At 41.7% G+C, this 61,099-nt stretch overlaps 2 protein-coding genes across 7 annotated transcripts in view; both read left to right on the plus strand.

The window, feature by feature from the left end:
* LOC115205347 (sterile alpha motif domain-containing protein 9-like) overlaps positions 1 to 7,013 on the plus strand; it is a 15,713-nt gene extending 8,700 nt beyond the window's left edge. For 2 of the 3 annotated variants that reach the window (XM_029771212.1, XM_029771233.1), the window contains 2 exons: positions 788 to 844; positions 956 to 7,013. In XM_029771212.1, coding sequence (XP_029627072.1) covers positions 841 to 844; positions 956 to 3,294 — 2,343 coding nt within the window. In that variant the 5' untranslated portion in view covers positions 788 to 840 and the 3' untranslated portion in view covers positions 3,295 to 7,013. Of the gene's footprint in view, positions 845 to 955 lie in introns of all 3 variants that reach the window. The other variant, XM_029771223.1, reaches the window with a different exon arrangement.
* Positions 7,014 to 29,974: 22,961 nt separating this feature from the next.
* LOC115205365 (serine/threonine-protein kinase/endoribonuclease IRE1) lies at positions 29,975 to 60,062 on the plus strand. 4 transcript variants are annotated; one of them, XM_029771281.1, is made up of 15 exons: positions 29,975 to 30,133; positions 34,879 to 34,994; positions 35,870 to 36,137; positions 36,523 to 36,603; positions 38,302 to 38,346; positions 38,585 to 38,647; positions 39,057 to 39,141; positions 39,249 to 39,351; positions 39,529 to 39,625; positions 40,030 to 40,229; positions 41,062 to 41,218; positions 46,060 to 46,187; positions 46,645 to 46,780; positions 47,079 to 47,149; positions 59,203 to 60,062. In XM_029771281.1, exons 3-15 carry the CDS (start codon positions 35,879 to 35,881, stop codon positions 59,407 to 59,409), a joined length of 1,632 nt encoding a protein of 543 aa, XP_029627141.1. In that variant the 5' UTR covers positions 29,975 to 30,133; positions 34,879 to 34,994; positions 35,870 to 35,878; the 3' UTR covers positions 59,410 to 60,062. The 4 variants fall into 4 exon arrangements, with proteins under 4 accessions (XP_029627141.1, XP_029627132.1, XP_029627151.1 ...); XM_029771272.1 differs by having other exon boundaries at positions 29,976 to 30,133; positions 39,249 to 39,438; XM_029771291.1 differs by lacking the exon at positions 59,203 to 60,062 and adding an exon at positions 47,273 to 47,400 and having other exon boundaries at positions 29,976 to 30,133; positions 39,249 to 39,438.
* The last annotated feature ends 1,037 nt before the right edge of the window (positions 60,063 to 61,099 follow it).

The raw sequence follows: 61,099 nt of genomic DNA on the forward strand, positions 1-61,099 counted from the left end.
TCCCGCCGGCCCTAGAGAAGTTAACGGCGACGGACCAACTCAATTTGGCCTTGTTTGGGGTTGGACCTCATTAGAATAATACCCAGTGTTATTTGCAAGTGTATATTTTAAAACATTATGTCGATAGAGAATATTGTTGTAGTTAGTGTTCGCTTGGTTGTGTCTATAAACTTTGAACATGATCACTGCCAGTTCGTCAGCTTTTGAAATGGCTAATATAAGTTCAAGTGACAGATGAGAGCAATAATAAATAATCTACATTTTGCTTTCAATCAGAACCAAATATTTTTGGGATTGAGACATAATACTTTCATCATTGAGATGAGATGTCAGTGAAATTGTTTACGGTTACAATTTGACCCTATGAAACCACAACAAAAAATACAGATTTTCAACGTCTGGCAGAGCCGTCTTTTCAACATCCGAAAAAATACGTATTTTTATCTTTCACTTAGAACTGAAAATGAACATGGCTTTAATGTCAGACACCATTTCAACATCCAGAGGAGTCGTCTTTTCAACGTCCTTAAAATATGTATTTAAAACTTTCACTTACAACTGAAAATTAACATGGTTCCAATGTCAGATGTTTTTTCAACATCATTTCAAGGTCATTTTGCTTACTGGGCTACAAGAAAGAAGACCTTTTAAAATATATTCACAGCCTACTAAATGATGTACTTTTGTAGTTTAATGGAAAATATGTTTCACTGAGCAACACACTGTAGAAAAACAAGAAGTGCTATTTTAGGTTATGTAGTTGATTAATAGTTACTATTTTCCTCAGACTGATTATGCAAGACCCTACACAGCAGTGAGCTCGTAGACTGAAGCGCAATAATGGGTAAGAACCTGTTTTGGAGATATTGGTGTAATGATGGTTTTATATCCTACTAATACTTAATATAGGTAATAAACCACTGTTATTTGATGTTTCTATTTTCTTATTCTACAGCAGAGGAACCTGATGAACTGCCTGTTGAAAAATGGACTGACTCCAACGTGAGCTCCTGGTTAAGAACTACTGGAGTGAGGGAGCAATACATCAAGAAACTTTATGAGGAAGAGGTAGATGGGAGAATTCTCCTTGTACTGACTGAGGACTATCTGAGAAAAGAGATTGGAATGAAATCAGGACCAGCTCTGTTGATCATCAGAAAGAGAAATGAGCTTGTAGACACCAAACAGAAAACTCAGGGAAAGCCTCAAAGTAGCAACGATAGTGAAAAGGGAAGTAAAAAGCAGGGATCAGCTCCCCAGATTCCAGAGACAGATCAAGGTCTTTCAGAGGAAGAGAAACAAACTCATCAAGGGCAATCTGTTGTGGACAATGTGTTAACCACAAAGAGAGACTGCAAGCCACGGCCATTTGGCAAAGAAGGCATTGATTTCACATATGTCAAACATAGTGTTCTGCAACCTGAATCTGGTGTATTTGATCTGATATCTCCCTGTCATGAGTATAAGTCACTTGACAATGCTGCCAAATTAGACCGCGCTAGACTACAGGCAAAATTTGCCAAAGAGGTTCTCAAATTCGGTACTGGCTGCATGAATATCAGATCAAATGGCACAATACACTTTGGTGTGATGGACAGTAGGGATGATACAGGCTATGTGCATGGTGAGATAATCGGTGTTCCGGTTTTTGAGAAAGATATATATGTTGATGCATTGGATCACATTGAGAGGAGTTTCTCTCGCTCTGACAGCGAGCATGTGCGACAGTGCATACGCCCACCTCAGTTTATAGAGGTCATGGACATAAATAGCACAGAAAAAAGATATGTGGTGGAGGTTGATATTTTTCCCTCCATAAGCATTGTTAAGAACCGAGTGTACTCTGTTCGCCTGCCGAACTTCAAAGAGTCCTCTAACAAGATTGAGCATGAAAAGGAAACAATCTATCGCAGGGTAGGATCAAAAACCGAGCCAGTGAGTGATCAAAATGACTTCTACCAGCGAGTCCGAGACAGAGATGCCCAAAGAGAAGAGGCAGAGCATTGTCGATATGTTAACACCCCGGACATCTGCCAAGACCTCGGAAGGAAACTCACCATGCTGGTAACCAGTGGCAAGAAATTAATTGAAAAGGAGAAATGGTACATTCTTGTCACTAACAAGTTCAAACCAGATGACTTGAGCAGCATTGACTTCTTGCTCAACATGAATATTTTCTGTGTGTTCGACTTTGACACAGATTCCAAGCTGTCAGGACTGTGCAGTAAATATATTCAGCACCATGCTGCAAATATGCATTTCATGCAGAACTACAAAATACCAAGTGGTATGAGCATTGGCGAATTTGTGAGCCATTTGCATTTGTTTGAGCAAACCAGCTGGATATTTTGCAATGGACGAAGCGATTACAAAGGGAATGAAAACCCCTGTGATGAGATGACATGGATCAAAACAAAAATTACACTCCTGAGGGAATCTGTTTCATTGATCTGCAAACAGATCTTGCCAAAAGGAGCATTCCTGGTGGTCTTCCTTCTCACATCCCCAGTTGAGAAACCACTTTTGCACACCTTCTATGAGTTCTTCACAGATATGGAAGGTCATGAAGACATCGTCTGCATCTCAGAATCTGAGGATAACTATCAGAAATGGCAAAGTTTTGCAGAGGGTTCATGTGGAACAGAAACTGTGAACCATTCCAGTGTTGTCGGGATGAAAATGAGCCATGTAGATGCGACACTGCAGCGAATCCAACCTGTAACATCTCGAGACACCAAACACTTGCCTATCTACCTGAAAGGACAGTGCCTTCTTGAAACTCGTGATGAGGAAAGGATGTATTCCTTGGAAATCCTGAGTGTCAATCATTGTGATGAAACTAGCGACGATTACATCAAAGCAGAAAAAGAAAACATTGAAAGACAGTTTTACCACGGGGGAAGAGTGACCTGGTTGAATTTCTGGCTTGCAGAGAAGAAGTTTGTTGGTGAAGTGATTAAAAGGGATGCATACAGGGATGTCTCCAAACTTCTCACTGACACTATGAAATGGGGTGTAGACAGACCTGTGAACAGTATCAACATCTACCATCACCCAGGAAGCGGTGGAAGCACAGTGGGAAGGCAAGTGTTATGGAACAAGAGGACAGACCTAAGATGTGCTGTTGTGAAGCCGTCATACTCCGCAGCCAATGTATCTGAACATGCTGTTCAACTCCGAGAGTATGAGGAAAAAGATCCTGAGAAATGTCTCCCAGTGCTCCTGCTGATTGAGGACTGTGACAAAGAATACCTTGATGAGCTGAGGAATGAATTAGTTTGCCATCAACACTAAGAAAATCAAACAAGGAACACCGTGCTTCATTCTGTTGAGCTGCAGACGATCACATAACCCAGAGAAGATGTGCAAGGACTCGCCACTGCAGAATGTAGCTGTCACTCACAAACTATCAAAAGAAGAGAAGAGACAGTTTGCTGGGAAACGACAGAAGCTTGAAGAACAGTACCAGCCAGAATTCATTTTGACATTCGTCTTGATGAGTGAAGAATTTGAACACCAGAAGATTGTTGAGTATGTTGCACAATTTGTGAAACATTTGCTCCAAGACATTGATCATGAAGCAGTTGTCACTCGGCTCATTCGGTATGTGGCATTGCTCAACACTTATGTTCAGAACTCATTCATTTCCCAGTCCCATTGCGAAGCTCTGCTATTATTCACCATTCATATGGATCGATTCCGCCAGCATGCTTTTGAGAGATCACTGAGTGAGCAGGCGAAACTTGTCTTTATACATCTGAGAGATGACAAGACGCACATTGAATCAGTTCGAATCATTCATCCACTTGTTGCAAAGGAAATCCTTCAGCAGCTCCTTGGTGACCAAAAGCAGCAAAGTGGGTTGGCCATGGATCTTCTCCATGAGGATGTGCTTTTTGAGCACAGATTTGGAAAAGAAGATTATGCTAAGTTTTTGCGAGCCCTGTTCATGAGACGTTGCAGAGTAAGTAAAGGTGATGAATCAAACAGCTTTTTCTCTCCTCTCATTGAACACGTGAGTAAAAAGGAAACCCCTGACAAGGCAATCGAGCTCCTCAAGGAGGCATACAAACGCTTCAACAAAGATGCATTCTTTGCTCAGCAACTTGCTCGCCTGAATTACTCCCATGAGAAGTTTGAAGAGGCAAAAAATTGGGCGGAAATAGCAGCAAAGCAAATGCCTAACAACTCTTACATTCTTGACACGAAAGGCCAGGTATACAGAAGATGGTTCAATGCCAAGTGTAAAGCAATTGAGAAAGTACCAAAAACGGCAGAAAATACAGCAGACGCTGTTGAAACTGCGCTGAAAGCAATGGAGTGTTTCAGAGAATGTGAGAAATCTGCTATCTCGGACCTTGAAAACATGAACAACAGTGGCTTTTTTGCTGCAGTTGAAGTTGGCTGCAGTCTGTTGAAGCTCGTATTCTCATTGCGTGTTTTCTCAAGCAAAGCGTATGGCCATTCAGAATGTATGAAGTACCTTCTCACTGATTACATTCCTGAGGCAGTGAAGAAGCCCTGGGAGAATTTTCACATCAATTTGAAAGGCCTTCAAATGACACTGCATGATGCCCTGGAGTGGATCTCGGAAGACCTGAGTTACTTCCAGACAGACATCAGTGCAGATGAGGAGGAGACAATTGAAAGCTCTGAGATGAAAATAAGCCATCCAATGACATGGTTGGTGAGAAAATCCTCTGAGTATGGTAAATATTTCAGTGATGCCTCTCTCAGCATTGCCCCAAACCTGTGCCAGTCGAACCCCGGCAGTTTAACTCCTTTCATGAAACGCATGATCATTTACCGGCTTGGTGGGGGGAATATAACTTCCATCTTCTCCCTTCTGACTGACCAGAAAGAAAGAGACCAAGTCAAAGTCCTAGAGAATATCATATCTCTCTACCCCAGCAACCCTCTGATGGCCAGGCTGGATCAAATGGATCTCGTCAATTACATAGCAGCTCATATTGCTCTGAGTTGCCTTACAACCCAATCTCCAAAGTTGGCTGCTCTGAAAGACCTTCAGAAACTCAGTCAGCAGTTCCCAACAGAGAAACGGAAGTGCCTGTCCAGTGCTCTGTTCCTGCTCATCTTGCTCTTCTGGCCAGAAGATCATGACACCGACCCTGAAAAAGAGACCAAATACAACATTGTTCTATCAGCTGTTGAGTACCTCAAAAGGAGCTACTGGACCAAAATGAAGGATATACCACAAAGAAAGAAAAGGATTTACACCCACTTTTTCCTAAGTAATGGAAGTGGGTGGGACAAAATTCTTCACAAAAGCAAGGTTGAAACGATTACAAAGGTCCTCTCCATCTCAGAAAAGAGAATGAAGTGGTTCAGTGGGGAGGTGTGGAAAATGCCAGAGATGGCAAAACTGCTCAGGACTGTGTCTGGGTGGACAGAAGATGGGATAGTCTACCTTGAGGGCCCAAAAGAGAAGAAGTTCCCTATTCCTCATCTGAAAGCAGCCTCCGTGCCCTATGGCAATGAAAACATCACATTCTACTTGGGGTTCACATTTAGAGGACCTGTTGCGTACAACATCACTGTGAAAGTAGGGTCACAATAGAAGGCAGAGAGGCCAGTTAGACAGATGCTGACAGAAAAGGAGTCTCATTGAATATCTCCTGAACATTTTGGACCAACATACCAACGAATGAGCATGTTTTAGAGCACATTGTCAGAGGAAGACTGTGTGTGTGTGTGTGTGTGTGTGTGTACAAAATTCAGTTTAGTGTCAAAAGACTGAATTAAATTCTGCCTGTAAAAAAAATTTGCAAGGCAATTGTACGGATATTTTGCATACCGTAAGTGTAAAGTTATTTCTGTTTGAATGCTTTGTTGCAAGTTTTCAACCATTATGTGGACTGACAATATTAAGGAATGGGTTGTCAAGTTATGCAGTCATGATCTGTTTTTGTTTCATTCTTAAAGAATACTGTATATTTTTTTATATTAAATCTTGTCTTATGCAGGAAGCCTGTGTAATATTATATATGTATTGTGCTCAAAATGTGGTATTTGATAACCAAACTACTTTGTACTTCTCTCATTCATTTTATTGATAGTTTTCCCAGTGAAATGGCCCCTTATATAGGATTTTCACAAGTTTTAATATTGTCTTTTTGTATGAAGAATGACTAGTTCAAAAATGGAGTTAGGCCTAATAAAGTTGGCTTAACTTTTTGTTTGTTTTGAATGGTTATTGTGTGACTGTTCACACATTTGCTAAAAGAAACAATGTTAAAATAGTAACATGAAATTCACATGTAGACAAAATACAAAATCAACATTTTAATGGTAGTCCCATGAATCCATAGGACCACATAATAAAAACAGTTGAGTTCAAACTACCCACAAGCAGGTATGTAGGCCTAAGTGCAATGCTTCTAACACTTAGAAATGTGATGGACAGTGTCCATTGTGTAAAGTCTACTGAAATGAACTCTGGTTTGTCAACATAACTTCAGTGGTCAACATCAACTAGATGTCCCATTCCTTCTCTGAAGAACAAAACGGCATGAAGTCAAGGTGTATCCACGACATCAACAACACAAGTGAGCATCTCGTCATAGAATCATAGCTGGATATTTTACCCTCTTGTAAACTCAAGTGTATTCAATAGTAGTCAAATATTTTCCTCAGTATGAGGCATGCAGATCAAATATAGTAGATATGTGACCAATAGTTGTTGTGGTGCATTATTAACAGCACATCTTTGTTCATTTCAACACTTGGCACAAAAGTGTGACAGTGTTCTTGTCCTACATTAATTTACTGTAATTGCACAATTGCTTTGATTGAGGATCTCTATGTAATTGAATGTGATTGCTTTTATTAGATGTTTTTTGTTTATTGTGTTGAATTTGATTGTTTTATACACGTGTATGTTTTAATATTCTGTTTTTATTGTAATGTATACAGGGCTCTCTTGTAAAATATATTTTAATCTCAATGTGACTCCCTGTTTAAATAAAAAATGGCATGCAGTTGAAAACAATTAACATTTTGTCAGGAGTCAACTGTATTTCACAATTGATATGACCAACGCTAACATTCACAATCCACTGCGTTGTTGTCAGGATGTGCACTAACACAGTCACAGATCACTACATAGTGAAGCGCAGTGTTCACCTTTGACCTTCAGCATTTCAGGGACCTTTGTTATGGAGAAAGACTTCTGCTTCCAACTCTTATAAGTAAATGATTCCACTAGAGGAAGTGGAAGGCCTTCCTTATCCTGGTAAGAGAGGTCTCATCACAAGGCTTAGTAAGGTTTATGGATAAAATGTTTTTTATTATGCCAAACACTTGCTGCAGTGAGGGATGATTGATTATGACTCTGTTGTGGTAACGTATAATGAATATCTAACATATTTATGTTCAGAATTCAAACTAATTACATAGATGATTAATGTGTGCACTGTCCCATCATGGAATCCATCTGGGTCGAGTTCGACTTTACAGAATGTTCAGATGGAAATACTGTGCAGAAATATTGTGTAGGAAAGACATGGTTCTATGTTATTGCCTAAGCTTATGATGTTTTTTGTTGTTATCCTTAGTTTTCTTAGCCCTGTTGTTTATTTTTCAATAAACAACATGTATTATATAGTAATGGTTGTATATGAATTACACCTACTGTAGTTGAAAAAAGCTTGTCCAGTTTTCCAGTTGTTGTTTGCAGGTTTTACTTCTGTTTTTCATCACTAGGTGGAGACATTGACCACAGCACACCACACCCTGAGTAACAACCTGTATGGTCTACCACACTAACTCATTAGCACTACCAGCTGAAGAGAGTTTTCTCACTAGTTGTCTTCCCTATGCCCTATATAAACTTGTCCATTCCCGTTGTGATTATTCTGAAGAAGGCCATTGAAGGCCGAAACGTCAATCTTTAAACTTGTCTAATAAAACTATGCATTTTTAATAGTGAGCGAGCGTTGCAAATGTTCCTGTCCAATGATGTATACTGAACAAAAATATAAATGCAACATGTAAGGTGTTGGTCCAATGTTTTGTGAGCTGAAATAAAAGATCACAGGAATTTTCCACACTCACAAAAAGCTTTTTCCTCTCAAATGTTGTGCTCAGATTTGTTTGCATCACTGTTAGTGAGCATTTCTTCTTTGCAAATATAATCCATCTACCTGACTGGTGTGGCATATCAAGAAGCTGAGAGCATGATTATTATACAGGTGCACCTTGTGCTGGGGGCAATAAAAGGCCACTAAAATGTGCCGTTTTGTCACACAACACAATGCCACAAATGTCTCAGGTTTTGAGGGAGCGTGCTGACTGCAGGAATGTCCACCAGAGCTGTTGACAGAGAATTTAATGTAAAATGTTCTACCATAAGCCACCTCCTACGTTGTTTGAGAGAATTTGGCAGTATGTCCAACAGGCCTCATAACCACAGACCATGTGGAACCACACCAGCCCAGGACCTCCACATCCGGCTTCTTCACCTGCGGGATCGTCTGAGACCAGCCACCCAGGCAGGTGATGAAACTGAGGAGTATTTCTGACTGTAATAAAGCCATTTTGTTGTGAAAAACTAATTCTGACTTGCTGCGCCTCTGCCCAGTGGAATGTGAAATCCATAGATTAGGGCCAAATTCATTTATTTCCTTATATGAACTTTAACTCAGTAAAATCTTTGAAATTGTTGCATGTTGCGTTCATATATTTTTGTTCGGTGTAGAATAGGGAATGATGCCAGCTCTATACAAAACATGTCTATCTACAACGTTCAGATCATTCTACTCTCCTGAGCGAGGCCCTAGAGACCTGAAGCAAAGATGATGGATGAATGAAGATCTCCCACTCAGGCCGTTTACCATTGAAAATAATTGTCACAGTTCCGGTCGGCTTAAGGGGTGTCTCTCCCATAGGGAACAATGCATTAGCATCTGTGTCTGGTCTGCATAGTTTATTGACTGTATATGAACCAGAAAAAAAGGAGCGAGTGAAATGTCTTGCATCCTCTTCTGTCTATGACCTCAAGGCCATGTATAGCAAAGTAGGACTCATCTCTTGGCAGTATACAGTAGTATCATCCTCCTAAGGCCAGCAGATGTCGATTCAGGACAGGCAGTGATCCAGGGCAGCACTGGAGTGAGTACTCTAATACTATCTGAACCCTTAGATATCCTTTCATGAAGGGGTTGCTGAAATGAGTATTCATCAGCAGAATAGTGGACTAGAGACAGTTGGCCTCTTCTTAATGAAACCCAGATATCGGTTTTGTGGGATAAGTGTGATAGAAAAATGATGTATTCACCTTATTTGTTGGATATGTAAGAATTCTTTACTTAACAAACAGTAAGATATTTCTGTCCTGCTAATGCTGTGTTTTATGGTCTCCACTCTAGCACCTTGGGTGTATGGTTTACTAGAGATAGCTTGAGCAAGACTGTTGGGCTGAAGGTTTCATTATTGCAATAATTAATCAATATTAAATAAAGATGATTGTTTAAAGAAATAACCAGGTCTCTCTCAGTACTGAATTTCCACAACATTTTTGGCGACGAGGAGGTGATCTGCAACTTCACCTGTTGACCGCTCCTGAAGATCTAGGTAAACTGTGCACAGGGGATCAGAAATTGGGATCTCAGGGTAATCCACCCTTATTATTGAGCAGCTGGACCCGCTTATGATCTCAGAGGTAGCTGGCATGGGTGGATACCAGATCTCGGACAGAGTACTGAGAGAGGTAGGCTTGGACAATTTATCAATAAGTGATAAATTATAAAGGAGAAAAAAAAGAAAAAAAACAGCCCCTGTTGAGGGTACGCTCAGAGCGAGGTCTTCCTTAAGAGCCACAGCTGAGGTAACTAGCAGGGCTGAGTTGAGTTGATAAGAGTGTTCTTAAAACTTATTCGGGATCGGTGTCCCTTCCATGGGATGGTTGAGCTAACGTAGGCTAATGCGATTAGCATGACGTTGCAAGTAACAAGAAAATTTCCCAGGACAAAGACATATCTGATATTGGCAGAAAGCTGTCCAATTTACAGTAGCTATTACAGTGAAAGAATACCATGCTATTGTTTGAGGAGAGTACACAATTTTGAACATGAAAAGTTATTAACAAACATGAGGCACATTTGGGCAGTTTTGATACAACATTTTGAACAGAAATGCAATGGTTAATTGGATCAGTCTAAAACTTTGCACATACACTGCTTCCATCTAGTGGCCAAAATCTAAATTGCAACTGGGCTGGAATAATATATTATGTCCTTTCTCTTGCAAAACAAAGATGATGGTACAAAAAAATACAAAAGAACGGTTGTTTTTTTATTTGTATTATCTTTCACCAGATCTGTTGTGTTATACTCTCCTACATTCCTTTCACATTTCCATAAACTTCAAAGTGTTTCCTTTCAAATGGTACTAAGAATATGTATATCCTTGCTTCAGGGCCTGAGCTACAGGCAGTTAGATTTGGGTATGTGATTTTTGACGAAAATTGAACAAAATTGGCAGATCCTAAAGAGGGTGAGGTATCCTTGAGAATGATTGTTAATTAGCCAGTTGCGGGCAACCAATAGGACTGGAGAGGTTTATGTTTAGTGTAGGACTGGAGAGGTTTATGTAGGACTGGAGAGGTTTATGTTTAGTGTGAGGGACTATAGTGCAGGTGACGCCCTTGCGAGGGCATCTGACTTTGGGGAAGTTCAAATTATAACGTGTATGTAATTTATATTATGTTTTGATAAATGTGTCACGACTTCCGCCGAAGTCGGTCCCTCTCCTTGTTAAGGCGGCGTTTGGCGGTCGACGTCACCGGCCTTCTAGTCATCGTCGATCCACTTTTCATTTTCCAATTGTTTTGTCTTTGTCTTACACACCTGGTTTCAATTCCCCAATTACTTGTTCATTATTTAACCCTCTGTTCCCCCATGTCTGTTTGTGAGTAATTGTTTGTATGTAGTACGGTCCGTTATTGTGGGCTCTCTTTTTGTATTGCATTTTTATATATTGAGTAGAGTACGTTTATTTACTCATATCTGCTGTCTTGCGCCTGACTCCTCTACACCAGCTACACACAGACCACATTACAGAATTACTCACCTTGAATGGAATCAGCAGGAGCAGACGCCCTCCCTGTGAACGTAGAGGAGCGCGTCCAGCAGCACGCGACCATGTTGCAACGTCTGGGCACAGCCATGGATCGCGTGATGCAAACAATGGATCGTTGGGAGAGAGGAGGAGGTCGTCCAGCGCCTCCAATAGCCCCACTACAGCAGGCCCCACTGTCCACCCCTCCTTCACCCGGTCCCAGCGGGATTCGGCTCACGCCCCCAAGGGAGTATGATGGGACGGCTGCTGGATGCCAGGGGTTCCTACTCCAACTGGAGCTCTACCTGGCGACCGTCCACCCGGCTCCTTTGGGACGTCAGAGCGTGTCCGCCCTCATCTCCTGCCTCTCAGGCAAAGACCTCGAGTGGGCCAACGCCATATGGAGTGAAGGAGACGCGGCGTTGGACCATTACGCAGAGTTCACCAGCCGCTTTCGGGCAGTTTTCGACCACCCGCCTGAGGGTCGAGCGACGGATGAACGTCTGTTCCACTTGAGGCAGGAGACAAGGAGCGCGCAGGATTTCGCTTTGGACATCCGGACCCTGGCCGCCAGCGCGGGATGGAACAACAGGGCTCTGATCGATCACTACCGGTGCAGTCTGCGCGAGGACGTCCATCGGGAGTTGGCCTGTCGAGACACCACCCTCACGTTGGACCAGCTGGTGGACCTGTCCATCCGGCTGGACAACCTGCTGGCTACCCGCGGACGTCCGGATCGGGGCCTGTCAGTTCCATCCCCCAGTGGCGCTTAGGGTGACCGGAGGAGGGACCATTCCTTGCACCATCTGTGGCCGCAGAGGGCACACTGCTGGTCGGTGCTGGGGAGGTTCCTCAGGGAGTCGAGGCAGCAGGCAGGGCACTATCGTGTCACCCCAGGTGAGTCGGCACCAGCCTCACCCAGAGCCCCTTGTTGCGCACATGTATGTGTTTATCATATTTCCTGAGTTTTCTCCTCATTCCCAGCATAAGGCGCTCGTAGATTCAGGCGCAGCTGGGAATTTTATTGACCGTTCATTAGCCCATAGTTTAGGGATTCCCCTTGTTCCTGTGGACATGGCCTTCCCTGTGCACGTCCTAGATAGTCGACCATTAGGGTCAGGGCTGATTAGAGAGGCCACCTCTCCACAAAGCATGGTTACGCAGGAGGGTCACAAGGAGAGAATCAGTCTCTTCCTTATTGATTCTCCTGCGTTTCCCGTGGTGCTGGGCCTACCCTGGTTGGCCTGTCATGATCCCACTAGTTCGGGGCAACAGAGGGCTCTCAAGGGGTGGTCACAAGTAGAGGTCGACCGATTATGCTTTTTCAACGCCGATACCGATACCGATTATTGGAGGACCAAAAAAAGCCGATAGCGATTTTTTTACGTTTATTTGTAATAATGACAATTACAACAATACTGAATGAACACTTATTTTAACTTAATATAATACATCAATAAAATCAATTTAGCCTCAAATAAATAATGAAACATGTTCAATTTGGTTTAAATAATGCAAAAACAAAGTGTTGGAGAAGAAAGTAAAAGTGCAATATGTGCCATGTAAGAAAGCTAACGTTTAAGTTCCTTGCTCAGAACATGAGAACATATGAAACTGGTGGTTCCTTTTAACATGAGTCTTCAATATTCCCAGGTAAGAAGTTTTAGGTTGTAGTTATTATAGGAATTATAGGACTATTTCTCTCTATTGGATGTTCTTATAGGCACTTTAGTATTGCCAGTGTAACAGTATAGCTTCCGTCCCTCTCCTCGCTCCTACCTGGGCTCGAACCAGGAACACATCGACAACAGCCACCCTCGAAGCAGCGTTACCCATGCAGAGCAAGGGGAACAACTACTCCAAGTCTCAGAGCGAGTGACGTTTGAAACGCTATTAGCGCGCACCCCGCTAAATAGCTAGCCATTTCACATCGGTTACACCAGCCTAATCTTGGGAGTTGATAGGCTTGAAGTCATAAACAGCGCAATGCTTGAAGCATTGCGAAGAGCTGCTGGCAAAACGCACGAAAGTGCTGTTTGAATGAATGCTTACGAGCCTGCTGGTGCCTACCACCGCTCAGTCAGACTGCTCTATCAAATATCAAATCATAGACTTAATTATAATATAATAAACACACAGAAATACGAGCCTTAGGTCATTAAAACCTGTTAGGGACAGACGTTCCGCTAGCGGAACGCCTCACCCATATCCAATGGTATAGAGTGGCGCGAATTACAAATACCTCAAAAATGTTTCAAACATCTGACTATTTTACACCATTTTAAAGACAAGACTCTCCTTTATCTAACCACATTGTCCGATTTCAAAAAGCCTTTACAACGAAAGCAAAACATTAGATTATGTCAGGAGAGTACCCAGCCAGAAATGATCACACACCCATTTTTCAAGCTAGCATATATGTCACAAAAACCAAAACCACAGCTAAATGCAGCACTAACCTTTGATGATCTTCATCAGATGACACTCCTAGGACATTATGTTATACAATACATGCATGTTTTGTTCAATCAAGTTCATATTTATATCAAAAACCAGCTTTTTACATTAGCATGTTTTGTTCAGAACTAGCATACCCCCCGCAAACTTCCGGTGAATTTACTAAATTACTCACGATAAACGTCAATTATAAATTATTTTAAGAATTATAGATACAGAACTCCTTTATGCAATCGCGGTGTCCGATTTTAAAATAGCTTTTCGGTGAAAGCACATTTTGCAATATTCTGAGTACATAGCCCGGCCATCATGGCTAGCTGTTTTGACACCCACCAAGTTTGGCACTCACCAAACTCAGATTTACTATAACAAAAATGGTATTACCTTTGCTGTTCTTCGTCAGAATGCACTCCCAGGACTTCTACTTCAACAACCAATGTTGTTTTGGTTCCAAATAATCCATAGTTATATCCAAATAGCTCCGTTTTGTTCGTGCGTTCAAGTCACTATCCGAAGGGTGACGCGCCGGCGCGTTTCGTGACAAAAAAAATCTAAATATTCCATTACCGTACTTCGAAGCATGTCAAACGCTGTTTAAAATCAATTTTTATGCGATTTTTCTTGTAAAATAGCGATAATATTCCAACCGGGAGACAGTGCCATTGTTCTCAGAAGGACCACTCACCAAAACCCCTACTGTTTTTCGCCCAGAGACTGCAGAGCTATCATTCAACGTTCTGGCGCCTTCTGAGAGCCAATGAAAACCTTAGAAAATGTCACGTTACAGCAGAGATCCTGTATTTTTGATAAAGAGGCTATAGAAGGACAAGAAATGGTCAGACAGGGCACTTCCCATATAGAATCTTCTCAGGTTTTGGCCTTCCATATGAGTTCTGTTATACTCACAGACACCATTCAAACAGTTTTAGAAACTTTAGGGTATTTTCTATCCAAATCTACTATTATATGCATATTCTAGTTTCTGGGCAGGAGTAATAACCAGATTAAATCGGGTACGTTTTATATCCGGCCGTGAAAATACTGCCCCCTATCCCTAACAGGTTAACCTGTTGGTGACCCCTTCCCGTTCTCATCCCGTTAACGGGATTGATTTTGACAACAGCCCGTGGAAAATCAGAGCGCCAAATTTAAAACAGCTAAAATCTCATAATTCCATTTTCTCAAACAATCAACTATTTTACACCATTTTAAAGATAAACTTCTCGTTAATCTAACCACATTGTCCGATTTGAAAAAGGCTTTACGGCGAAAGCATAAAATTAGATTATGTTAGGACATAAACTTCACAAGAAACACCATACAGCCATTTTCCAAGCAACTAGATGCATCATCAGATGACACTCCTAGAACATTATGTTACACAATACATGTATGTTTTGCTCGATAAAGTTCATATTTATATCCAAAAACAGCCTTTTACATTGGCGCGTAATGTTGAGAAAAGTTTTCCCTCCAAACCTACCGGTGAACGAGCACAATGAGCACACATAGTACGTAAATTCTCATCGTAAACATTGATCAATATAGAAGTGTTATGCACAGAATTATAAATACACTTCTCCTAAATGTAATCGCTTTGTCAGATTTCAAAAAAGGTTCACGGCGAAAGCACAATTTGCAATAATCTGAGTACAGCCCATATGACACTAACAACTAGCAAACAGAAACCCGCCTTCTTGGAGTCAATAAAACTAAGAAATGACATTATAAATATTCACTTACCTTTGATTATCTTCATCAGAAGGCTCTCCCAGGAATCCCAGCTCCACAATAAATGTTCGATAAAGTTCATATTTATTTCCAAATAATCCATTTTGTTCGCGTGTTAGTAGGTTCACTATCCAAATCCACTACGCGCATGCTTACTTAGTCCAGACGAAAAGTCAAAAAAGTTATACTACAGTTTGTAGAAACATGTCAAACGATGTATAGAATCAATCTTTAGGTTGTTTTTATCATATACCTTCAATAAAATTCCAACCGAACCTATCCGTTCTCTTTAGGAGTGAATATGAACTCAGCTCGCTCCCAAGTCATTGTGCGTGACTTGAGCCCATGCCTTATAATGGGACACCAGTTTACCACAGCTGGTATTCCCTTCAAATTCACCATAGAATCTTCAAACACCATTCTAAAGACTGCTGACATCTAGTGGAAGCTTTAGGAAGTGCAAAATGAACCCTAAGTCACTGTATACAGTCAAGGCAATCACTTGAAAGGACTACAAGCACCAGACTTTCCACTTCCTGCTTGACTTTTTCTCATGTTTTTGCCTGCCATATGAGTTCTGTTATACTCACAGACACCATTCAAACAGTTTTAGAAACTTCAAAGTGCATATTCTAGTTTCTGGGACAGAGTAGTAACCTGTTTAAATTGGGTACGTTTTTCATCCGGCCGTGAAAATACTGCCCCCTAGCCCTAAGAGGTTTTAAGTAAATAATGGAGCCCAGAAAAGTGGAACCAACAGAGTGTATAAGGAGTTGTTGGAAACGCACATGGAGTGATTCATTTATGTGATTACCTACAATTTCCTATGTTATATATTGATTCTGTAAAGACATGACAAAAAAATGAATGAGAAATTGTATGTGTATAATTGATTACTAGAGATTTGATAGAGTAAATACTGGGAATATAATAAGATGCAACTTAAACAACTCATACGCAGAGGTACGTAGGGTCTTTTTATGGATAATTTGTTAGAGATAAGGTTAGAAACATTATATGACTGTCTAAACTCTTATGGGATTTTTTCCATCAGGGTAATACATTTAGAGAAAACTGCCCCTAAGGCCTGAAAATGTGTTTTTCTCAGTAAGAGATAAGTTGCTATATTTATTGAATAAATCCTTTTCCCATGAAGTTAGAGCGAAATAAGGTGGAATTTTGACGTAACTTATAACGTAGTACAAAGTGTAATTTAGGGTTTTTCATCAATATATTAAAACCGCGAGTAGAGAGGAGTGGAAATAAATTGAGGTACTAAAGCAAAGCCATAAAAATACTAATAGAAGCACACGATCATTCTACCAATTTGGCTCGAATATGGGGGAAAAATTATCTAATCATGAATAAAATTCTGCAAAATTTCCCTGCTGACAAGAAAATTCAGAGATGCAATTGTGACTTGGCACAATGATATAAAAGAAGAATCATTAGCTCAATACACCAGCGTATTGAGGTTAGCGTTCTATCAGCATAATCACACAAACTGTACTATTTGACTATGGACATTGTTAGAAGGGGTACTTGGTAACTTCGCTCAAGCTATTTTTGGGGGATTTCAGAGCAGCTGTCTGATTTTACCAGAGCGCAGAATAATTGATGAATTTACGAACGCTCAACGCCGATTGAATATCGTGTCAGTAGACGTAAGGAAAATAATGTAATTTGAATTATTTCCAGCAGCACAGTTAGTGCACGTTTTGAATAAACATGAAAAAAGCCTAACCAGCTCTGCTAGGTTAGTAGAATGGAGAGTGAAGATGTATTCTCTTGTTTGTATCTGGAAGTAGCGTTAGCGAGCCAACTTTAGCCAGTTAGCTTGGGTGTGAGGCAAGAAAAGTAGTATATTTTATGAATCGGAGAGTTTGGATCAACCCTGCTCTTTAGCAGATTTTGGGGTTGAATAATCCTTGTCCTTGTGAGAATCAAGGACAGTGGATATTACCTACCATATTAAAATTAGAATTGTTTGGATTGATTAAGAATTGGCTGATATATTTTATACATTTGGGCATTACAAGTTAATCTTAAAATAACAGACGTTTAATGAGTGTAAGCAGAAAGGGAATATCCAGCAGAGGTTGTTGTTAAGTATATAGAGTAACATTGATAAGGAGGATTAATGTAAACTTAATGAGTGTTGATAGTATGTGAATGGTAATATGTTATTAGTGTTTTATTATAGCACTCTAATGATGCAATATTTTAGTAATACAAGGTACAAGGTTATGATGAGTAAAGGGATTGAGCCTTGAGATTGTAAAAAAGATTAGCTGCGATTGAAAGCGAGCAGGCAGTGGGGACATTTGAAGTAGAGGTATGAGAAACATTCTTTGACAGTTTCTGATTATTGTTGCTTGGTTTTATAGTTTAAAATTATAATATGTTTCCATTACGTGGAACAGAGTCCAGTAGTTAATGTAGAATGAAATACGTTTTGAATATTAAGCAGATAAGACAGCACCAACTTTTTGAAGGTTCTACATTTGTTAAACAACAGGTTTATATTTTTTATAAATTAACGCAACAGGTTGAAATGATTAGATTACCGGAAAGGATCACTGATTACTTACGCTGAAACATTGACAACATTTGCGACAGAAAAAAGTATTACATTTAGAGGGTTAAGAGGAAACGTCTAAGGCAAAACAGCTATCATGTCACGCCCTGACCTGAGAGAGACGTTTTTCTCTGTTTGGTTAGGTCAGGGTGTGACATGGGGTGGGCATTCTATGTTTTCTATTTCTTTGTGTTTAGCCGAGTATGGTTCCTAATCAGAGGCAGCTGTCTATCGTTGTCTCTGATTGGGAATCATACTTAGGCAGCCTTTTCCCCACCTGTGTTTGTGGGTAATTATTCTTTCTGTGAGTGTTTTGTGTGCGCCTCAGTTGCGTCACGTTTAGGTCTGTTTACCTGTTTATTGTTTTGTCGGTTATCTTCCAATAAAGTATGTGGAATTACCGGCACGCTGCACCTTGGCTGATTTATGACAGGGAGTTTGAGGACAGTGAACGTGACATATCAAATATGTTATTGGACATTGGTCTAGTAATGATACCAGGATCATTTTCATGGTTATCAAAAAGGGAGACCAGTCATATAATACGATATGGGAGTGAATTGTTAGACTCTGTGGTGAGATTTTTTTGTATATATTTTTTTATTTCACATTTATTTAACCAGATAGGCAAGTTGAGAACAAGTTCTCATTTACAACTGCGACCTGGCCAAGATAAAGCAAAGCAGTGCAACAAAAAACAACAACACAGAGTTATACATGGGATAAACAAAAGTACAGTCAATAACACAATAGAAAAAATCTATATACAGCGTGTGCAAATGGAGTAATGAGGTAAGGCAATAAATAGGCCATAGTAGCGAAGCAATTATAATTTAGCAAATTAACACTGGAGTGACAGATGTGCAGATGATGATGTGCAAGTAGAAGTACTGGTGTGCAAAAGAGCAAAAAAGTCAATAAAAACAATATGGGGATGAGGTAGGTAGTTGGATGGGCTATTTACAGATGGGCTATGTACAGCTGCAGCGATCGGTAAGCTGCTCAGATAGCTGATGCTTAAAGTTAGTGAGGGAGATATAAGTCTCCAACTTCAGCGATTTTTGCAATTCTTTCCAGTCATTGGCAGCAGAGAACTGGAAGGAAAGGTGGCCAAAGTAGGTGTTGGCTTTGGGGATGACCAGTGAGATATACCTGCTGGAGCGTGTGCTATGGGTGGGTGTTGTTATGGTGACCAGTGAGCTGAGATAAGGTGGAGCTTTACCTTGCAAAGACTTATAGATGACCTGGAGCCGGTGGGTCTGGCGACGAATATGTAGCGAGGGCCAGCCAACGAAAGCATACAGGTCGCAGTGGTGGGTGGTATCTGAGGCTTTGGTGACAAAACGGATGGCACTGTGATAGACTGCATCCAGTTTGCTGAGTAGTGTTGGAGGCTTTTTTGTAAATGACATAGCCGAAGTCGAGGATCGGTAGGATAGTCAGTTTTACGAGGGTATGTTTGGCAGCGTGAGTGAAGGAGGCTTTGTTGCGAAATAGGAAGCCCGTTCTAGATTTAATTTTGGATTGAAGATGCTTAATATGAGTCTGGAAGGAGAGTTTACAGTCTAGCCAGACACCTAGGTATTTGTAGATGTCCACATATTCTAAGTCAGAACCGTCCAGAGTAGTGATGCTAGTCGGGCAGGCGGGTGCGGGCAGCGATCGGTTGAAGAGCATACATTTAGTTTTACTAGCGTTTAAGAGCAATTGGAGGCCACGGAAGGAATGTTGTATGGCATTGAAGCTCATTTGGAGGTTTGTTAACCTCTACGGGCCACGGTGGCAGTATTGAGCATTTTGAAAAAAATACGTGCCCATTTTTAACTGCCTCCTACACCAACTCAGAAGCTAGGATATGCATATTATTAACACATTCGGATAGAAAACACTCTGAATTTTCTAAAACAGTTTGAATGGTGTCTGTAAGTATAACAAAACTCATATTGCAGGCAAAAACCTGAGAAAAATAGATAAAAAAAAAATGAGAATTTTGTGGCTGTACTATTTAGTGTCATTGTTTATTAGATACCATAGTGAGAAAGGATTCAGTTCGCAACTCCTACGGATTCCACTAGATGTCAGCGATCTTTATAAAGTTGTTTGAAGCTTCCATGATTAACAGGGAGCAAATAAGAATGCATTGAAGTTGACGTCCGTGGGATGTCGTCACTTCCATTATGGCCTGCACCTGCGCAATCATGAGACACGGGACATTTTTCAAAAACGTTTTTCTAGACACAGGTGAGGTCGGGTTGAAACATTACTGATGTTTCACGTTAAAAATGGCTCTAAAGATTGATGCTAAACAACGTTTTACATGTTTGAACAAACATAAATAGATTATTTTTGTAACTTTTGTAACTTTTTGCCGTGACTTCACACACCCCCCCGCGCTACTTTTTAGTAGCCACCGAAGCGCTAACAACATGGAACAACTTGGAGTTCTTTGGACATCAATTATGAACTTTGTCAAAAGAAACCACATTTGTTGTGGACCTGGAATTCCTGGAACTGCCAATGGATGAAGATAATCAAAGGTAATGGATTATTGACAATAGTATTATTGATATTACATGGTTACAAGATGATGCTAAGCTAATTAGGCTAGCTTATTGTTCTTAGCACAGCACCTGGTTTATTGCAACTTGTGATTTCCCAGTAAAGTTATTTTGAAATCTGGCAAGACAGTATCATTTACGAAATGTTAAACTATAATTATTTGAATGACAATATTATAATTTACCAATGTTTTCGAATAGTAATTTTGAAAATTGTAACGTTGTTCACCGGAAGCATTTCAGAGAAGAAAAAAATCAGAATTTCACAGCTACTGTAAAATGCGGTTTTTGGATATAAATATGAACTTGATGGAACAAAAAATGCATGTATTGTATAACATAATGTCCTAGGAGTGTCATCTGATGGAGATTGTCAAAGGTTGGTGCATAATTTTAGCTGGTTTCTGCTTTTGGTGACGCCTGACCTTGAATTGAAAATGGATGTTTGTACTTTTGTGGCTATGTACTGTCCTAACATAATCTAACTTTATGCTTTTGCCGTAAAGCCTCTTTGAAAATCGGACAATGTGGTTAGATTAAGGAGATGTTTATCTTTTAAATGGTGTAAAATAGTTGATTGTTTGAGAAATTGAAATTATTAGATTTTTGATGTTTTGAATTTCCAGCCTTGCTAGCAATCCCGTCTCAGGGTTCATTGCTAACCCGTGGCCTCAACAGGTTAACAGAGTGTTCAAAGAAGGGCCAGATGTATACAGAATGGTTTCATCTGCGTAGAGGTGGATGAAGGAATCACCCGCAGCAAGAGCGACATCATTGATATATACAGAGAAAAGAGTTGGCCTGAGAATTGAACCCTGTGGTGCCCCCATAGAGACTGCAACAGGTCCGGACAACAGGCCCTCCGATTTGACACACTGAACTCTATCTGCGAAGTAGTTGGTGAACCAGGGGAGGCAGTCATTTGAGAAACCAAGGCTGTTGAGTCTGCAAGTCTGTTGAGATACATTTTGCTGTGTCTAAGGGTAGCTAAATTAAGCACACATAAATGTTGGGTAGATTAAAACAAATGATTAATGATTTGAGGGAGTACACTAGACTTATTATGTTTTGTTTGTAGTTAAAACCTTTGGGTTGCTGATTATGATATTAGTATAGTGAATGCTAAAATAAGTTTACACTTTCTCTTCCAGGAGAATGGGGTTAGTCATGTTCTCTCTCTTTGAAATGTTTCCTGAGGCTATGGTCTTGGGAGAGGAGCTTGTGAAATTCAGCAGTTTTATAGGTATAAAGGTATCCGGATTAGGCCGTAAACTACCAAATTAAATAAAGCCTGGCCAGTTAAGGGATTTTTAATCCCAATAATGCATTTAATCTTTAACCAATTCAACGAGGTTTGTAAGACCCTTGGTTCACTAATAATTGGGCAAAGTCTCATATTTTATAAAAAAGGTTCAACGGTCTTTATTCATGAGAGCTCTAAAGTCAAAAATCAGGACTCAGTCCTTTTATAATACACACATACACTCCTATCTTTAGACCACTCCCTTCTCAAACAACCAGTACTTTTCCATTAACCACAAAGAACCATAAAAGTTGGCACATTCATCAAGGCTTTCACCTCCCCTCCCCCGTTGGGACCCCCTTGATTTGAAACCCTCTAATGATTTTCTATTATCTACTCTACAACTTCACTCCGTTTACATCCCTTTTAAAGAATATAACATCATAGTATTTCACTACTAACAGATCTACCCAATCCTGGTTTTATCTTCTCATAATTATCAAACTTTTCCCCCTATCCTACAATTTCAGAGTGGAACACTTAAGTCATTATCCTAACCATTACAAATTATTCTAACAATCCACCCTTTGACTAAATGTTACATTCTGATACTTCAATTTTTATTTAAAAAATTAAAAATCATACCAAATCAAACCATTAAATGTATCTACATCATCTACTCATCGATGGCTGTTTACTACTACTTCCAATGTCACGGTTGTCATCGGTGAAAGAGGACCAAAACGCAGCAGGTATGTGCAGGCTCATCTCGACGTTTATTTAACTTCCAAAAATGAATACCAAAATAACAAAACACGAAAACGAACGAACGATAACAACAAACAGTCTGGCAAAGCATAAGGCTAAACACAGAACAATCACCCACGAATCACAAACACACCCCAATATATGGGACTCTCAATCAAAGGCAAAGAGAAAACACCTGCCTTCAATTGAGAGTCCCAACCCCAATTAATCACCCATAGACATACACTCACTAGATTCCACATAGACATACATAAACCTAGACCATAAACCAAAACCCCGGAAATACTAAATCAAACACCCTTTAAACAAACACACCACCCTGAACCACATAAAACAAATACCCTCTGCCATGTCCTGACCAAACTACAATACTAATTAACCCTTATACTGGCCAGGACGTGACATCCAATCATAACTCTTCTGTTCAGGATTTTCATCATGATCTTCATTGAATAAACAGTCTCTAAACATTGAATATAGTCTCATGAAGTTCCGGCTCCTCAGGATTGAATGTATCAACGGTGTCCATCAGGTCTAGATCTGTATATCGTTCATTCAATTGGTCAGACTCTGTGATGGGCCCATACCTCACCCTCTGCTGAGTCACTGCATTCTCCAACGCCTTACTCACCAAACTTCGTACACAGGGAATAAAACAACAGCCACATAATACCAGCATACTCATACAAACAATAGCAGCCCCCACAATAGTAGCTACTATGGTTTCCATTTGCCAAACATTTCATCAAACCACCCTGTCACAGATGTATTAACCCCTGAGTTCTCAGCCCATTCTTCACTTAGTGCGGTCAACCCAGCCAAGGCTCTAGTTACAGTCCCCTCTGGTGATGTATTATTTGGAATAAAAGTACAGCAATGACCCCCCACCATTCTACAAACCCCGCCCTTCTCTGCCAATAACATATCAAGAGCCAACCTATTTTGCCAAGTCATGAGGGAGGTGGCAGATAATTGGTCAGAGATTGCCTTCACTGCACCTCTAGTCTGATTTACAAATCTTTGCTGATTATAATAGATATAGTTTATCCAATCCACATTCTTATTTATCGTAACCCACCAAAAGAAAGCAGTTGTGAACCCTTCACCTATTTGATTAAACGCCTTGTATTCATCTGGTACTCCTCTAGGGATCCCTATGGAATCCATCCATATGGGGCTACCCTCATCTAGGACCAGACTTCTCTTATTTCTTACTATTTTACTCACCACTGGCCGTTGATGACTAATCCTCACTGGTTGTACCAATAACACTGGGACGCAAGTACCTACCCACCCTTTTGGTAACATCTGCCTTATGTGTCCTTGGTCGGAACATGCCCACCATACATCACTCCGTTTACATCCCTACTAAAGAATATAACATCATAGTATTTCACTACTAACAGATCTACCCCATCCTAGTTTTATCTTCTCATAATTATCAAACCTTTCCACCATCCTACAATTTCAGAGTGGAACAGTCATTATCCTAACACATACAAATTATTCTATCACCAGTTTTTGTTTTTGCCATATGGTTTACTCCACACACACACACACACACACACACACACACACACACACACACACACACACACACACACACACACACACACACACACACACACACACACACACACACACACACACACACCAGCATGCACGCACAACTTACTGGTAATGAATATGGGTTAGTGCCGAGGTATCTTAAAGGTGCACACACAAAACACACATGGAATTTTCGGAAGTTTTTATTTTCTGAGTTTTAATTGAAAACATGAATTCTTTTGATAAAAAATGTACTGAAGAAACCTACTGTAGACCTCGGATATGAAATGTATGACATGTTTGACTGTTTTTAGATAATTGGTCCAATAGAGAAAGTAACACTTATTTGAAGGGTTTGAATGACCTCTGACCTCTGTCCTGACTTTCTAGTGTCGTTTGATCGCCCTCACTGGAATGCCGAGAGACATTGGATGATGATTTAACCCTTTCATGCGTGAGTTCCAAATATCTCTAACGGTCGCCCCAACGTGAGTTTTTTTATGCACGTGATGTTAGAATGTTCTCTCCATTCCAGAATGTGATTGTTATGCAACAATACATTTAATCCGCGCTGCCCTCAAACCAAGGGCCTGTTTTTATTTATAGGCTGTTGTCAACTTGTCAATTTCCAATTATTTTCTAACAAGTTTTTTATTTTCTAAGAACAGTTTGAATTGAGGTGTGTTCCGCCTCATTCATTCACATAAAAGTAGTCATTTTTACTTTTGCAGACCAATTAATTTTTTGGACATTTTTGACCTGGACAAAATTCCCCAAACACTTCCCAATTCTACAGTTCAAGTCTGCAGCCATTTGCTCATCTCCCGTCCTGCACACACGTGTTCCACATTTTCCGTCTGTTGCCTGCATCACAGTCATAGTTGTTTTCGTTACCAATAATAACTTAGGAAATGTGTGCGTTTCTATCAAAGTAAGTGCCTTATTACGTTATAATAGTTTCTGCATGTCATGTTATGTCGTTTCTACTGTAGCATAATATTTTTGTGTATATTCCTTATAACCGCGGACTCTCGAGCTAACGTTACTCATTTCATAACCTTTATGGTGTTATACTCAATGCTTAGGTAGCTAGCTACATTCTTCTATTAGCTCTGGGAAACAATGCTAATTGCGTCAGAGAAGTATTAGCATATGTTGTATTTTGAAGCTACCCTGGCCATATGACTCCCAAGTGGCGCAGCTGTCTAAGGCACAGCATCTCAGTGTTAGAGGTGGCACTACAGACACCCAGGCTCAAATCCAGACTGCGTTTCTAACAAAGTAAGTACCTTATTACGTTATAATAGTTTCTGTATGTCGTGTTATACAGTAGCTCACTGTGTGTATGGAGCATCATATATTTGTGTATATTCCTTATAATCGCAGACACGGGAGGTAACGTTACTCATTTCATAACCTTTATGGTGTTATATTCAATCGTGCTTATGTAGCTAGCTACATTCTTCTATTAGCTCTGTAAAACAATGCTAATTGCATCTGAGAAGTATTGGGTTGTATTTTGAAGCTACCTTGGAAAATTTGAAAAATATCTTCTGAAACCACTTGGTCTTTTTCTGAGTGCATTCCACAAAGCTGTTTATCATGTCCGCCTTATCCACTGCCCCCATTTTGAGGTTATAGTCAAGCACACAGTCTGGTTTGATTTTTCTCTCTCCCGTCAGGTGGTCCACCTTCCCTGTGGCTGACATGGTTGCTGTATGGACAGTGGAGAGGACATGGATGTCTCATTTGTCAAGTCACTTTACTACCAGCTGTTGACATTTCTTATTTTGTATAACGTGTCATTTAGGATGGCAGTAGCATTGTTGATGAAATGCAGTCATCGTAGCAGAACTAGGAATCAGTCTTGGGAAAAGAGGGTGGCAAAGAAGGTAGTTGCAAACATAGGATCTGCGCTCCAGTATTCTCTTAGGGAGTTCTTCTTTACTATCCCCATGAGGACTGTCACCAGGAAGGTATACGTTTCACTAATTGTGGTTGTCCCCCCCACTCCTGGCTCTCTCTTCTCCTATAGCTCCAAGGCATAGTGATTGGTCTCTGCTATGTCTCCCAACAGCTCCTCCATCAGAAACAACTTGAAGCACTCTGCCTCAGATGGAAATGGCAAGGGGCGTTGCACTCCAGACTGGGACTCATCAAAGCAAACAGCAGGGCCAGGAGGGGTGAAATGGCTGGAAGCCTTCCAGCTACCACAGAACTCCTGTACTTCATCCGCTGTCGGTCTACCTCCATCACCACCAGCATCTTCAAAGGGAACTGGGACTTTGTCAGTGGACAAGGGGTCCTCAGATTCAGGGATCTCAATGGCTGGGGGGCAGCACCTTACTGTCACTGTCAGAATCTGATTCCTGACTTTCAGAATTATTGTCAGAATTTTTTTACATCTCCAGAATTTCCACATTTGTGAGTTGTCTCCTTTTGAAAGACATTGCTAATGCTACAGCTTAACTCACTAGCTACATACATAAGCAACAACACTGAATGGCTCAGAGTGGGAGTTAGAGGTTACGTGATTGACTGCCTGCACGCACCATTTGTATCAATAAATCACTGTCAGAAAATGTTTTGTGTGGTAATTATTTATATATTTACTGTTTTATCCACGTTTTTCAATTACCGGTGAAAAATTGTGCATTCCGATTCTTGCATAGATTGTAATGGGCACATAGTATGTGTGTAAAATACTTTTTTGAAGGTTGTACTGATTATGATGAGCTAAGCTAATTCCAGATATGTGTGGAGCCATGTTTGTTGATATACAATGCATTCTGGGTTTCACGTAATCGTCTGTCGGACCAAAGATGCTATAACAAAATGAGGTGAGTAAGGGTTCACCATTTTTTGGAGAACTTCAGGAAGTGAATGGTGGGATGTGAACGATGGTAAACGACACACCCCTTCAACATGCATACTATAAACAGACCAAACTCCTCTTGCCTTCTCTTATTATCTTTGGTTTCTGTGAGGAAAAAAAGCATGGCTTCGTGCTGAAACTAATCATAGTTGGATTACTTCTAGAAAGTGTTTTACTCAATTATTTCAATCAATGGTGAGCTCACCCGTGATGTGATTAATTATACATAGTAATTGCTATTAGTTAATTCATATTGTAGTTTGTCAGCCGAGAGTTAGAAAATATGACCGCTTGTGTTGCGTCAATATTTCCTCAGTTAGCGCTAGGACAAATGTAGCCTACATTTTTTCGGTTAGGATGATTGTGTAATGCTATAGATACTTCTGTGAATATCTAAAAATAAACTGCTCACATTCTGGACATAACTTTGTAAGGACTGTGTTTGTGTAAATAGTTTCTGAAAAAACTGTGGCCAGCTCAAATGTTGATTGTTGCATCATTCGAAACTGGCCGTTCTCAATAAGCATTCTAAATGAGCGTTCTAATCACACGTGTGTGACGTATGCTTCAGGGACCACTGTAGAACGATCACACCCGTGTGATGGTACGTGTAAAAGGGTTAAAGGTCATATTTAATACTGATTTCAAGGTCATTTGTAATGCTGATAATTACGGAGAAGTTTTATAACTAATAGGACCACGAGAAGGATAAACCTGTCTCTAGTCTATTTTTACTATGAAGTTATGGGTACAATTTTTTTTAATGGAGTTAAGAGTTGTAATTCAAATTTGATTTGTAGTGTTGTTGTTTTTACACATTAGTCACTATGGTGAATTATGTGTCAAAATGGGGGAATTACCCGTTTTTTTGTTTTTTTGGGATTGAAGTTTACACACCTTGAGTGATATGAAGGTATGTATTGAATGATGTATAAGAGTGTATTGTTGCGTTGTTTGTTCTGTTCTGTTTTGCTTTGACAAATTTCACCAGATTAGGTCTGCTGGATGATTGGGATAATTTCCTGATCCTTTGACTCTGCGATGAGATTGACGATGTGATAAGGGAGTATAAGATAATTTAAAAAATAATTCAACGGAATGTGATGTTTTTTTCTTTTTCTTTGACGTGCTTTAGAGATTTGCATTAAGAATATTGGTAGTAGTAATAATTTGTCATACAGTAGATCATTTGTTTGGATTTCTTGAATCAGAAATAAACTGAATTGTTGTTCTGATTTGTCCTTTCTCAAGGTTATGGTGGAGATGGTATCTAAATGCATGGGAAGAATAATTTGACCAAACAGTGTGGACCTCAAAACCCCCTCTAACCTGCTGAAGAAATGGTGTTCACTACAGCCTTGTCCTGCATCACTTCGATTGAGAGACCTGAGTCCAAACCAGCAACCGATGTACAGCATCCAGTTGAAGTTATGAACTGCCTTTTTCTCTCAGGAGTGCAACAGAAGTCCACGTGGAGTGAGCATGAAAAGGGAGATCCGTTCAAAAACTTCTCTCATATTGCTGGTATACTGGTTGGCAAATGGACAAGACATAATGAGTTGTGGTGGGGTTCAGGTGAGACGTTGAAATTGGGACATCATCATGGGCCATCCACTTTGAACTGTGAAGCTATCTAAAAAATGAAGAAATGCCAGAAGATTGAGTGCCGGAGAAGGGAGGGGGTTGGTCAACTGTACCTGTAATTGATTTAGACTTGGATGTCTACACTGCTAAATTTATAGTGATTTAGGCTAAGAATGCATTGAGATACTGATATGTAAATATAACCCTGATGAGGAACTTAATACTATAGTTCTGGGATGAATATATTGTATGGTTAATATAAATGTACCTTCTGCCAGTATTGATGGACCCCAATTCTGAGCATAAGGACCCAGATGAGGAGCTCATGTTCCTACTGAGTGTACTAAGTGCCCAGAGGGGTGTCTATCACAGCTATAGGAAGGGTTCGTTCTAAATGGGGTGGACATTTTCATCATGCTGACCCCTATCTTTGTGCATAGTGCCAGCGTGATGATTGTCCTATTTGCTGTAATGAAGCTTGTGTGTGATTTTATTTTTTATGTTTCATTTTCTGTTCCAGATTGACTGTTTAGATAAGAAAGGTCTAACACTCAGCAACCCAAAGAAAGGGATGTTTACTATAGATGAAATGTCAGGCACCAGAAATATGTACTTTGTTTAACAATAATTATGTAATGCTTGTATCCTTACATTTTTCTAGAAGAAGCTTAGCTTCTTGAGAGGGAAATAAATTAGGAAAAGTATGTATTCTACTTATTTGTTGGATATATAACAATTATTTACTTAACAAACAGTAAGATATTTCTGTCCTGCTAATGCTGTGTGTTATGGTCTCCACTGTAGCACCCTGCAGCTAATCTGTGCGTATGGTTTTACTAGAGATAGCTTGAGCTGACAATTGATTTGACTTGGTGATAAAACCTACAGCTGGCATTCCAGTGACAGGATGTGGGGTGGTTGTAACTGGGATAGAGAGGAGTAGAAAAAAGGCCGCAATGGTCCTTAGACATCCTGGCATCTGGGAGATTTGGGGGGGGGGGGGACGCCAGGGGCCGATAAAGACAGGATGAGCCCAAAAGTGGCTTATGGTGCCCCTCCAATCTATATGGGAGGGGTGGAACCAAGCATTCTGGGTATTAGCTATATAAACTGTGCATTGTCTGTAAAGGGTAGACTCTCAGTCCAGCAGTCAAGACTGTTAGGCTGACTGTTTCATTTTTGCAATAATTAATCGATATTAAATAAAGATGATTGTTTGAAGAAATTACCAAGTCTCTCTCAGTTATGAATTTCCACGACATAAGTCAAAATCATCATCAATCTTCTGGTCCTGCAGGAATACAGGTTTGGACTCATGTTATTCACGCAACAATACAAACATCAGGCCTAATGAGTGAAATAAAGAAATTAAATTGTATAATCATTTCAAACATGCTTTTCTCAATGTCTATAGAAACTTGTTGACTTATTCTGGTTATCGATTTTCATTGAATAGGGCCTTATGGTCTGCTGTTTTATGTACAGTACTCTACAGAGTCATACTGTGTTTCTACCTTATGTAGATTAAGGGCTTATGACTTCTCTACATTCCATACAACAGTAAATCACACCCTGCGTTGTTAGTGTTACTGGTAAACCTGAAGTTCTCAGACAAGCCTCTAAACCATCCCACTTCCAGCGGAAGTATATCCTCATTCGGTGTACGTCTCACAAGCTATCAACATCAGCGAGAGCAGAACAAGTAATCTGGTACCGTAAGTAGTATCCCTTCATTCTATTAATACTGTATACAGTTGAAGTCGTAAGTTTACATACACTTAGGTTGGAGTTGTTAGGGTTCGTGCCTTTCCTGCTTCTCAATCATCATTGGCTCATTGGTGAAATTAGCATTATGACAATATATTTAATTAAATCATTCAAAAACCTTTATTAATGCAATTGCAGACAGAAGTTGACAATCAGGAACATAGCACGCATGTTTCCGAGTAAGTTCTGCATCAAACAAAAGGTCTCCAGTTGTTTTATTAAACCCTAAATCGCGCCCTGGTGATGTCACTGCCTACAAAATCATCCTCTACTCCTGGGACAAAAACCATGCCTACAAAGCTGTAGAAACAGGGCCTTTATTGTTAGCTAAACACTTAGCAGTAAATGTTCCCTCCCCCCAAAGTTGATTTATTGTGGAATGTTTGCCTAGTCTTATCTCCTTCACTCCCCTGCAGAGTTCTGTCTAATCAAATATATCGACGAGGTCAGTACAGGTGCATCAAAGCGGGGACAGAGAGAGACTGAAAAACAGCTTCTATCTCAAGGCCATCAGACTGTTAAACAGCCATCACTAACATTGAGTGGCTGCTGCCAACATACTGACTCAACTCTAGCCACTTTAATAATGGAAAAATTGATGTAATAAATATATCACTAGCCACTTTGAAAAATGATACTTTATATGTTTACATACCCTACATTACTCATCTCATATGTATGTACTGTACTCTATATCATCTACTGCATCTTGCCTATGCCGTTCGGCCATCACTCATTCATATATTTTTATGTACATATTCTTATTCATTCCTTTACACTTGTGTGTATAAGGTAGTTGTTGTGAAATTGTTAGATTAGATAACTTGTTGGATATTACTGCATGGTCGGAACTAGAAGACAAGCATTTTGCTACACTCGCCTTAACTGCTAACCATGTGTATGTGACAAATAAGATTTGAAAGGCCGCTCAGCAAGGAAGAAGCCACTGCTCCAAAACCGCCATAAAAAAGCCAGACTATGGTTTACAACTGCACATGGGGACAAAGATCGTATATTGGAGAAATGTCCTCTGGTCTGATGAAACAAAAATAGAACTGTTTGGCCATAATGACCATCGTTATGTTTGGAGGAAAAAGGGGGAGGCTTGCAAGTCGAAGAACACCATCCGAACCGTGAAGCACGAGGGTGGCAGCGTCATGTTGTGGGGGTGCTTTGCTGCAGGAGGGACTGGTGCAATTCACAAAATAGATGGCATCATGAGGATGGAAAATTATGTGGATATATTGAAGCAACATCAAGACAGTCAGGAAATTAAAGCTTGATCGCAAATGGGTCTTCCAAATGGACAATGACCCCAAGCATACTTCCAAAGTTGTGGCAAAATGGCTTAAGGACAACAAAGTCAAGGTATTGGAGTGGCCATCACAACACCCTGACCTTTATCCCATAGGTCAGGGTGTTGTGTGGGCAGAACTGAAAAAGTGTGTGCGAGCATTGAGGCTGTCAAACCTGACTCAGTTACACCAGCTTTGTCAGGAGGAATGGGCCAAAATTCCCCCAACTTATTGTGGGAAGCTTGTGGAAGGCTCCCCGAAACATTTGACCCAAGTTAAACAATTTAAAGGCAATGCTACCAAATTGAGTGTGTAACAGTCGTCGTAATGGATGGACCAAGGCACAGCGGGTTGAGTGCTCATTTTGACGTTTATTTTAAATAACCACGAACACTTCACAAAAACAAGAAAACGGACGACAACATAACAGTTCAGGCTAAACCTAGCATTGCAAAACAACCTCCCACAATTCCCAAAACAAACATACTCCTAATTATAGGACCTTCAATCAGAGTCAACGATAACCAGCTGCCTCCAATTGAAGGCCAATCCCAATTACTAAACATAGAAATAAACACCCTAGAAACAGACAGAACTATACAACATAGAACTAAACCAAAAACCCCAGAAACATAAATCAAACGCCCCTTTACATAAACACACTCAAAACCATATAAAACAAATACCCCCTGCCACGGCCTGACCAAACTAATTACAAATAACCCCTTTACTGGTCAGGACGTGACAGTATCCCCCCCCCCCCCCCCCCAAAGGTGCAGACCCCAGATGCACCTGACAACAAAAACAATCTACAAAAATAAACCCCTTACTAAAGGGAGGGAAGGGAGGGTGGCTGCCGTCACCGACGGCTCCTGTGCTACACCCCCCCTCCCCAAACCTCCTACAGTGGAGGTGGCTTAGGCTCAGGCCTTAGTCCCCTACCTGACCAGTCCACCCCCACTGAATACCTCGGCCTGAAGCCTGTCACTGTAGACCCTGGACTGGACTCTGGGAGCTCCGGACTGTGGGCCGTCTCTCTTGGTTCCGGACAGTGGGCCGTCTCTCTTGGTTCCGGACTGTCGCCGGACACTCTGGACGAGGCACTGTCGCCGGACACTCTGGACGAGGCACTGTCGCCGGACACTCTGGACGAGGCACTGTCGCCGGACACTCTGGACGAGGCACTGTCGCCGGACACTCTGGACGAGGCACTGTCGCCGGACACTCTGGACGAGGCACTGTCGCCGGAAGCTTGGGACTGGGCTGACGGACTGGAGGCCTAGTGTGTGGGGCTGGTAGTGGAGGTACCAGACTGGAGACACGCACCCCAAGGCTAGTGCGAGGAGCAGGAACAGAATGTACTGGACTGGGCTGATGCACTGGAAGCCTAGTGCGTGGGGCTGGTACTGGAGGTATCAGACTGGAGACACGCACCTCAAAGCCAGTGCGAGGAGCGGGAACAGGATACACTGGGACGTGAAGACGCACTGGCGGTCTTGAGCGCAGTACTGGCTCCACCCTTACTGGTTGGATGCCCGCTTCCCCCTGACAAATGCGGGGCGCTGGCACCGCGCACACCGGCCTGTGAATACTTCGCCTCGACGCCGTGCGCATCACTCCAAAGCACGGGACCTGACCAGTAATAGGCTGCCTCCAGTAAGCACGGGGAGTTGGCTTGGGGCTTAACCCTGGCCCAGCTAAACTACCAGTGTGCCCCCCCAAAAAAAATATTGGGGGTGCCTCTCCACCTCTACCTGCTTCCCAGGCATGCTGTCACAATGGTCCAGTAGTTGTTCCCACGTCCAGTCTATCCTTGCCTCTAATACCTCCAGCAACCAGGATGCCATCACCTCCCGAGCGCGCTGCTTTCTCCACACCAGGTGCTGCTCCCTTCTTTCCCTGGCCCAGGATCCTTGCTCCTCCGGGGCCCGCTGCTTGATCCGTTGTTGGTGGGAGGTTCTGTAACGGTCGTCGTAATGGATGGACCAAGGCGCAGCGGGTTGAGTGCTCATTTTGACGTTTATTTTAAATAACCACGAACACTTCACAAAAACACACAAACGGACAACAACATAACAGTTTTCAGGCTAAACCTAGCAGTACAAAACAACCTCCCACAATTCCCAAAACAAACATACTCCTAATTATAGGACCTTCAATCAGAGTCAACGATAACCAGCTGCCTCCAATTGAAGGCCCCAATCCCAATTACTAAACATAGAAATAGACACCCTAGAAACAGACATAGAACTATACAACATAGAACTAAACCAAAAACCCCGGAAACATAAATCAAACGCCCTCTACATAAACACACACTCAAAACCATATAAAACAAATACCCCCTGCCACGTCCTGACCAAACTCTAATTACAAATAACCCCTTTACTGGTCAGGACGTGACAGAGTGTATGTAAACTTCTGACCCACTGGGAATGTGATGAAAGAAATAAAAGCTGAAATAAATCATTCTCTCTACTATTATTCTGATATTTCACATTCTTAAAATAAAGTGGTGATCCTAACTGACCTAAGACAGGGAATATTTACTAGGATTAAATGTCAGGAATTGTGAAAAACTGAGTTTAAATGTATTTGGCTAAGGTGTATGTAAACTTCCGACTTCAACTGTACATTGTGATTTTGACAAGGTTTATCAGACTTTTAGAAGGGTCAAGGATATGGTTATATGTGAAATTGGATAGAATACCACTCTTATAGGACAGGATTAAACTGGATGTTTAATGGGTGTAGTTAGGAAGTTAGTTGCTTCAAGTAGAAGACCCTCATGAGACCGTAAAACATGACTCAAACACAGATATCTGGAGACAAAAAGTAAACATTGTCAAGAGAAGATTAGTGAGAGGAAAGAGGAAGTGTAGAAAAATAAAGACAGAAAGTTGCATATATACAGAGTGTGTGAATTTCTTTCTGTATTTTTATACAGTTTACTCTCCGTTAGTCAGCACCGCTACATAAATTGGGTATGCGTCAGCTCATGCTTTTTACAGAAAACAGGAAGTGAACATAAAGGACAGACAGTATATCACTTTTGTGTGATAAATAAAAATCTTCAATCTACTGGTCCTGCAGGAATGCAGGTTTGGACTCATGTTATTCACTCAACAAAACAGTGTACGTCTACTGAGTGAAAAAAAGAAACTAAACTGTATAATAATTGTCAAACTTTTTACATTATCCATATAAACTTTTGTTATTGTCTTATTCTGGTTACTTTTTTCATTTAATTAGGGGCCAGCTGTTTATGTACAGTAGCTACTCTATAACGTACTGTACATCTGTAGTGTACATCTGTTTTCTCTCATACTGTGTTTCTACCTTCCTTGTTTAGATTAAGGGCTTATGACTTCTCTACATTCTCCATTCCCTTTCCACAGTAAATCACACCCTGCATGGTACTGGTAGACCTGAACTTATCAGACTCGCCTCTAACCCATCCCACTTGGGTATAAGCTGACTCAACATCAGCAAGAGCACAAGACTGTCCGATCCCGTAAGTAGTATGGCTTTAGTTTGTATAGATATAGTATACACTGTGATTTTGAAAAGGTTGAAACTTTTAGAAGGGTTACGGTCAAGGAGGATATGTTGTGTGTAATGAAATAACGATATGAAATGATGAGAAAACCACTCTTAGGACAGGATTCAACTTGATGTTTATTGGGTGTAGTCAGGAAATGAGTAGTTTTGAGCAGGAAACCTCATGAGAGCTCATAACATGAACCAAAAATAGATCTCGAGACAAAATGTAAACATTGATGAAAGTAGTTTAGTGAGAGGATAAAAGACAGAGGCACTAAGTAAAGTTTGGTTACTGTATCGTAGACTTCCTTATCAGTTGTGCTTGTGAAGTTTAGTGCATGGTATTATTTTCAGTGTGAACATTGTTTTCTGGTGATTGAAATAAAGAAGTACATTGTCTTTATAGGGAGTACAACAAACTATTATAGTCAATGTATAGTAAATATGAATACAGCTCTGGCAAGAGTGAAAGTGAAACATCAAGTCCATGCTTCCTAGCAAAGCTTCTAAAAGCACACACTGCAAGCCCACGTCTACCCCAGCCTGTTCTGCTGTGTGATGCCCTAAAACAACATGATTTGCATGTGACATATGAGAAACGTAACAGTTTTTCTTGTAAAAAATATGTATGATAGTAACAAGTTGGTGGGCATGTTTGCTGCGGTTTATCTAAAGTCTATTACAGATAACTTCCTCCATGTCTTATCCTCAATGATCCACAAAGCTGCGTTCACACTGCACTTATCCCAGGGCTAACAGCCTCCATGTCTTATCCTCAATAATCTACAAAGCTGCGTTCACACTGCACGTGGCCGAGGGCTAACAGCCTCCATGTCTTATTCTCAGTGACCAACAATGGCTGTTCCTGAGCTGCTGCTGGCCACTCTGGATGATTTGGGTAAAGAAGAGCTGAAAGAATTTAAATGGCGCCTTCGTCAAGGCGTGGAAGGTTTCCCTCAACGCATCCCAATGAGCCAGCTGGAGTACGCTGGCAGAGAGGACACTATCAGTAAGATGGTGGAGACCTACCAACCTGAGAATGCTGTGAAGATTACACTGGAGATCCTGAGGAAGATGAACCAGAACAAATTAGCTGAAACGTTAAATGATAAATGTAAGCGTGATGAGACATACAGTCTTTGCTTACTATCTATCTTTTTACATTTTAGCAGACACTCTTATCCAGAGCAACTAGGGTTAAGTGCCTTGTTAAAGGGCACAGACACATGTTTCACCTAGTCAGCTTGAGGATTTGAACCAGCAACCTTTTAATTACAGGCCTGACACACTTAACCACTAGGCTACCTGCCACCTCTTTTAGGGGAGTTATGAAATATCATTATTTATCTTGTAGAATTAGAAAGCTTATCTCAAAGTAAACTTTTTAAGAGTTGTATTTACAGTAACTTACTTTGAATCAACAAGTGATACATCTACCATATTCTACTATAATTTTTTATTTACCATCTCTCTGTGTCTTTCTTGCTCTCTCTCCCTAGATGGTACTGATGGAGCTCTAGGAGATGGTTTTAAAATGGGAGCATCTTCTTCAGGGAGATCTACAGGACATTTTCAGCCAGGTGTTGTATTTTATCACTTCTCTCTCCGGTTCTCTTTAGGCTTATCTTTATTGGCAATAATAAAATGTATGGTATATATCCACCATTGTGGATATGGTAGTTCTCAATGACATGATTTTGTGCGTTATATGCAGTCAGATTGATCATTATTTGCAAATCTTGATAAAGATTAGCAAAAAAGACAACAATACTATATAATATAAAAATATAATATAATTTAAAATAAACAATACAAATACTGAGCTATATGGTAAGTTTAAAAAAAGGAGGAAATTGTATTATTTTATTCTAATACAATTGTTTAGAGAAATATACATTTTTAACAAGTGATACAAAATAAATCTAAAAAAGATAGGGGTCAAAATGATTGGCACCCCTGTTTTCAATAATCTAGCACCCCCCTTTCGAGGATAATTAAACAGAGCCATTATCTAAAATGTTTTATGAGATTGGAGAACACGTTGAGAGAGATCTTAGACCATTCCTCCATTCAAAATCTTTCCAGATCCTTGATATCCTTTGCCTGCTCTTATGGACTACCCTCTTCAATTCAAACCACAGGAGATTGAGATGGCAATTGCACAATGTTGATTTTGTGGTCAATTGATTTTCATTAGTGCTTGGGGTTATTGTCTTGCTGGAAGTTTCAGCCTCCTGACAGAGGCAACCAGGTTTTTGGCTAAAATGTCCTGGTACTTTGTAAAGTTCATGATGCCGTTGATCTTAAGGGCCTCAGAACCAGTGGAAGCAAAATAGCCCCATAACATCAAAGATCCACCACCATTGTCATGTCTACTCCTGCTCCTCCTCTCTGGCGCTCGTTGTCACCAGTTTACTCATTATTACACACACCTGTCACCATCATTACACACACCTGTACCTCATGAGAGTCACCTGGACTCCATCACCTTCCTGATTACCTCCCCTATATCTGTCACTCCCTTTGGGTCTTTCCTTTATTTTACTAGGCAAGTCAGTTTAGAACAAAATCGTATTTACAGTGACAGTCTACCCCAGCCAAACCCTAACCCGGACGACGCTGGGCCAATTGTGCGCCCCCCTATGGGACTCCCAATCATGTCCGGTTGTGATACAGCCTGTAATCTAGCCAGGTTGTCTGTAGTGACGCCTCAAGCACTGAGATGCAGTGCCTTAGACCGCTGCGCCTCTCGGGAGCCCAAAATTATAATTGGAAGATGAAGTGTAAACTCTAACATAGCCTATTAGATAAAAAAGGAACTTCAAACACATTTTCGCTAGTAGCAACTGTTTAGCTGGTTGAACAAAGGTTAGCCATGTGTTGGCAATGAATGTCCAAGTCAAAAAAGATACTCGTGGGTGCTTTTTCAAAGCCTATGTCAGATACTCAAATGAGTGTAATTTGATTAATTTTAGGAGTTGAGAAATAAAGTTGACATGATAAGTAACATTCACCTCTTTCATATTGTGGTCATGCAATGTACATTTAGTTTGTTATTACTAGCAATATTGATTTGAAAAAATTCACTTTGTATAAAAATATTTGTGGATCACCTGCAGTACATGCATGGACACCTAGGGGGGTGCAGACCCCAGTTTTAAGACCCCATGTAATGTATAGACATGCCCTTTAAAATGTTATAATTCAATGTGTCTGATTATCCATTTGTTGTGTCTCCTCTCTCCCTCTCTCTCTTGGGGGCCCTGTTGGAGATCTAGAAGGTTTTAATATTGCGTCTTCTTCAGAGAGCACTTCATTGGAAGGTAATGAAGTTATGGAGATAACTTCAGCCAGGTCTTGTATTGTATAATTTTTTTTCTCCTGTCCTCTTTAGACTTAAATGTATTGACAGTTAAATAGGAGTAAACATGCACCAAAGCCTGATAGTGTTTTATATGTATAACATTGATGTTATATATCCACCATTGTGATATACAGTATCTGTAGTTCAAAATTACAAGACTGTGTTTGATATATATGCATGATGTTATCCACTCATAGGTCATGCATTACCTCCTGCCTCTAATACATCGCCTGGGACTGGAAGACAATCAGCTGAACTTGGTGAGCTTCCAACCATTTGACATGCTTGTTAAAACCACTGAAGCAACTAAAAATCGAATTGATCAGAGAGTATTCCCCTTTTTGGTTCCCAATTTACAATGGCACGTAAGCAACATATGTCCAATTTCAAAACTCCTCACAGATTATGTTAATTGATAAAAGCAGAATAATTTCAGGAATCAGTCTGCGAACTGGGTAATTGACTCTTTCCCCCTCTTAGTAGGGAAACAGACCAGGCTTACTGGCATATAACTAGAATTTAACATTTGTCCTGGCCTCTGGGGGAAGGCAATGGAGTTATTGAAAGAGATGAAACTGCTTTTATAGTGATTGTGATGTCAGACAAAAAATATGCAGCCTGTAACTGACCATTATATTCTCAATGGGCTGTTGATTTCCTCTGTTTCAGATACGAAATCAAATAAAGATGTAATGTTAACGTATGACCTCAATCAAATTCTGGGACATGGTGCAGATGGAACCATTGTGTACAAGTAAGACAATTGTTACATAATTGGTGTAATGGGTGTAATCTGTCTTTGTGCCTTTACAAAACACCTTTTGAGTTTAGTAACTTCCTTTACCCTTCTCTGCCCCCTAGGGGTACGTTTTGTGACCGTTCTGTGGCTGTGAAGAGGATTCATGTAAACTTCTTGAAATTAGCAGAACGGGAGGTCCAGCTGCTTCTTGAGGTGGACAGTCATGTAAATGTGGTCCGATACTTCTGGACTGGGAGGGATGGGCAGCACCAGAACATTGCCATTGAGCTGTGTGCTGCATCACTGAAGGAGGTGCAACCTCACTACCCCACCCTCCCCATCCCCCTTTTCTCCCTGACAGTTTAACTCACTCCCAGTTCATGTTTTTGTCTCCTCTTTCAGTATGTGAAGGACAATTTTAATCGCCATGGACTACAGCCTGTGGAAGTGTTAAAACAGACGATGCGAGGACTGGCACATCTGCACTCTCTCAAAATAGGTAATAATCAGATTATGCTCCTCCATCCACTCAGTCATCTTCTACACACAGGAGGTTGGTGGCACCTTAATTGAGAAGAATGGGCTCTTGGTAATAACTGGAGTGGAATGGTATCAAATACATCAAACATGGTTTCCAGATGTTTGATGCCATTCCATTTGCGCCGGCCCGAGCCATTGTTATAAGCTGTTTTCCCCTCCGCAGCCTCCTGTTACTTCTACTTGCCCCTTCTCAATATACTCTCAGCAGCAATAAAGTGCACAGTATAGGTAGTGTTCAGAGAATACAACATGCTTTCAATGAAAATGAAACTCGTATATAAAATGAAATTCAAGACTAATGAAATTTAAAGTGACACAGTAGAGCAGTTTTGGTGACTGATCTGCCTAATATTTTCTCCCCAGTTCACAGAGATGTGAAGCCCAACAACATCCTGTTTTCTATCCCAGACCACCATGGCCAAGTCATTGTCAAGATCACAGATTTTGGGATGGCTAAGAAGTTGGAAATGGGCAGACAAAGCTACAGCATGAGTTCAGGAGCCATGGGAACCGTGGGCTGGAATGCCCCAGAGCTCCTGAAAAAAGACAGCAAAAACAACCCTGTAAGTGGCCCTTTGCAGTTTTGATAACTAATTTATAATTCCTTTATTCAGTGGTGTTTCTAGGCATAAGCGACATGTGTCTACTTAAACTGCAAAAAAGACTCCATCCCATGACAAAATGTGTAGAACTGCAGGAAAGTAGTTTTAAACCTGCAATTTTGTCTCTCAAACCCATGTCAAAATATGTAGAATTGCAGGAAATATGCTTTAAAACTGCTATGTTTTATCTCAGTCCCATGGCAAAATGAGTAGAATTGCATTAAATGTGTAATCAAAATGTTCTTTCTGCCCCATGGATAAATGTGTAGAGTTGCAGAATTTTCTTAAATATAATTTAAAGCTGCACATTTTTCTTGCCTCTGCCACGAGGGGGGCCACTAACATGTTTTGCATGCGAGGCGGGGGTGCTGCCCCCCAACCAAATCTTGCTTCAATCATTGGATTATCAATAATAATATTGTATATTATCAATATTTCCTTATCTTCACTTTACTTTATTCTACGGAAGTGGATCATAGCAGTTGTAGTAGTATACACGCTTAGAAAAAAAGGTGCTATCTAGAACCTAAAACCTTTTGGTTCCAAGTAGAACTATTTTGCTTCCATGTAGAACCCTTTCCACAGAGGGTTCTACCTGGAACCAAAAAGGGTTATTCAAAGGGTTCTCCTACGGGGACAGCCGAATAACCCTTTTAGGTTCTAATTTGTATAGCACCTTTTCTTCTAAGAGTGTAGTTGAGTTGGATGTACAGTATATTGGTCATTTGTGGTGATTTTATAATAAAATATATTATCTGGGCTAATAAAGGCACCTCTGTGTCTTCCTCTACAGACCAGTGCTGTGGACATCTTCTCTGCCGGCTGTGTGTTTTACTATGTTTTAACAGGAGGAGAACATCCCTTTGGAGATATGGAAGATGAATTTAATGTTGCCATTAATATCAGACAAGGACAATTCAGCCTCGTAGGATTACAAGGAGACAAACACGGTAAGGCCACAGCTTCTTCTCTGCAGTTCACACTGCAGGTCATGCACTCTGATCTGACTGATTTCCCCTTTTCTGAATAGTAACTAATTCACAGTAAAGACAAATGGGTTTTGTAACAGTGGCTTGTATCTTTGGAAATCATGTTTGAAATGAAAATATATTCCTCATTAATGAATGCAACTGGGTTTTTATTCTGTGAAATCATCCAATAGCTATAGGAAATACTTTAGTCACAATGTTTTTAAATAACCAAACATGACCTACATTATTTTTTATTAAGGATCTCCATTAGCTGCTGCCAAGGAAGCAGCTACTCTTACTAGGGTCCAGCAACAAAGGCAGATACAGTGCATTTGGAAAGTATTCAGACCCCTTGACTTTTTCCACATTATGTTTCGTTACAGCTTTATTCTAAAATTGATTTAAAAATATATATAATCCACAATCCACACCCCATAATAACAAAACAAAAATAGTTTTTTTGAAATGTTTGCAAATGTTTTAAAAATAAAAACGGAAATATTACATTTACATAAATATGGACCCTTTACTCATTACTTTGTTGAAGCACCTTTGGCAGCGATTACAGCCTCGAGTCTTATTGGGTATGACACCACAAACTTGGCACACCTGTATTTGGGGAGTTTCTCCCATTTTTCTCTGCAGATCCTCTTAATAACCTCTTATGGCTAGGGGGCAGTATTTTCACGGCTGGATAAAAAACGTACCCGATTTAATCTGATTATTAGTCCTGCCCAGAAACTAGAATATGCAAATAATTATTAGCTTTGGATAGAAAACACTCCAAAGTTTCTAAAACTGTTTGAATGGTGTCTGTGAGTATAACAGAACTCATTTGGCAGGCCAAAACGTGAGAAGATTCTGTACAGGAAGTACCCTGTCTGACCATTTCTTCCCCTTCTTTGTCATCTCTATCTATTACAAGGGATCTCTGCTGTTACGTGACACTTCCCACGTCTCCAATGGGCTCTCAGAGCCCAGGAAAAACCTGAATGATGTAATTCAAAGCCCTGGCTGAAACACACGAGCGCTTTTGCTAAGTGGTCTATCAGCAGACAAAAGGCTTAGGCGCGGGCACTGCCCGCCCCCGCCTTTCTGTTTTTCCCTCTGTTTACAGACACGCAGATTCCCGGTCGGAATATTATCGCTTTGTTACGAGATAAATTGCATAAAAATTGATTTTAAACAGCGGTTGACATGCTTCGAAGTACGGTAATGGAATATTTATAAATTTTTTGTCACGTTATAAGCCAAGCGCACGACCGTGATTTACCATTCTGATAGTGTCTAGAACTCACGAACAAAATGCCGCTGATGGAACATAACGATGGATTATTTGGGACCAAACCTACATTTGTTATTGAAGTAGAAGTCCTGGGAGTGCATTCTGACGAAGAACAGGAAAGGTAAGACCATTTTTCTTATAGGAAATATGATTTTGGTGAAGGCTAAACTGGGTGGGTGTCTAAATAGCTAGCCCGTGATGGCTGGGCTATGTACTTAGAATATTGCAAAATGTGCTTCATCCGAAAAGCTATTTTAAAATCGGACATATCGAGTGCATAGAGGAGTTCTGTATCTATAATTCTTAAAATAATTGTTATGCTTTTTGTGAACGTTTATCGTGAGTAATTTAGTAAATTGTTAGTAAATTCCCCGGAAGTTTGCGGGGGGTATGCTAGTTCTGAACGTCACATGCTAATGTAAAAAGTTGTTTTTTTATATAAATATGAACTTGATTGAACAGACATGCATGTATTGTATAACATAATGTCCTAGGTGTGGTGCATTTAGCTGTCTTCTGGGTTTTTGTGACATTATATGCTAGCTTGAAAAATGGGTGTCTGATTATTTCTGGCTGGGTACTCTGCTGACATAATCTAATGTTTTGCTTTCGCTGTAAAGCCTTTTTGAAATCGGACAGTGTGGTTAGATTAACGAGAGTCTTGTCTTTAAATAGCTGTAAAATAGTCATATGTTTGAAAAATTGAAGTTTTCGGATTTTAGAGGAATTTGTATTTCGCGCCACGCCCATCATTGGATATTGGAGCAGACGTTCCGCTAGCGGAACATCTGTCTGGTTGGATGGGGAGAGTCGCTGCACAACTATTTTCAGGTCTCTGCAGAGATGTTCGATTGGGTTCAAGTCCGTGCTCTGGCTGGGCCACTCAAGGACAGACTTGTCCCGAAGCCACTCCTGTGTTGTCATGGCTTTGTGCTTAGGGTCATTGTCCTGTTGGAAGGTAAACCTTCATCCCAGTCTGAGGTCCTGAGCACTCTGGATCAGGTTTTTATCAAGGATCTCTCTGTACTTTGCTCTGTTCATCTTTCCCTCGATCCTGACTAGTCTCCCAGTCCCTTCTGCTGAAAAACTTCCCCACAGCATGATGCTGCCACCACTATGCTTCACTGTAGAGATGGTGGCAGGTTTCCTCTAGATGTGACGCTTGGCATTCAGGCCAAAGAGTTCAATCTTGGTTTCATCAGACCAGAGAATCTTGTTTCTCATGGTCTGAGAGTCTTTAGGTGCCTTTTGGCAAACTCCAAGCAGGCTGTCATGTGCCTTTTACTGAGGAGTGACTTCCGTCTGGCCACTCTAACATAAAGGCCTGATTGGTGGAGTGCTTCAGAGATGGTTGTCCTTCTGGAAGGTTCTCCCATCTCCACAGAGGAACTCTGGAGCTCTGTCAGAGTGACCATCTGGTTCTTGGTCGCCTCCCTGACCAAGGCCCTTCTCCGCCGATTGCTCAGTTTGGCTGGGCGGCCAGCTCTAGGAAGAGTCTTGGTGTTTCCAAACTTCTCCCATTTAAGAATGATAGAGGCCACTGTATTCTTGGGGACTGTAAATGTTTCAGACATTTTTTGGTACCCTTCCCCAGACCTGTGCCTTGACACAATCCTGTCTCGGCGCTCTACGGACAGTTCCTTCAACCTCGTGGCTTGGTTTTGCTCTGACGTGCACTGTCAACTGTGGGACCTGATATAGATGTGGGACTTATATGCTAGGTGTGTGCCTTTCCAAATCATGTCCAATCAATTTAATTTACCACAGATGGACTCCAATCAAGTTGTAGAAACATCTCAAGGATGATCAATTAAAACAGAATGCAACTGAGTTAAGTTTTGAGTCTCATAAAGGGTCTAAATATTATGTAAATTATAAATTTTTTACATTTGCAAACATTTATAAACGTGATTTCGCTTTGTCATTATGGGGTATTGTCTGTAGGTTTATTTTTTATTTAATCAATTTTAAAGTAAGACTATAATGTAACAAAATGTGGAAAAGGGGAAGGGGTCTGAATACTTTCCAAATGCACAGTATATACAAAATTTAAAATATTACATTACATTTCATAACACTTTTCACAACACATTGTGTGTGCCCTCATGCCACTACTCTACCACATATCTACAATACAAAATCGATGTGTGTGTAGAGTACGTGTGATCAAATTTTATTAGTCACATGCGCCGAATACAACAGGTGTAGACCTTACAATGAAATGCTTACTTACGAGCCCCTAACCAACAATGCCGTTTGAAAAAAATATGGATAAGAATAAGAAACAGGTAATTAAAGAGCAGCAGTGAAATAACAATAGCGAGACTATATACAGGGGGGTACAGAGTTAATGTGCGGGGGCACCGGTTAGTTGAGGTAATACGTACATGTAGGTAGAGTTATTAGTGACTATGCATAGATGATAACAGAGTAGCAGCGGTGTAAAAGAGGGGGGGCAATGCAAATAGTCTGGGTAGCCGTGTGTGTGTGTGTGTGTGTCTCTTCACTGTCTCCGCTGTTCCAATAGGTGTATTTTTATCTGTTTAAAGAAAATCGTATTCTACTGCTTGCATCAGTTACCTGATGAGGAATAGAGTTCCATGTAGTCATGGCTCTATGTAGTACTGTGCGCCTCCCATAGTCTGTTCTGGACTTGGGGATTGTGAAAAGACCTCTTGTGGCATGTCTTGTTGGGTATGCATGGGGGTCCGAGTCATGTGCTAGTAGTTTAAACAGACATTTAAAACATTTACCTGGAGCTAACTCTGCAAATACTGTATATATTTATAAGTGGGGACACAAACAATGAGGGCACCATCCAATGTACTTATGCATAAATCATCAGATACATTTTTATGTCATTTGGAATATAACATATACTTGGTTTTACCTGCATTAAGTACCAATTTCAGTTTAATAAAGGCTTTCTGCAAGGCAATAAAGGCAGATTAAAGCTCTGACAGAACCTGGTCAGCCATCGGCGAAATAGCATACACAACAGTGTCATATGCATACAGGTGAAAGTGATTGCTTCTTCTTCAGACAAACCAATATTGTTCATGTAAACAGTAAAAAGAACCGTGACAATACAGTGTACTGACATAGATTGGAGGTTTGCTGGTGTGGGATGGAGTACTTCTCAGCGGAGCGCCTGACATCACACTATGGTCACATTCTTTTAGTTGTTGGCTTGGTTGTCGTCACGTCAGGCTCTGGGTGTGTTCTCTTCTGCCGTCTAAGTCTCGTGTTGGACTCGAGGTAGTAATCTTGGAAAGTCAGCTCCTCAGCAAAGGAACGCATGGCCAGGTAGGTGTGCAGCAGCAGGTGGGGGAAGCGGGAGGTGAAGTAGGAGACAAAGTCATCAGGGATGGAGCCCAGAGTCTCCTGGACCTCCTTAGGAGATTCGTGGTAATGGTGTTTCTATGGGAAACAACATGTTGCTTATAAAATTAATTTACACACATTTAGTTTCTTGTGTCAGATTTTAAGTTTTAAACCCCCTCATGGTGACTATGTTTGGTCTTGTCTATCCCAGAGGACATCGTGGCTGAACACCTGATAAAATATATGGTGACTAAGGAGCACCAGAGGAGGCCTTCTGCTGAGACTGTGCTCAATCACCCTTTCTTCTGGAGCCTGGAGCAACAGCTGAAGTTCCTCAAGGTCTGAGTCAATTAGAATTGGTCACATCTAGATATAAAAGAAAATCAAGCCATTTTATTCCCTGAAGAAAGCTCACCACAATAACTACAATGGGGATACAGTAAATATAACTACAAGAGGCAATACTATAGCCCTCTTTCTAGCTGTCTGTCTTTCTGGAATCTCCATTGAAGCTGTTTGTCCTTGTCATTGATGAGAACATTATGGATACCAAGTTTGTCAGACAATGGATCATCTTTAACCATTGGTTAAAATAGCCCATAGCTCTTCAGAGAATGTTCATGAAGTCTCTTTTTTCCTGGCAAGCTGAAATTGTTTCTTTATATTAAACTGGAATACAGTGGAGCAAAAACAGTCAGTCAGGTACTCAGGCTCGTAATCAATGACTCTATTGGCCACAAAGCTAGAAGTTAATAAATGACATATTTGAGTAATTAAAGCCTGTTTTCCCATGTAGGATGTGAGTGATTGGATTGATGCACAGTCAAAGCTGAAGCGGTTGGATGACTCAATCATCAATCAGCTGGAGTCAGAGGCAGAAAACGTGGTCAAGGGAAACTGGATGGAACACATCACTAAGGATCTGCAAGAAAGTTAGTGTCTGAGGATCAGTATTTGAACACCAACAGACTGTGAGGCCTTAATATATTTGAAGTACTGTATATCACAGCCACTTTAGCCTGGTCCAACTCAAGAGCACCATGACTGGCATGACAATGATTGACAGAGGTGTTGGCTAAAACAGATCTGGACCAGGCTACAGCAACATCTCTTTTCTTGGTGGAATCACAAAATGATGGCCTCTTGTGATGACATAATTCCAGATAAATTATTGCTATACTGTAAATGTAGTTATTGTTTGCTTCCTGGCTGTCGCTCCTTCCTCTGCAGATCTAGAAAAACGCAAAGGGGCATATAAAGAGGTCTCTGTTGTAAGTCTTCTACGGGCCATAAGAAACAAGGTAAGTGTGTTCTGTCCATTGGCAATGTATTACATCATATCTATTGATATGATATGTATTATATTATTCTAGTAGTTGTATATTATCAAATAAAATATTACTGGTCTCGTGCAAATTTTGCAGATGTTATTGCAGGTGCAGTGAAATGCTTAGGGAAGGATCTACATTTACATAATGGGTACCCGGAAGAAAATGGAGGAGGGTGTCGTGTCTTTGGCATCATTAAATTGAAGACTATTTTATCAAATCAATTCTCTGTAGTTATTATTAAGTGATTAAACTAATCATGTAAATGTAATTAACTAGGAAGTTGGGGCACCAAGGAAAATATTCAGATTACAAAGTTATACTTTTCCTAATATAACTCTTCAGATATTTTAATATCTGATCAATTAGTCTTCTAACTAATGAATTATTCTTTACCTCACGTTAGTCTCATTCCAAACATTGTAAATTGTTTGTTATCTGCACAAACCCAGCCTTTACTATGAATCATCCATACACCAATTGTCGTAATCATTTATTTACTAACTAACAAAATAATCACAGAAATGCACAAACAAACAAACACTAGATATGGTTACAAGGACATGATAGGGGAGGTTCCCTAGTGGGCCAAGCCGATATGACGGCTTGGTGGACAAAGGGAAGTGTGGGTGTGGACTGAGAAGGGCGCGAAAGACAAAAGAGTCACTATACAGTTCATAATTATATTAATTTAAATGCTAATCCTTTGCATATGAACGCTCATTCATTCGGGAATAATTGCAATCAATATATATTTACGCTCAGTGTGTCGTGATGATCTCTGTTGGAATCGTCCGTCTTTCTGTTGGAAAGTTCAGCCACGCATCTCTCTCTCTCTGCTTTCCTGAAGTATTCAATGGTTAGGATGGATACGTCAGAGTACCATTAAGAAATGTTCTTATAGAATAGATGTTTCGGCGGTTGTCGGTCTTCGCATTCCAGGTTGACATAATTTCTAGCTGCAGACTAGTAATTAGTATTGAATATTGGCTCTTATTCTGTCGGGATCGATAGTCTCAGAGTTGAACCATTTCCAGCCGTGCAGCCAATGCTCCACGTGGTTTGGTTAGGAATTCAACAACTATTACAACCTTAGCTTATACTGAGGTTTTTATGGTCCCTACTCAAACCTTTGCCCTCTCGGTGACCGAGGTACGCATGTTCTCAAGAGGATTTCTTCAGGTGGGGGTTTTATTCGTAACAGTAGAAAAGTGCTGTCCCATGAGCCAGATGTTTATCAGGCTATATCAGGCAATATACCTTTATATCACTGTGTGCTTGACGCCGACCCTCATCTCTGATTCTCCACTGGGCGTGCAATATCAAGTGTGCCTATAGGCTATTTAGTGTGGTCTCATTCAAATGATCCATAGCCTATCGGCTACAAAGTGCATGCTTGGCGAAGCACAGGGCAAAGTTATATTTCTATGATAGCTGCTGGGATGGTGTAAATAAAACTAGGCTGCATTACACACTGCAATGGATATTCCAACCCTGAGCCCTGGTCTGCTCTGCTCTTGCTGATCAAAAACTTGTCAAAAGATTTTTCCGAATATTTGGTGATTAGGCTTAGTGTCACGCCCTGACCAGAGAGAGCCCTCGGGGTTCTCTATGGTGTTTTAGGTCAGAGTGTGACTTGGGGGGTTTCTAGTTATTTTATTTCTATGATGGTGTATGTGTATGGTTCTCAATTAGAGGCAGCTGATAATCGTTACCTCTAATTGGGGATCATACTTAGTGTCTCCTTTTTCCCACCTGCTTTGTGGGATATTGTTTTGGTTTATTGCCTATGTGTGCTAAGTAGTGCACGATCGTTAGATCTTTGTTGTTTTGAAGTTTCACCATAATTAAAATGTGGAACTGTACTCACGCTGCGCCTTGGTCCAATTATTTATTCGACGGTCGTGACAGAATATCCAACCATTACAGGACCAAGCATCGTGCCCAGGAGGTAAAGGAGAGTTGGACATGGGAGGAGATACTGGGTGGATGCGAGACCCTTCCTAAGCGGGAGTCGCCGAGGAGTAAAGGAGGACAGCGACGACGCCGAGGTCCGTGGCCACAAACAGCCCAAGGGAAACCCCAAGATTTTTTTGGGGGGGGCACAATGGGCGGTCGGCCGAGGAGAGAGCCAGAGACCACCTGGGAGTCGATGGAGCAGTGTGAGGAGGGATATCGGAGATAGATGTTGGCTAGGAGTATGCTGCAGCGCAGGTGTTTTGAGGAGCGTGTCATCAGTCCGGTGCAATCTGTGCCGGCTCCACGCACCAGGCCTCCAGTGCGCCTCCCCAGCCCGGTACGTCCTGTGCCGGCTCCCCGCACTCGCCCTGAGGAGCGTATCATCAGTCCTGTGAAACCTGTGCCAGCTCCACGCACCAGGCCTCCAGTGCGCCTTCCCAGCCCGGTACGTCCTGTGCCGGCTCCCTGCACTCGCCCTGAGGAGCGTATCATCAGTCCGGTGAAACCTGTGCCGGCTCCACGCACCAGGCCTCCAGTGCACTTTCCCAGCCTGGTGCGTCCTGTGCCGGCTCCCTGCACTCGCCCTGAGGAGTGTGTCATCAGTCCGATGAAACCTGGGCCGGCTCCACGCACCAGGCCTCCAGTGCACCTTCCCAGCCCGGTACGTCCTGTGCCGGCTCCCCGCACTCGCCCTGAGGTGCGGGTCATCGGTCCGATGCAACCTGTGCCGGCTCCCCGCACTCGTCCACCAGTGCATGTGTACAGTCCGGAGTCTCCAGCGATGGTCTACAGCCCGGAACCTTCAGCGACGGTTCACAGTCCAGATCTTCCAGCGACGGTTCACAGTTCAGAGCCTCCAGTGACGGTCCATGGTCCGGAGCCTCCAGTGACGGTCCACTGCGCCAGTGCCCAGTCCAGGCACAGTGTCCAGTCCTGCTCCATGGCCGGAGCCTTCCTTTGCATCGGTGCCCAGTCCAGGCACGGCGTCCAGTCCCGCTCCATGGCCGGAGCCTTCCTCTGCGCTGGTGCCCAGTCTAGGCACGGCGTCCAGTTCCGCTACATGGCCGGAGCCTTCCTCTGCTCCGGTGCTCAGTCCAGGCACGGCGTCCCGTCCCGCTCCATGGCCGGAGCCTTCCTCTGCGCCGGTGCCCAGTCCAGGCACGGTGTCCAGTCCTGCTCCATGGCCGGAGCCTTCCTATGCGCCGGTGCTCAGTCCAGGCACGGCGTCCAGTCCCGCCCCATGGCCGGAGCCTTCTACTGCTCCGGTGCTCAGTCCAGGCACGGCGTCCAGTCCCGCTCCATGGCTGGAGCCTTCGGGGTTCTCTATGGTGTTTTAGGTCAGAGCGTGACTAGGGTGGTTTCTAGCTATTTTATTTCTATGTTGGTGTATGTGTATGGTTCTCAATTAGAGGCAGCTGATAATCGTTACCTCTAATTGGGGATCATACTTAGTGTGTCCTTTTTCCCACCTGCATTGTGGGACATTGTTTTGGTTTAGTGCCTATGTGTGCTAAGTATTGCACGATCGTTAGATCTTTGTTGTTTTGAAGTTTCACCATAATTAAAATGTGGAACTGTACTCATGCTCTGCCTTGGTCCAATTATTTATTCGACGGTCGTGACACCTAGCCTATGTTCTGTTCAGTTTGAGAAGGAGAGAGAGAATATGAGAAGGAGGACCGGAGGCCAACTTTGATAGCTTTCTAATACTATAATTGATTTTATTCAAAACAATATGTTCCTTGCCCATGATGTAGGCCTATTTATCAGACTTATTGACGTCACAATAAGTCAGATTCTAGTAACTTACATTGTGGTGCTGAAACTTGAAGCAGCGGCACAATCAATCGGAAATGGAAAGCTCATTGAATTGAATATATTTTTGGCAACAGACAAATACAACAAAATGCACAATGTGGACCCAGAGGATATCACTTGAGAATGCTATTCATTGACTACAGCTCAGCGTTCAACACCATAGTGCCCTCAAAGCTTATCAATAAGCTAAGGACCCTGGGACTAAACACCTCCCTCTGCAACTGGATCCTGGACTTCCTGACGGGCCGCCCCAGGTGGTAAGGGTAGGTAACAACACATCCGCCACGCTGATCCTCAACACAGGGGCCCCTCGGGGGTGCGTGCTCAGTCCCCTCCTGTACTCCCTGTTCACTCATGACTGCACAGCCAGGCACAACTCCAACACCATCATTAAATTTGCCGAATTTCCCAGCCTATAGGGAGAAGGTCAGAGACCTGGCCATGTGGTGCCAGGACAACAACCTCTCTCTCAACTTGATCAAGACAAAGGAGATGACTTGTGGACTAAAGGAAAAAGAGGACCGAGCATGCCCCATTCTCATCGACGGGGCTGCAGTAGAGCAGGTTGAGAACTTCAAGTTCCTTGGTGTCCACATCACCAACAAACTAACATGGTCCAAGCATACCAAGACAGTTGTGAAGAGGGCACATCAAAACCTATTCCCCCTCAGGAGACTGAAAAGATTTGGCATGGGTCCTCAGATCCTCAAAAGGTTCTACAGCTGCACCATCGAGAGCATCCTGACTGGTTGCATCACTACCTGGTATGGCAACTGCTCGGCCTCCGACTGCAAGGCACTACAGAGGGTAGTGTGAACGGCCCAGTACATCACTGGGGCCAAGCTTCCTGCCATCCAGAACCTTTATACCAGGCGGTGTCAGAGGAAGGCCCTAAAAATTGTCAAGGACTCCAGCCACACTAGTCAGACTGTTCTCTCTGCCATTACACGGCAAGCGGTACCGGAGCGCCAAGTCTAGGTCCAAGAGGCTTCTAAACAGCTTCTACCCCCAAGCCATAAGACTCCTGAACATCTAGTCAAATGGCTACGCAGACTATTTGCATTGCCCCCCCTCTATACACCACTGCTACTCTCTGTCATCTATGCATAGTCACTTTAATAATCTATTAATTGCACATCATACTGATCCTTCAAATAAATACACCTGACCAGCTGTAGTGGGCACAAGGAGCAGTGGTGTGGTTTCCCTTACTTAGACAACCTTGTCCAAATGAAAACTTTTGCCTGCTTTTGAAAGCTTGATCTCCAAGGGAAGGCTGTTCCATAGACAAATGCCTGTATGGAAAAAAACGTGTTCATCGCAGTACAATTTACTCTTGGGACTTTACAAGACATAACACTAGCTCTGGTATTGTGACTGTGTTGGTTATAGACCATATCAATGTGGTTTTTCATGTAACCTGGGGCATGATCATTTAAGATGTCGAACATATGATGCAGTTTAAGTTGGTCCACTCTGGACTCCAAAGGTAACAAGCTCACCTCCCGGAACTCCTGTACCCCTATATGGCTCCTAGGGGGGACATTCAACATATAACTGATTACATTATTTTGCATGACCTGCATTTTCTTTTTCAGATTTTTTGATAGCCCACTATACCAAGCAGAGCAGGCATAATCAAAATGACACTGAATCAAGGTTGAGACGAGCATTTTCTTAACTTTAATGTTAAAATTCAAAAGGCACTCGCACATCTGAGCAACCTTTTTGCAGGTGCATGGCAACAGTTGAAACAGGATGAAGGAAAAAGGAAACCCCACACTGCTCTTGATAGTATCACTGATATTTAATAAGCTTACGTATCGGCCTCACGGCCTTCGTCAGAGCTTAACTTTAATGTTAAAATATCTAGTGTTACGATGGAAAAATGTCTATTTGTTTGCCATTTTTATAAATAATTTTAGCAGTAATCAGGTCTCCAGAAAGGGATTGATCTAGGGACACACCAAGATAAATTACACTTGTTTTAGATTCAATCTCCTTGCCTGCACAGTTTACCATTATCTTGTCAGCCCTAAGCAATCTACGTTTTGTTCCAAACAAAATCGATTACGTTTTTCCCAAATGTAGTGACACTTCGTTGTCAGACAACCAATCCCCCAAAAAATTATTGCAATTCCTTACTCAGGGTCTCCTCTATGTAAACTGTATCCTTCCATTATACCAGTATGGCTGAATCATCAGCAAAAAGCAAGAGTTTGCACTTTAATGTATCTGGCATATCATTAACGTGTATATAAGAAATGAGGAGCATAAAATTGAGGCTGAAATGGGCATATTCTAAAAGGCATTAATTTAATTTAAACTTTCTTCATTTTAATTAGACTTTACTAACAACAACAGGGCTTTATGTTGAAGCCTATTTAACTTCCAATTTAAGAGATAAGAGGTAGGCCTACCTGTTTGGAAGACAAAGTTAGGCTATAGGCAGCTATATCCATAGATTTGTCAGTCAATTCCTCGACCCACCATGCACTCTTTAAATAACAGCTTTTCACTGACACAGACGTAGACTATGTTAAAACCAAGACTGGAATTGGGGGGGGTGTATGAGAGGGTATGCCATAGGCCTGCTTTTGTGGAAAAAAATGGAAAAAAACACAAGCCTACCCCTTGTTAGCTTAAGATTTTGAAGAAAATAAAAAAGGATCTGATTTATAAAGTGATCTATAACACGCTTTGGTCCATGCTTTTTTAATGCTAGAAACAAGCTGTAAAATACCAGAGAAAGACTCCGATGCATATGGGGATACAGTGGCTTGCAAAAGTATTCACCCCCTTGGCATTTTTCCTATTTTGTTGCCTTACAACCTGGAATTAAAATAGATTTTTGGGGGGATTGTATCATTTGGTTTACACATGCCTACCACTTTGAAGATGCAAAATATTTTTTATTGTGAAACACACAAATAAGACAAAAACAGAACTTGAGCATGCATAACTATTCACCCCCCAAAGTCAATACTTTGTAGAGCCACCTTTTGCAGCAATTACAGCTGCAAGTCTCTTGGGGTATGTCTCTATAAGCTTTGCCCATCTAGCCACTGGGATTTTGCCCATTCTTCAAGGCAAAACTACTCCGGCTCCTTCAAGTTGGATGAGTTCCGCTGGTGTACAGCAATCTTTAAGTCATACCACAGAATCTCAATTGGATTGAGGTCTGGGCTTTGACTAGGCCATTCCAAGACATTTAAATGTTACCCCTGAAACCACTTGAGTGTTGCTTTAGCAGTATGCTTAGGGTCATTGTCCTGCAGGAAGGTGAACCTCTGTCCCAGTCTCAAATCTCTGGAAGACTGAAACAGGTTTCCCTCAAGAATTTCCATGTATTTAGCGCCATCCAGCATTCATTCAATTCTAACCAGTTTCCCAGTGTCTGCCGATGGAAAAACATCCCCACAGCATGATGCTGACACCACCATGCTTCACTGTGGGGATGGTGTTCTCGGGGTGATGTGAGGTGTTGGGTTTGCGCCAGACAGCATTTTCCATGATGGCCAAAAAGCTCAATTTTAGTCTCATCTGACCAGAGTACCTTCTTCCATATGTTTGGGGAGTCTCCCACATGCCTTTTGGTGAACACCAAATGTGTTTACTTGTTTTTTTCTTTAAGCAATGGCTTTTTTCTGGCCACTCTTCTGTAAAGCCCAACTCTGTGGAGTGTACGGCTTAAAGTGGTGCTATGGACAGATACTCCAATCTTCGCTGTGAAGCTTTGCAGCTCCTTCAGGGTTATCTTTGGTCTCTTTGTTGCCTCTCTGATCAATGCCCTCCTTGCCTGGTCTGTGAGTTTTGGTGGGTGGCCCTCTCTTGGCAGGTTTGTTGTGGTGCCATATTCTTTCCACTATTAAAAAAATGTATTTAATGGTGCTCCGTGGGATGTTCAAAGTTACGGATATTTTTTTAATAACCCAACCCTGATCTGTACTTCTCCACAACTTTGTTCTTGACCTGTTTGGAGAGCTCCTTGGTCATCATAGTGCCGCTTGCTTGGTGGTTCCCTTTGCTTAGTGGTGTTGCAGACTCTGGGGCCTTTCAGAACAGGTGTGTGTATATATACTGAGATCATGTGACACTTAGATTGCACACAGGTGAACTTTATTTAACTAATTATGAAGGTAATTGGTTGCAGCAGATCTTATTTAGGGGCTTCATACCAAAGAGGGTGAATACATATTCACGCACCACTTTTTTCTTTTTTGAAAGAAGTTATTTTTTAAATTTCACTTCACCAATTTTGACTATTTTGTTTATGTCAATTACATGAAATCCAAATAAAAACCTATTTAAATTACAGGTTGTAATGCAACTAAATAGTAAAAACACCAGGGGTATCACGCCCTGACCTGAGAGAGCCGTTTTTCTCTGTTTTGTTAGGTCAGGGTGTGACATGGGGTGGGCATTCTATGTGTGATATTTCTATGTTGTCTTTTTCTTTGATTGGCCTAGTATGGTTTCCAATCAGAGGCAGCTGTCTATCGTTGTCTCTGATTGGGAATCATACTTAGGCAGCCCTTTTTCCCTCCTTCAGTGTGGGATATTGTTTTTGTTCAGCTCAGTAAAGCCTGCAGAACGTGACGTTCGTTTTCATTGTTTGTTGTTTTGATTTCGTGTTCTGAGTTTAATAAAATAGAAATATGAACACGTACCACACTGCACCTTGGTCTACTCCTTACGACGAACGTTACAGAAGATCCCACGACCAAGAGACCAAGCAGAGTGGTCCGGAGCAATGGACCTGGGAAGACACCCAGGAGGTAATGGCATCCTGGTCTATTGAGGAGATGAGGAGGAGTATATCCAGGGCTTTGGAGGAATTAGGGGCAGGAGAAAAGTGCCTCCCATGGGAACAGGTGGAGGCAGCGAGAGCACGGCAACGAGGGAAGCACGAGAGGTAGCCCCCCAAACATTTTTTTGGGGGGGCACACGGGGAGATTGGCAGAGTCAGGTTGGAGACCTGAGCCAACTCCTCGTGCATACCGTGGGGAGCGAGTGACTGAGCAAGCACCGTGTTATGCGGTGATGCGCACTGTGCCACCAGTGCGCATTCACAGCCCGGTGCGCTCTGTGCCTGCCCCACGTACCAGGCCTCCAGTGATTCTATCCAGCCTGGTACGCCCTGTGCCTGCTCCTCGCACTTGCCCTGAGGTGCGTGTCACCAATCTGACGCCACCTGTGCCAGCCCAACGCACCAGGCCTCAAGTGCGCCTTCCCAGTCCAGAGCTTCCGGCGACAGTTCCCAGTCCAGAGCTTCCGGTGACAGTTCCCAGTCCAGAGCTTCCTGCGACGTCCCCCAGTCCGGAGCCTCCAGCGACATTCCCCAGTCCAGTGAGACCTGTTCCGGCTCCACGTAAGAAGCCTCCAGTGATGATCCATGGTCCGAAGCCTCCAGTGATGATCTATGGCACAAAGCCTATAGTGATGATCCATGGCACGAAGCCTGTAGTGATGATCCATGGCCCAGAGCCTCCAGTGATAATCCATGGCCCGGAGCCTCCAGTGATGATCAATGGCACAAAGCCTCCAGTGGTGATCCATGGCGTGGAGTCTGCAGTGATGATCCATGGCATGGCACCTGCAGCGACGGTCCCCAGTCCGGAACCTCCTGAGATGGCCTACAGTCTGGAACCTCCTGAGACGGCCCACAGTCCGGAACCTCCTGAGACAGTCCACAGTCCGGGAACCTTCAACGACGGTCTGCAGTCCAGAGTCTCCAGCGGCGATCTGCAGTCCAGAGTCTCCAGCGGCGATCTGCAGTCCAGAGTCTCCAGCGGCGATCTGCAGTCCAGAGTCTCCAGCGGCGATCTGCAGTCCAGAGTCTCCAGCAGCGATCTGCAGTCCAGAGTCTCCAGCGGCGGTCTGCAGTCCAGAGTCTCCAGCGGCGATTTGCAGTCCAGAGTCTCCAGCGGCGGTCTGCAGTCCAGTCTTCAGCGGCGGTCTGCAGTCCAGAACCTCCGGCGATGATCTACGGTCCGGTTCATCCAGCGACGATCCACGGTTCGGTGCTTCTGGCGATGATCCACGGTCTGTTTCCTCCGGCGACAGAAAAGCGGAGGGATCAGCGGGCGGAGTGGGGGCTATGCCCCGAACCGGAGCCGCCGCCATGAGTAGATGCCCACCCGGACCCTCCCCTATAGGTTCAGGTTTGCGGCCGGGAATCCGCACCTTTGGGGGGGGGGTACTGTCACACCCTGACCTGAGAGAGCCGTTTTTCTCTGTTTGGTTAGGTCAGGGTGTGACATGAGGTGGGCATTCTATGTGTGATTTTTCTATGTTGTCTTTTTCTTTGATTGCCCTAGTATGGTTTCCAATCAGAGGCAGCTGTCTATCGTTGTCTCTGAATGGGAATCATACTTAGGCAGCCCTTTTTCCCTCCTTCAGTGTGGGATCTTGTTTTTGTTCAGCTCAGTGAAGCCTGCAGAACGTGACGTTAGTTTTTCTTTGTTTGTTGTTTTGATTTCATGTTCTGAGTTTAATAAAATAGAAATATGAACACGTACCACGCTCTACTCCTTACGACGAACGTTACAAAGGGGGTGAATACTTTCGCAAGGCACTGTATCATTGTTTGTTTCTTTGACATTGAGGCAGAGCTACAACCTTCTATAGCCGAGGAGACAAAAAATTTACTTTGCTTGGGATGTAATCTAATTCTGTCACTATCAACTGATTAACCTATTCGCTTTCTGAACAATATAACATTTATAAACCCAGACAGCTTTTAGTGAAAACCTTGTGACCTTCTCTCATTGGGTTAAGCCAAGAAAGAAGATCAGCCAGCAGTTAAAGCATACTTTTTTTCTGCGTCTGTAGGCCTGGGATGGAATGGTAGGCCTAACTTTTGAAAGTACCATGCTCAGATTCCTAATGACATCTCAGATTTAATTATTTACAAACAGGGTTAGTTTCATTGCAAACAAGACACACTGCAACTCAATATTAGGAAGGTGTTCTTAATTTTTTGTGCACGGTGTATATAACGGTGTGTACAGACAGTATGGACAGTATATGAATAGAAAATGTGTGTACAGCAGTAGTTATATAGGATGAGCCTTGACCAGAGTACAGTATATACATATGAAGTTGGTAAAACAGTATGTAAACATTAAAGTGACCAGTGTTCATTGACTATGTACATAGGGCAGCAGTTTCTAAGGTGCTGCTACTCGAATGAAACACTATATTGGTATTAGTAGTTAATTGTGTAACATTAATGCTTATTTCATTATTGAAAAAATTAAGATTGTTATCAGAATTCATCAAATACATAACATATAGACATATTTATTTGTGTGACTACAGCCTCATTTTAATATACTGAACAAAAATAAACACAACATGCAAAAATGTCAATGATTTTACTGAGTTACAGTTCATATAAGCAAATCAGTCAATTGAAATAAATGAATTTGGCCCTAATCTATGGGTTTTACATGACTGGGCAGGGGCGCAGCCATGGGTGGGCCTGGGAGGGCATAGGCCCACCCACTTTGGAGAAAGGCCCAACCACTGGGGAGCCAGGCTCAGCCAATGAGAATTAGTTTTTCCCCACAAGAGGATGTTATTACAGACAGAAATACTGCTCAGTTTCATTAGCTGTCTGGGTGGCTGGTCTCAGACAATCCCACAGGTGAAAAAGCTGGATGTGGAGGTCCTGGGCTGGTGTGGTTACATGTGGTCTGCGGTTGGGAGTCCGGTTGGACATGCTGCTAAATTCTCTAAAACGACGTTGGACACAGCTTATGGTAGAGAAATTAACATTCAATTATCTGGCGACAGCTCTGGTGGACATTCCAGCAGTCAGCATGTCAATACCACACTCCCTCAACTTGAGACATCTGTGGCACTGTGTTGTGTGACAAAACTGACCATTTTAGAGTGGCCTTTTATTGTCCCCAGCACCTGGGTAAATAAGAATTTGTTCTTAACTGACTTGCCTAGTTAAATAAAGGTTACATTTAAAATAAAAAAATGATCATGCTGTTTAATCAGATTCTTGATATGCCACACCTGTCAGGTGGATGGATTATCTTGGCAAGGAGAAATGCTCACTAACAGGAATGTCAACACATTTCTGTGTGTATGGAACATTTCTGGGATCTTTTATTTCAGCTCATGAGACATGGCACCAACACTTTACATGTTGCGTTTATATTTTTGTTCAGTATTGTTAGCCTCACTAAATGTGTGCACGTGACATTCTAGAAATTGTATGCTGTTTCCCATAGAGTAACCATTACGATGAAATTCCTGATCTCCATGAGACGTTGGGCTCAATCCCAGAAGGCTTTATGCTCTACTTCACCTCCCGCTTCCCCCACCTGCTGCTGCACACATACCTGGCCATGCGCACCTGTGCTGAGGAGCTGACTTTCCAGAAATACTACTCCAAGTTAAGAGAGGCGTGGATGGTCTATGACACATCCACAGCCTAAGACCAAAAAGTACTTTACACCAACCTTTGAAGTGATGACAACCAAGCCACCAGCCCAAATATTCTGTATTTTTCTAGGCTTTGCTTTTATTGTTGTTTTCATAACATGAACCTGCAGTGCACTGAATCCAGAGACATTCCTTCTATGTAGACCAACGCAATGACAATTCCATAACTAGATAGACTGTCAGTTCACTGTACTGTCAATGTACTTTATTGTTGTGATTCAAAAGTGACCTTAGCTTTTTTTTTAAAAGTTGTGTATCTGTTTTTCTATTGTATTCTGTATGAAATAGCATTCTTTATGCATGAATGTATTCCTGATCCAATGTGGACCCTGACACAGGCACATCCAACGGAGACGTTTCTTTATAAGTGCATAGTTGTCCTTTTATTCACTGTACTTTGTTTTGTTGATGTATGTACATAGATGATTTAATGCTTTATAGATGATGCTTGTACCATGTTTGACTATAATGGCTTTTAGTACGTCAACTCAATTTGAGTGGTCCACAATGTTTTTATTTTATTTTGAATCTGTATTTTGTATTATTGTATCATTGTGTTTGTAGTATAGGGAAAACAAGCATATGTTACCAAATATAACAATGTGCATTTCATAAGTATTCTAATAAAGTGTGTACATAAAACGTATTAAACATGTCTGTAAAACCACAATGAGGACATCGACCTATCAACTAAGGCTTCATAAATCATTGGCTACAGTACAAGAAACAACGTCAGAGTAATCTGAAGTGGCGGCATTAACTCATGTTCACATTTACAACATAACATGCATGAGCATTTCATCATTAAGACATTTTGGGTATAATGTCTGGAGGGTGAAAATCCCAAAACATTCTCTTTTGCTCAGAGTATTATTCATATCACCTCCCCGGTCTGATATCTTGACTTTCTCTATGCCACAAAATCTAAAAGGTAGAAATGTCATGTTTTTGGTCATTAAGATGTACTGCGACTGGATAATCCCTGTCCTTTCTCCTGATTGAACTTTTATGTCCTCTAATTCTCTGTTTGAGAGAGGTTTAACCTACATAACACAGCCCACACGGACATTTAATAATGTAAATAACATGGGTGGTGGAACACGTAATAATGTAACTTATTTGGAACCGTTTTCCTGTGTGTGGGTGGCAGAAATATTCACACTTCATCATATTATTGCACTATGAGCAACCCATGCATGTATAGCTACCATTCGGAAGAGGGCGTAAAAGAGCCTGGCTCATTTTCGTTTGTGGCTGGCGGTAGGCATGGACCAATTTGTCACGTAAATTGCGACCTCTCCTATATACAATAAGTGGTGGGTTCCTAAATTCAGCTGGCAGAGCTGGGTCCGATGATAAAACACGCCAGTGTTTCTTGACAGCATCTCCCACTTTGCGTGAGTTCAATGTATATGTGGTGGTGAACATTACAGAGTGTTCTTTACCTTTAGTGGGTCTTTTTTGTAACAGTTCATCTAGTGTTTTCCCCAATGCCAAATCAAGAGCTTAATCCACACATTGTGGAAAGAAGCCTCTTCTTGGAAACGTACTGCGCATCTCCGCTGCTTTTTCTAGATAGTCCTCTGTGGAGTGGCATATACTGCGCAGTCTGAAAAACTGGCTTCTTGGAAGTCCTCTTTTTAACGGCTCAGGATGGAAGCTGTCCCCCTGTAATAGAGTATT

The sequence above is a fragment of the Salmo trutta genome, chromosome 1 (genome assembly GCF_901001165.1).
Source record: "Salmo trutta chromosome 1, fSalTru1.1, whole genome shotgun sequence".
NCBI classification, from domain to species: Eukaryota; Metazoa; Chordata; class Actinopteri; order Salmoniformes; family Salmonidae; genus Salmo; species Salmo trutta.

Excerpts from the sequence above, each read along its gene's own strand:
- LOC115205365 (XM_029771272.1), top strand. The coding sequence starts at position 35,879 with ATGGCTGTTCCTGAGCTGCTGCTGGCCACTCTGGATGATTTGGGTAAA. Across the intron at positions 39,439-39,528 it reads GTGCTGCATCACTGAAGGAG|TATGTGAAGGACAATTTTAA; the intron begins GTGCAACCTCAC and ends CTCCTCTTTCAG. Across the intron at positions 47,150-59,202 it reads TACGGGCCATAAGAAACAAG|AGTAACCATTACGATGAAAT; the intron begins GTAAGTGTGTTC and ends TGTTTCCCATAG.